Consider the following 72,089-nt stretch of genomic DNA (forward strand, 5'->3'; position numbering starts at 1 on the left):
CGAGGAACAACCCTTCGCACTCCTGTGGAGTGCGTGGAGTGGGCTCGTCACGCAGCTCCCAGTGGTGCGTTGGGGGAAGCAATGGCTAGCTACCAGGAGGGTAGGCTAACCAACGAGCTTCGGATTCTCCTGGCCCGGATGCAGCCGCGCGTCGAGCTGCTCTGTCGTGAAAACGACAAGTTAAAAGCAGCTCGTATTCAAGAAGTAGCTCTGGCGCGGGCTGTCCGGGAGGAGAACAAGAGGCTTGCCGCATGTAACACCCCGACCAAAGGCGGATTATACATCGGGGCGCCACATATTGTTTCATTACTCGTGACACTATTTGGGTGTCAATATTTAATAAATATATTCATTCGCGCACGCGCAAAGTAAACACAAGATAACATAAAGCAACATAATTCAATATATTATAAGGCAAAATATTCGAACAACAATAACTTGTCTTGATACATTTTAATCTAGGTCCAAAAGTAAAAACGTCCTACGTGTCCACAAGCTCCAAATGTAGCTACAGCAAACCTGAACATGTGTTAAAATAAACGTCAAACACTTGCGTGTTGGTGAGAAATCAAGTTTAATACAATACATAGATAACAATAAATCTGCGCGCAACATGTGTATGTCTGGTTTTCAACAAGGGAAACGGGTACCTGGGTCGGGTCGGATCGGGGCAGATGTCACAGTCTCCCCTACTTTAAGAAATTTCGTCCCGAAATTTATCTCGAAGTAGGTTGCGCAGAGAACAGGTGCAGGTACTTGATCTTCATTTGATCTTCCCTTTCCCATGTAAACTCGGCTCCGCGCTTGGACTCCCAGCGAATTTTAACAATAGGGATACGACTGCGCTTGGTTTGCTTAACCTCGCGATCCATAATCTCAATAGGCTTCTCAACGAAATGCATAGATTCATCAACTTGAACTTCATCAAGTGGAATGTGAAGGTTCTCGTCAGCTAAACACTTCTTGAGATTGGATACATGGAACGTTGGATGCACATTACTGAGCGCGGGCGGCAGGTCTAGTCTGTAGGCAACTTTTCCTACACGCGCGAAAATCTTAAATGGTCCAACATATCGAGGAGCAAGCTTACCTTTCTTCCCAAATCGGACAACACCCTTCCAGGGCGACACTTTGAGGAGAACAAGATCACCAACTTGAAATTCGAGAGGCTTTCGCCTGCGATCTGCGTAACTCTTCTGTCGGCTTCTGGCAGTCAGCAGATGATCACGGATCTTGGCGATTTTATCGGTTGTCTCTTGAATAAGTTCGGGTCCTGTGATTTGAGCTTCTCCCACTTCGCTCCAACAAATCGGGGAGCGGCACTTACGACCGTAAAGTGCTTCAAATGGGGCCATACCGATACTGGAATGATAGCTGTTATTATAAGAGAACTCGATCAAAGGCAGGTGCGAATCCCAATTACCTCCAAAATCAAGAACACAAGATCGGAGCATATCCTCAAGAGTTTGAATAGTTCGCTCAGACTGTCCGTCAGTCTGAGGATGATATGCAGTACTCATGTCCAAGCGAGTTCCTAGCACAGATTGAAGAGATTTCCAAAAGCGAGATATAAAACGGCCATCGCGATCGGATATGATGCTCAAAGGAGTACCATGACGGCAGACAATTTCCTTGACATAAAGCTGCGCGAGTTGCTCAACACGGTAGTTTTCACGAATGGGCAGAAAGTGAGCAGACTTAGTCAAACGATCCACTATTACCCAAATGCTATCATGTTTGCTTGTTGTCAAAGGTAACTTGGTAATAAAGTCCATCGCTACACTTTCCCATTTCCACGTAGGAATTTCTGGTTGTTCGAGCAAACCAGATGGGCGTTGGTGTTCAGCTTTTACCTTAGAGCAAGTCAGGCATCTAGCTACGAACACAGCAATATCCTTTTTCATACCGGGCCACCAATAAGTAATGCGCAAATCCTTGTACATCTTATCAGCGCCGGGATGAATAGAATACCGAGATTTATGCGCTTCACTCAGGATATCAGCGCGAAGATTCTCATCAAAGGGAATCCAGATGCGATTGAGATAACAGAGAATTCCACTCAGATTAGGGACAAAATGCGCTTCCGCGCCACACGCTAACTCGGCGCGAAGGTTACCATTACTGATGGATGCGCGCTGCGCGTCACGAATGCGCGATTCAAGGTTGCTTTGGATCGGCGCGAAGTGAAGCTGCGTGCGCGGCAAGATACAGTTAAGCTGGCAGGGTTTTCGGCTGAGGGCATCGGCTACCACATTAGCCTTACCAGGATGATACCGGATCTCACAATCGTAATCGCTGATGAGTTCGTTCCATCGGCGTTGCCTCATGTTGAGTTCCTTTTGATCAAAGATATGCTGAAGGCTTTTATGGTCAGTGTAAAGGATACACTTAGTACCATAAAGGTAGTGTCTCCAGATCTTCAAGGCAAAAACAACTGCACCAAGTTCGAGGTCGTGAGTTGTATAATTCTTTTCATGAACCTTAAGTTGCCTTGATGCGTAAGCGATAACCTTGCCTCGTTGAATAAGAACACAACCGAGACCTTGGTTGGATGCATCGCAATACACGACAAAATCTTCATTACCCTCAGGTAGCGCAAGAACAGGAGCTTCACACAACAAACGCTTGAGCGTTAGAAAGGCTTCTTCTTGCTTCGAGCCCCAAATATACGGTTTACCTTTGTGCGTTAGAGCTGTTAAAGGCAAAGCGATCTTCGAGAAGTTCGAAATAAATCGCCGGTAATAACCAGCTAAGCCCAGAAAGGAACGGATCTCAGAAGGAGTGGTCGGCGTAATCCAGTTCTTGATTGCTTCAATCTTGGATGGGTCGACATGAATACCCATCTTGTTTACAACATGACCAAGAAACTGTACTTCATCAGACCAGAATTCACACTTGGAAAGCTTAGCAAAGAGCTGCTCGGCTCTAAGCTGTTACAATACCAATCGGAGATGTTGCTCATGCTCGGCCTTGGACTTAGAATAAATCAGAACGTCATCGATAAACACAATCACGAATTTATCCAAGAAAGGCCTACACACCCGATTCATTAGATCCATGAAAACGGCGGGTGCGTTGGTTAAACCGAAGGACATGACCAAGAATTCAAAATGGCCATAACGAGTTCGAAAAGCAGTCTTGGGAACATCTTCATCGCGGATGCGCAACTGGTGATAGCCAGAGCGGAGATCAATCTTGGAAAAACAAGAGGCACCTTGGAGTTGATCAAAGAGGTCGTCAATACGCGGTAAGGGATACCGGTTTTTAATGGTGAGTTTGTTCAACTCGTGGTAATCAATACACATGCGAAACGATCCATCTTTCTTTTTAACGAACAACACCGGAGCACCCCAGGGCGAAGAGCTAGGGCGAATGAATCCTTTAGCGGTCAACTCTTGAAGTTGGCTTGCCAATTCTTGCATCTCAGCGGGCGCAAGACGGTAAGGAGATTTGGCTACGGGGGAAGCACCAGGGACAAGATCAATACGGAACTCGACTTCACGAGCGGGAGGGATACCAGGAAGATCATCAGGAAAAACTTCAGGGAAATCGCGCACAACAGGGATATCGCGAAGCTTCTTCTTTCCTTCAGCAGGTTTGACCACATGGGCTAAAAATGCAATACACCTTTTCCGCATGAGCCTTCGGGCTTCGGCGCAAGACATAAGTTTAAGACCGCGGGAGGGTTTCTCGCCGTAGATATGAAGATCACCATTTTTTCGAGGGATGCGAATCATCTTCTTGGCGCAAATAACTTCGGCGCGATTATGCGTAAGCCAGTCCATACCAATGATAACATCAAAGCTTCCAAGAGGCATGGGGATGAGGTCGATCAGAAAATCGTTTTCGTTAAGGTTAAGCGTGCAATCTTTAATCACTGAGTTAATTAAAACAGTTTCGCCATTAGCCAATTCAACTGAAAAATTTTCTTTTAAATCGTTGCGCGGTCGCGCAAGCTTCTGCTCAAACGCGCGAGGAATAAAACTTCGATCGGCGCCAGTATCAAAAAGTACAGAAGCATAAAATCCGTTAAGCAAAAATGTACCATTAACTACGTCATTATTCGCTTGCGCTTGGTGCGCGGTTATGTTAAAAGCTCGTCCGCGCGTCACTTGGTTCGAAATCTGGTTCACCGGATTCGCTTGCGTAATCTGAACTTGTAGCCTCGGGCATGCGTTCCGGAAGTGACTGGGATCACCGCAGTTAAAGCACGACCTGGGTCGTGGGTTTTGGTAGGTTGGTTGTGGGTTCTGCGGGTAGACTGGTGGTGTTGGCGCAATTGGGTTGGCGGGAAGGACTCTACAGTTTTCTGCAAGGTGACCAACGCGGCCACATCGGTTACAAAGTCGACATGGGACTTGAGGTGGGTGGTGGAGTCTACAGGTTGGGCAAAAGGGGTGGTTTCCTGTGTAAGGTTTCTTAGTTGGCGGGGCAGGGAGTGTGGGATTGGTTAGGGCATGGTTGTGGACTATAGGGGGAGTTGGGTAGGTTGACAGTGGGTTAGGAGCGTATACTGGAGGTTGGTAGATGGGTTGCTGGACAATGGGCGGGTTGGTAAGCGCATAGGCTTTGCGCCTGCGCTTGAGGTTGTTACGGTTTGAGGGTTCTGGTTTGGTTTCTGCGAGTTCAGGGACAGTTTTGGTGGGTTTGGTCTTCTCAGTTCCCCGCAGGAACAGGGTTCCTGCTCTGACATGGTTGTCGCTGAGCACAGCGGCCAACTCGATGGCGTCAGAGAGGGTTAGTGGGTTCCTGGCCCATACAGAATCTTGAATTTCCATGGGGAGACCCCCAAGGAATTTCTCTATGGCTCGGCGGGAAGGGGTAACAAGGTGAGGGACAAGCAGGCTTAGTTCATGGAAGCGCGTCGCGTACTCGCGTGCTTCACCGCTGTATTGCTTAAGATTCCAAAATTCCTCCTCCAGGCGCTTAACTTCGTTGGGAGGGCAGAATTCTCGCGTCAGAATTTCCTTGAATTCCTCCCATGTCATGCTAGAAGCAGTTTCTGCGCCACGCGCATGAGCTACTCCATTCCACCATGTAAGCGCTCTAGATTCCAGGACACTGGAAGCATATAGGGTTCGTCTGTCAGGAGGGCATTGGGTATGGAGGAAAGTGTTTTCTATTTTCTCAAGCCACTGGAGCATCACGGTGGCTCCTTCAAGACCTGTGAACTTTGGAGGGTTACCCGCGTTAAAGGACTTAATGTTGTAACCAGAGGTGTTGGTATTGTTTTGGCTCAAAGCTTGTGCTATTGCGGTGGCCATTTCCTGGGAACGTTGCAGCGAACGTCTGCGCGCGGCTTCTTTCTTCTTGAGATGGCGAGCTGATAGCGGAGGCATTCTATAAAAGTTTTAATTTTAGTTAATATCTTGGTTTTAGCGCAAAGTATAACCTCGAAAAGCTTGGTTTCACGGAGTCAGTTACTGTCAAAAGTTAAAGTAAAATAAATGACCCTAAATGCAGACTTAATAAAGGTAACAAATTCGAATCAGAAATCGACAATTCATGTATCACCATGACTTTCCGAATTCCCAATTTAAAATATAGGAGCAAACGAGTATTGGAGATTGACGATTCATGTATCACCATGACTTTTCAATCTTCAATATAAAATGTACAAGAAAATGGGTATTGGAGGTTGACAATTCATGTATCACCATGACTTTTCAAGTCTCCAACCTCAGAACATAATCGTAAATGGAAATTGAAAATCAACTATTCATGTATCACCATGACTTTTCGGATTTTCAAATCCAACAAACGATTATGTAAGTAAAATCAATAAAAATCGAAATTCAACAAAAATCGAAATATCGCGGAATAAAACAAAATCATATACTGCGCAGGCGCGAGCATATTCATAAATAACGAGTAATTAACAATAAGCGCGCAAACATGAGATTTCTCTCATGCGCGAGAGGGGACTCTTAGGTATTCTAGGCCGTTACGTCTAACCACCTATCCTAAAGTCAACGAGCTCTGATACCAATCTGTAACACCCCGACCAAAGGCGGATTATACATCGGGGCGCCACATATTGTTTCATTACTCGTGACACTATTTGGGTGTCAATATTTAATAAATATATTCATTCGCGCACGCGCAAAGTAAACACAAGATAACATAAAGCAACATAATTCAATATATTATAAGGCAAAATATTCGAACAACAATAACTTGTCTTGATACATTTTAATCTAGGTCCAAAAGTAAAAACGTCCTACGTGTCCACAAGCTCCAAATGTAGCTACAGCAAACCTGAACATGTGTTAAAATAAACGTCAAACACTTGCGTGTTGGTGAGAAATCAAGTTTAATACAATACATAGATAACAATAAATCTGCGCGCAACATGTGTATGTCTGGTTTTCAACAAGGGTGTAATCCGATCGGGACCAACTCTAAGATTCATAGACTGCCAGTGCTCACAATTGAGCTCACAAACAAGAAAGACTGTGCAAGTGTAAACAAAAGAGAAAATCATAAACGATAGTTCTCCCGTGTTCATCTAATGGTACCATGAGAACTGCGGAATAGACCGACAAGACGGTTAATGATCCACACATACAAATAAACAGCCAAGTCTACGTCCTCAACACATGGGATACTGCGCGACTAAAGTTCATAAACAGTTTAAGACTCTAAGTTTGTATGAACACATGAACATCCCAAAACATTAAAAGCAAAAAGGGATTAGGTACGAGATTACTCAATTGATAAACGATGCGGTGTAAGATAAAGCAAGAACCAACTTTAAACAAGCACAAGTTAACCTAAAAATAAGATTATTGTTTTAATGATCTGTTTTAAGTCTTGATTATAAGTTAGCATAATTAATAAGTAAATTATTATATATAATATATTACCGGAAAAGCAGGGCAGAACAGGGAGGAAGACCAGGGCAGAGAGGAAGACGGCAGAGAGAGCAAGGAGGAAGTTAAATTAAGTGTTTGTGTGTGATGTGTTAGGAAAAATAAGATTATTGTTATTTATAGGGAAACCCTAGGGAACACAATCCCTAGAAAAGGGGAAAAGATCTCAAAAAGCAAAAGATTCCAAAAGCAAAAGATATCAAAAGATATGGCAGCTGCAGGGGACAAAGGAAAAGCTGACAGGTAACAGTAAACAGGCATGGGCGGGTCAGATAAAGGTACTGTTCAAGCATGGAAAAGCAGATCTCAAAAGATAATGTCAGTCACTTTTTCTGTCAACCAATGGGGTTGGTGCGCATGCTGCGCCAAAAGTGGCTTTTCAGACATAAAATAGGTCAGGTCAACAGCACAGAGGATAAGACAACACAAAAGCAAACAGGCTGGATAAAACAGAAGAAAAGATAAGTCTTAGCGCGAGAAAGCTGCGCGCGAGAAGGCTAAGGCGCGCCGCGGGAAGAATCACATTTCTTAGCGCGCCGCGGGAGGAACTACAATTCCTAGCGCGCCGCGGGAAGAACTATAATTCTTCGCGCGTCGTGGGATGAACTACGATTCTTAGCGCGCTGCGAGAAGAACTACAAATCCTTAGCGCGTCGCGGGAAGAACTACCATTCTTAGCACGCTGCGAGAAGAATTACAATTCTTAGCGCGCTGCGAGAAGAGTTCGTCTCGCGTATCGCTGGAACAGCTGGTCATCACGCAGGCTTCCTTGTAAGGAGTCTGGCGCGTGGAGCTGCGCAGACAACCTTAGGCGGGAAGAAACAAAGGACAAGGAGAGTTAGGAGAAAAAGAGGGAAACAAGGCAGAGGGGTTAAACAGGAGGGCGGGACGGCGACAAGAGAAGAGGAAGGCTGAAAGAAAGAGAGAGAAAGAGGCGGGAAGGAAAATATATTATTATTATTAAAAGTAAAATATAAGTATAAATAAATATTAAATCATAAAAGAAAGAGATCGGATAAGGGAAACGGGTACCTGGGTCGGGTCGGATCGGGGCAGATGTCACACCGCAGTGGCTGCGGAAAAGAAGATTGCCTTCAAGGCCCTTGAGGTTGAAGTTCAGGCCCGGCTCGAGGCCCGTTCCAAGGCTGCCCAAGCTGTTAACGAACAGCTTCGGCTGGCTAAGGAAACTGCACGGAACGCAACCGAGAGGGCCACCAAGGCTGAAGCTGTTGCTGAGCCTCTACGCCTCGAGAATGAGGAACTTAAAGCCAAACTAGAGGCGCTCCAACAGGCTCATGATGCCTTGGCGATGGAAGACGCCAAGAAGCTCCAAGAGATCTTGGACCAGAGGGGGGTGCTTGACCACACTGAGCATAAGCTAAAGGGCGTCGAAGAGGCTGCAGCCAAAGATGTGTTGCTTGCCAACCTTACAAAGAACGGAGTTTAAATTGGATGACTTGCTTTATAAACGTTATATGACTTGCTCATGCATACTTTAGTTTAAATTAGCAATTTTCCAAGTGTTTAGAATAAGTTAACCTTTGAACGTGGTAGATAATAGGTTGAAGTTTTGCTTCCTCCTTCGTGATTGTGCGGGTAGGACCGTCACTTACACTTAGTAGGATGGCTAAACTTTACCTATATCTGACCTGCGTGGAGGTTTTCCTCATCTTTTTGTTATAAATTTTCTAAGTGTTTAGAATAAGTTAACCTTTGAACGTGGTAGATAATAGGTTGAAGTTTTGCTTCCCCCTTCGTGATTGTGCGGGTGAAACCGTCACTTGCACTTGGTAGGATGGCTAAACTTCACCTACATCTGACCTGCGTGGAGGTTTTCCTCATCCTTCTGTTAGAAATTTTCTAAGTATTTTGAATAAGTTAACTGTTCGACGCGCGGTTGTCAATAGGTTAGTTCGGTTTCCTCTCATGATTTGTGCGGTTAGGACCGGCACTTTCATTTAGTGGGATGACCAAAGTTTACCTATGACTGACCTGCGTGAAGGTTTGCCGTTTTTTGGGTTTATGCGGGTTTTGCCGCCTTCCCCACGCAACGACTTTCCACGTAATTATGCGGTGAGTACCGGCATCAGTGTTGAATAAATTAACCGTTCGACGCACGGTTGTTAATAGGTTAGTGTTCAGTTTCCTCTATCATGATTCGTGCGGATAGACCGGCACTTTCATTTAGTGGGATGACTGAACTTTACCTTTAACTGACCTGCGTGAAGGTTTGCCGTTTTTTGGGTTTATGCGGGTTTTGCCGCCTTCCCCACGCAACGACTTTCTTTCACACTTATGTATGCGATGAAGACCGGCATTGTGACATCTGCCCCGATCCGACCCGACCCAGGTACCCGTTTCTCTGACCCGATCTCTTTCTTTTATGATTTAATATTTATTTATTTATACTTATACTTTATTTTTAATAATAATAATATATTTTCCTTCCCGCCCCTTTCTCTCTCTTTTTCTTTCCGCCGTCCCGTCCCTCTCCTTCTCTCTTTCCGCCTTGTTTCCCTCTTTTTCTTCTAACTCTTTGCTTGTCCTTTGTTCCTTCGCGCCTAAGGTTGTCTGCGCAGCTCCACGCGCCAGACCCCTTACAAGGAATCCTGCGTGAAGACCATCTGTTCCAGCGATACGCGAGACGAACTCTTCTCGCAGCGCGCTAAGAATTGTAATTCTTCTCGCAGCGCGCTAAGAACGGTAGTTCTTCCCGCGACGCGCTAAGGATTTGTAGTTCTTCTCGCAGCGCGCTAAGAATCGTAGTTCATCCCTCGACGCGCGAAGAATTATAGTTCTTCCCGCGGCGCGCTAGGAATTTTAGTTCCTCCCGCGGCGCGCTAAGAAGTGTGATTCTTCCCGCGACGCGCTTAGAAATGTAGTTCTTTCCGCGACGCGTTAAGGTTGGTTCTGTCTGCCTTCGCGCTCGCGCTCTCTTGACCTTCTGTGTCTGCCTTCGCGCCTTAGCCTTCTCGCGCTGAACCCTTTGAGTTTTCTTCTGTTTAATCTAGCCGTTTGCTTTTGTGTTGTCTTATCTTTTGTGCTGTTGACCTAATCTGCTTTATGTCTGAAAAGTTACTTTCGGCGCAGCATGCGCACCAACCCCATTGGTTGACAGATAAAGTGACTGACATAATCTTTTGAGAATCTGCTTTTTCCATGCTTGACCAGTACCTTTTTTCTGATTCGCCCATGCTTTTTACTGTTCCCTGTCAGCCTTTTTTCTCTTTTTCCCTGCTGCCATATCTTTTGATATCTTTTGCTTTTGGAATCTTTTACTTTTTGAGATCTTTTCCCCTTTTTCTAGGGATTGTGTTCCCTAGGGTTTCTCTATAAATAATAGTATTATTTTTCCTAACACTACACACACAAACACTTAATCTCTCCTGTTCTCCTTGCTCTCTCTGCCGCCTCCCTCTCTGCCTCCGTCTTCCTCCCTGTTCTGTCCTGCTCTTCCGGTAATATATATATATTATATATAATAATTTACTTATTAATTATGCTAACTTATAATCAAGACTTAAAACAGATCGTTAAAACAATAATCTTTAATTATAGGTTAACTTGTGCTTGTTTAAAGTTGGTTCTTGCTTTATCTTACACCGCATCGTTTATCAAGTGAGTAATCTCGTACCTAATCCCTTTTTGCTTTTAATGTTTTGGGATGTTCATGTGTTCATACAAACTTAGAGTCTTAAACTTGTTTATGAGCTTTAGTCGCGCAGTATCCCATGTGTTGAGGACGTTTACTTGGCTGTTTATTTGTATGTGTGTATCATTAACCGCTTTGTTCGGCCTATTCCGCAGTTTTCATGGATCCATTAGATGAACACGGGAGACCTATCGTTTACGGTTTTCTTTGTTTACACTTGCACAGATGTTTTCTCGTTTTTGTGCTCAATTGGGAGCACGGATTGAACTATGAACTATGAGCTATGATCTATCTAGGCTTGATCACAATCTGATTGCACCCTTGTTAAACACCAGACATACACGTGTTGCGCGCAGATTTATTGTTATCTATGTATTGTATTAAACTTGATTTCTCACCAACACGCAAGTGTTTGACGTTTTATTTTAACACATGTTCAGGTTTGCTGTAGCTACATTTGGAGCTTGTGGACACGTAGGACGTTTTTACTTTTGGACCTAGATTAAAATGTATCAAGACAAGTTATTGTTGTTCGAATATTCTGCCTTATAATATATTGATTTATGTTGATTTATGTTATCTTATGTCTACTTTGCGCGTGCGCGAATGAATGTATTTATTAAATATTGACACCCAATAGTGTCACGAGTAATGAAACAATATGTGGCGCCCCGATGTATAATCCGCCTTTGGTCGGGGTGTTACAGATTGGTATCAGAGCTCGTTGACTTTAGGATAGGTGGTTAGACGTAACGGCCTAGAATACCTAAGAGTCCCTTCTCGCGCATGAGAGAAATCTCATGTTCGCGCGCTTATTGTTAATTACTCGTTATTTATGAATATGCTCGCGCTTGCGCAGTATATGATTTTATGTTTTATTTCGCGATATTTCGATTTTTGTCGAATTTCGATTTTATTGATTTTTTTTTTACATATTCGTTTGTTGGGATTTGAAAATCCGAAAAGTCATGGTGATACATGAATAGTTGATTTTTAATTCCCATTTACGATTATGTTCTGAGGTTGGAGACTTGAAAAGTCATGGTGATACATGAATTGTCAACTTCCAATACTCATTTTCTTGTGTATTTTATATTGAAGATTGAAAAGTCATGGTGATACATGAATCGTCAATCTCCAATACTCGTTTGCTCGTATATTTTAAATTGGGAATTCGGAAAGTCATGGTGATACATGAATTGTCGATTCTTGATTCGAATTTGTTACCTTTATTAAGTCTGCATTTAGGGTCATTTATTTTACTTTAACTTTTGACAGTAACTGACACCGCGAAACCAAGCTTTATAAGATTAAAACTTTGCGCTAAAATCAAGATATTAACTAAAATTAAAACTTTTATAGAATGCCTCCGCTATCTCGCCGATTTCAGAGAAGAGAAGCCTCGCGCATGCGTAGACAGCAACGTTCCCAGGAAATGGCCGCCGCGATAGCCCAAGCCTTGAGCCAAAATAATACCTCCAGTTATAACATTAAGTCCTTCAACGCGGGTAACCCTCCAAAGTTCACAGGACTTGAAGGAGCCACCGTGATGCTCCAGTGGCTTGAGAAAATAGAAAACACTTTCCTCCACACCCAATGCCCCTCAGACAGACGAACCCTGTATGCTTCCAGTGTCCTGGAATCTAGAGCGCTTACATGGTGGAATGGAGTAGCTCATGCGCGTGGCGCAGAAGCTGCTTCCAGCATGCTCTGGGAGGAATTTAAGGAAATTCTGACGCGAGAATTCTGCCCTCCCAACGAAGTTAAGCGCCTGGAGGAAGAATTCTGGAACTTGAAGCAATACAGCGGTGAAGCGCGCGAGTACGCGACGCGCTTCCATGAACTAAGTTTGCTTGTCCCTCACCTTGTTACCCCTTCCCGCCGAGCCATAGAGAAATTCCTTGGGGGTCTCCCCATGGAAATTCAAGATTCTGTATGGGCCAGAAACCCAGTAACCCTCTCTGACGCCATCGAGTTGGCCGCTGTGCTCAGCGACAACCATGTCAGAGCAGGAACCCTGTTCCTGCGGGGAACAGAAAAGACCAAACTCACCAAGACTGTTCCTGAACCAACAGAAACCAAACCAGAACCCTCAAACCTTAACAACCTCAAGCGCAGGCGCAAGGCCTATGCGCTTACCAACCCGCCCATTGTCCAGCAACCCACCTACCTACCGCCAGTTTACACGCCTAACCCACTGTCAACCTACCCAACACCTCCTGTAGTCCATAACTATGCCCTAACCAATCCCGCACTCCCTGCCCCGCCACCTAAGAAACCTTACACAGGAAATCAACCCTTTTGCCCAACCTGTAGACTTCACCACCCAACCCAAACCCCGTGTCGACAATGTAACCGATGTGGCCGCGTTGGTCACTCTGCCGAATACTGTAGAGTCCCTCTCGCCAACCCAATTGCGCCAACACCACCAGTCTACCCGCAGAATCCACAACCAACCTACCAAAACCCACGACCCAGAACGTGCTTTAACTGCGGCGATCCCAGTCATTTCCGGAACGCGTGCCCAAGGCTACAAGTTCAGATTACGCAAGCGAATCCGGTGAACCAGATTTCAAACCAAGTGACGCGTGGACGAGCTTTTAACATAACCGCGCACCAAGCGCAAGCGAATAATGACGTGGTTAATGGTACATTTTTGCTTAACGGATTTTATGCTTCTGTACTTTTTGATACTGGCGCCGATCGAAGTTTTATCTCTCGCGCCTTCGAGCAGAAGCTTGCGCGACCGCGCGATAACTTAAAAGAAGATTTTTCAGTTGAATTGGCTAACGGTGAAACTGTTTTAATTAACTCTGTGATTAAAGATTGCACGCTTAACCTTAACGAAAACGATTTTCTGATCGACCTCATCCCCCTGCCTCTTGGAAGCTTTGATGTTATTATTGGTATGGACTGGCTGTCGAAGAATCGCGCCGAAGTTATTTGCGCCAAGAAGTTGATTCGCATTCCTCGAGAAAATGGTGATCTTCATATTTACGGCGAAAAACCCTCCAGTGGTCTTAAACTTATGTCTTGCGCCGAAGCCCAAAGACTCATGCGGAAGAAGTGTATTGCATTCCTAGCCCATGTGGTTAAACCTGCTGAAGAAAAGAAGCTTCGCGATATCCCTGTTGTGCGTGATTTCCCTGAATTTTTTCCTGATGATCTTCCTGGTATCCCTCCCGCTCGTGAAGTCGAGTTTCGTATTGATCTTGTCCCTGGTGCTTCCCCCGTAGCTAAATCTCCTTACCGTCTTGCGCCCGCTGAGATGCAAGAATTGGCAAGCCAACTTCAAGAGTTGACTGCTAAAGGATTCATTCGCCCTAGCTCTTCGCCCTGGGGTGCTCCGGTGTTGTTCGTTAAAAAGAAAGATGGATCGTTTCGCATGTGTATTGATTACCGCGAGTTGAACAAACTCACCATTAAGAACCGGTATCCCTTACCGCGTATTGACGACCTCTTTGATCAACTCCAAGGTGCCTCTTGTTTCTCGAAGATTGATCTCCGCTCTGGTTATCACCAGTTGCGCATCCGCGATGAAGATGTTCCGAAGACAGCTTTTCGAACTCGTTATGGCCATTTTGAATTCTTGGTCATGTCCTTCGGTTTAACCAACGCACCCGCCGTTTTCATGGACCTAATGAATCGGGTGTGTAGGCCTTTCTTGGATAAATTCGTGATTGTGTTTATCGATGATGTTCTGGTGTATTCTAAGACCAAGGCCGAGCACGAGCAACATCTTCGGTTGGTGTTGCAAAAGCTTAGAGCCGAGCAACTCTATGCTAAGCTTTCCAAGTGTGAATTCTGGTCTGATGAAGTACAGTTTCTTGGCCATGTTGTGAACAAGATGGGTATTCATGTCGACCCATCCAAAATTGAAGCAATCAAGAACTGGATTACGCCATCCACTCCTTCCGAGATCCGTTCCTTTCTGGGCTTAGCTGGTTATTACCGGCGCTTCATTTCGAACTTCTCGAAGATCGCTTTGCCTTTAACAGCTCTAACACACAAAGGTAAACCGTATATTTGGGGCTCGAAGCAAGAAGAAGGCTTTCTGACGCTCAAGCGATTGTTGTGTGAAGCTCCTGTCCTTGCGCTACCTGAGGGTAATGATGATTTTGTCGTGTACTGCGATGCCTCTAACCAAGGTCTCGGTTGTGTTCTTATGCAACGAGGCAAGGTTATCGCTTACGCATCAAGGCAACTCAAGGTTCATGAAAAGAATTATACAACTCACGACCTCGAACTTGGTGCAGTTGTTTTTGCCTTGAAGATCTGGAGACACTACCTTTATGGTACTAAGTGCATCCTCTACACTGACCATAAAAGCCTTCAGCATATCTTTGATCAAAAGGAACTCAACATGAGGCAACGCCGATGGAACGAACTCATCAGCGATTACGATTGTGAGATCCGGTATCATCCTGGTAAGGCTAATGTGGTAGCCGACGCGCTCAGCCGAAAACCCTGCCAGCTTAACTGTATCTTGCCGCGCACCCAGCTTCACTTCGCGCCGATTCAAAGCAACCTTGAATCGCGTATTCGTGACGCGCAGCGCGCATCCATCAGTAATGGTAACCTTCGCGCCGAGTTAGCGTGTGGCGCGGAAGCGCACTTTGTCCCTAATCTGAGTGGAATTCTCTGCTATCTCAATCGCATTTGGATTCCCTTTGATGAGAATCTTCGCGCTGATATCCTGTGTGAAGCGCACAAATCTCGGTATTCTATTCATCCTGGCGCTGATAAGATGTACAAGGATTTGCGCATTACTTATTGGTGGCCCAGTATGAAGAAGGATATTGCTGTGTTCGTAGCTAGATGCCTGACTTGTTCTAAAGTAAAAGCTGAACACCAACGCCCCTCTGGTTTGCTCGAACAACCAGAAATTCCTACGTGGAAATGGGAATGTGTAGCGATGGACTTTATTACCAAGTTACCTTTGACAGCAAGCAAACATGATAGCATTTGGGTAATAGTGGATCGTTTGACTAAGTCTGCTCACTTTCTGCCCATTCGTGAAAACTACCGTGTTGAGCAACTCGCGCAGCTTTATGTCAAGGAAATTGTCTGCCGCCATGGTACTCCTTTGAGCATCATATCCGATCGCGATGGCCGTTTTATATCTCGCTTTTGGAAATCTCTCCAATCTGCGCTAGGAACTCGCTTGGACATGAGTACGGCATATCATCCCCAGACTGACGGTCAGTCTGAGCGAACTATTCAGACTCTTGAGGATATGCTCCGATCTTGTGTTCTTGATTTTGGAGGTAATTGGGATTCACACCTGCCTTTGATTGAGTTCTCTTATAATAACAGCTATCATTCCAGTATCGGTATGGCCCCATTTGAAGCACTTTACGGTCGTAAGTGCCGCTCCCCGATTTGTTGGAGCGAAGTGGGAGAAGCTCAAATCACAGGACCCGAACTTGTTCAAGAGACAACCGATAAAATCGCCAAGATCCGTGATCATCTGCTGACTGCCAGAAGCCGACAGAAGAGTTACGCAGATCGTAGGCGAAAGCCTCTCGAATTTCAAGTTGGTGATCTTGTTCTCCTCAAAGTGTCGCCTTGGAAAGGTGTTGTCCGCTTTGGGAAGAAGGGTAAGCTTGCTCCTCGTTATGTTGGTCCATTCAAGATTCTCGCGCGTGTGGGAAAAGTTGCCTACAGACTTGACCTGCCGCCCGCGCTCAGTAATGTGCATCCAACGTTCCATGTATCCAATCTCAAGAAGTGTTTAGCCGACGAGAACCTTCACATACCACTTGATGAAGTTCAAGTTGATGAAACTATGCATTTCGTGGAGAAGCCTGTTGAGATTATGGATCGCGAGGTAAAGCAAACCAAGCGCAGTCGTATCCCTATCGTGAAAGTTCGCTGGGAGTCCAAGCGCGGAGCCGAGTTTACATGGGAAAGGGAAGATCAAATGAAGATAAAGTACCCGCACCTGTTCTCTGCGCAACCTACTTCGAGATAAATTTCGGGACGAAATTTCTTAAAGTAGGGGAGACTGTGACATCTGCCCCGATCCGACCCGACCCAGGTACCCGTTTCTCTGACCCGATCTCTTTCTTTTATGATTTAATATTTATTTATTTATACTTATACTTTATTTTTAATAATAATAATATATTTTCCTTCCCGCCCCTTTCTCTCTCTTTTTCTTTCCGCCGTCCCGTCCCTCTCCTTCTCTCTTTCCGCCTTGTTTCCCTCTTTTTCTTCTAACTCTTTGCTTGTCCTTTGTTCCTTCCTGCCTAAGGTTGTCTGCGCAGCTCCACGCGCCAGACCCCTTACAAGGAATCCTGCGTGAAGACCATCTGTTCCAGCGATACGCGAGACGAACTCTTCTCGCAGCGCGCTAAGAATTGTAATTCTTCTCGCAGCGCGCTAAGAACGGTAGTTCTTCCCGCGACGCGCTAAGGATTTGTAGTTCTTCTCGCAGCGCGCTAAGAATCGTAGTTCATCCCTCGACGCGCGAAGAATTATAGTTCTTCCCGCGGCGCGCTAGGAATTTTAGTTCCTCCCGCGGCGCGCTAAGAAGTGTGATTCTTCCCGCGACGCGCTTAGAAATGTAGTTCTTTCCGCGACGCGTTAAGGTTGGTTCTGTCTGCCTTCGCGCTCGCGCTCTCTTGACCTTCTGTGTCTGCCTTCGCGCCTTAGCCTTCTCGCGCTGAACCCTTTGAGTTTTCTTCTGTTTAATCTAGCCGTTTGCTTTTGTGTTGTCTTATCTTTTGTGCTGTTGACCTAATCTGCTTTATGTCTGAAAAGTTACTTTCGGCGCAGCATGCGCACCAACCCCATTGGTTGACAGATAAAGTGACTGACATAATCTTTTGAGAATCTGCTTTTTCCATGCTTGACCAGTACCTTTTTTCTGATTCGCCCATGCTTTTTACTGTTCCCTGTCAGCATTTTTTCTCTTTTTCCCTGCTGCCATATCTTTTGATATCTTTTGCTTTTGGAATCTTTTACTTTTTGAGATCTTTTCCCCTTTTTCTAGGGATTGTGTTCCCTAGGGTTTCTCTATAAATAATAGTATTATTTTTCCTAACACTACACACACAAACACTTAATCTCTCCTGTTCTCCTTGCTCTCTCTGCCGCCTCCCTCTCTGCCTCCGTCTTCCTCCCTGTTCTGTCCTGCTCTTCCGGTAATATATATATATTATATATAATAATTTACTTATTAATTATGCTAACTTATAATCAAGACTTAAAACAGATCGTTAAAACAATAATCTTTAATTATAGGTTAACTTGTGCTTGTTTAAAGTTGGTTCTTGCTTTATCTTACACCGCATCGTTTATCAAGTGAGTAATCTCGTACCTAATCCCTTTTTGCTTTTAATGTTTTGGGATGTTCATGTGTTCATACAAACTTAGAGTCTTAAACTTGTTTATGAGCTTTAGTCGCGCAGTATCCCATGTGTTGAGGACGTTTACTTGGCTGTTTATTTGTATGTGTGTATCATTAACCGCTTTGTTCGGCCTATTCCGCAGTTTTCATGGATCCATTAGATGAACACGGGAGACCTATCGTTTACGGTTTTCTTTGTTTACACTTGCACAGATGTTTTCTCGTTTTTGTGCTCAATTGGGAGCACGGATTGAACTATGAACTATGAGCTATGATCTATCTAGGCTTGATCACAATCTGATTGCACCCTTGTTAAACACCAGACATACACGTGTTGCGCGCAGATTTATTGTTATCTATGTATTGTATTAAACTTGATTTCTCACCAACACGCAAGTGTTTGACGTTTTATTTTAACACATGTTCAGGTTTGCTGTAGCTACATTTGGAGCTTGTGGACACGTAGGACGTTTTTACTTTTGGACCTAGATTAAAATGTATCAAGACAAGTTATTGTTGTTCGAATATTCTGCCTTATAATATATTGATTTATGTTGATTTATGTTATCTTATGTCTACTTTGCGCGTGCGCGAATGAATGTATTTATTAAATATTGACACCCAATAGTGTCACGAGTAATGAAACAATATGTGGCGCCCCGATGTATAATCCGCCTTTGGTCGGGGTGTTACAGGCATATCCGTGTGGAAAGTTCATAAGTATAAATGTAAAATCATTAGCGTCGATGTTCTAAGGAGAATCATTTCCATTAGAAGTGGCTCTGGGCCTTTTCTTTACAAATTTGGAATTGATCTACATGCAAACTGTGTAATTGAGCTCCCTTCCATGTTGTTGGGATGGGAGTGCCATCGAGCCGATATGCACCTGGTTCGGGATCTCGTTGTTTACGCAGTATGTAGTCTCCAACACTGAAGCTGCAATCTTATTCGTGTTTTCCCCAACTGGGGTTCTACACGCGTCAGCCTGCTCAGCGTTCGTTACGCCACGAGGTGCGCGAGCGTCCCATCTCTGACAAATTCTTCGACGATGTCCTTTACGTCTGTGCATTCTTCAGTGTTGTGGCCTTTTGTCCTGTGAAAGTCACAGTATTTGCTCCGATCAGCATTGTGATGATGTCGGATTATTGGAGCCTTTGGCCATGGGAGCTCATCAGTGGCGAATATCTCGGTGACGCTTTTGGTGAGTGGCGTCCATCTGGAGTTCTGGTTCGACTGTACGTTATCCCTTCCGCCTAACCAATGTTGCAAGCCGGATGAGGTGTCAAAGTTTACTCTTGACTGCCAAATGCCTAGCTTCCGCTTTTTGTTTAGTCGGGCGGTAAGGATGTTGTCTTCTCTTGTTTTCTGGGTGTAGAGGTTTGTGCTCTGGGGGAGATCTCTACCCAGTTGCTTCTCCGTTTCCGCAAAGCGTTTAGCTGCTGTCATGATGGCATCCCTTGTGGATGGCATGCCATCTCTACCCGTTAAGGTGCGGATGAGCTCTGGGTCATTCGCGCCCTGGATGAAAGCAGCGCGAACAAGATCTTCGCTAATATTACCCAGACTTAGCTTCCTTAAGTTGAAGCGAGTGATGAAGTCTGGCAAAGATTCATCTTCCTCTCGAATGCAATTGAGGATTGTCCATTGCTCCTCGGTATACTTTCTTTGTTGGCTGAAGTGTTGGCTAAACTTCTGCTGGAAGTCTTCCCAATCGTAGATGTGGTGGACCGGTAGACGATCGAACCACGCTCTAGCTGCCCCAACAAGCGTCATTTGGAACATGTAACACCACGTAGGTTCCGTCCAACTACTGACGGTTGCCCCCGCTATGAACCTGTTCAAATGATCGTCTGGATCAGATATACCATCGTAAGTGCCGATGTTGGACATCTGTTTGGCACTTTTCGGGACGATTGCTTCCGCAATGTCCCTTGCAAATTTGGACGTTCCCGCCTTTGCAGCAGTTGGTGTAAATGTTTTGGAGAAGTCACGTGGGTTTCCACCCGCGTTTTTTGGTTTGAAGGTTTCTCCAAAACGCCTTCTCGGTTGGGGGTCCGTTTCCTTACGCTTCCCTTTCGCCCTATGACGAGGGTTTGCGTCACTATCGGATTCCTCCGAATCATCGTCCAAGTACTCTCCGAATTCCTCAGGCTGTTGGAGTGAACGTAAGCGTTCATCCAACTCAGCTTGGAATTCTTTTTGACGTGCTTCCGCCCACGCTTTAACTTCATCGAGTGTTTGGCGGGGGAGCCTCGTTCGTTGTCTCTCTAACTGGGTATCGGTGAATCCCAGTGGGCGATTATTTACTGCATTTGCCCCAGCTTGGGTAACTGGGGTAGTGTTCGTAAAATTCACTGCACTTGCCCCGGCTTGGGTAACCGGGGTAGTGTTCGTAAAAACTGTGTAGTCGCCGGTATTCCCCCCAGTAGCTGGGGTTGTGGTTACCGGAGTTTCTTTAACCATCTTTCCAGAAGTTTGAAAAAACTGAAAAGAAATGAAGTTCTAGCTTTTATGCACGGATGGCGCCAATGAAGAAACACTAATGGACCCCGGGCAAATTACGGATAATCTGGGGGTTAAATAGATGTTTCCCACGAGGGGTTAGATCCGGCAAAGATGGATCTTCTGATAACCTGCAAAACAGACACCGTGAGCTCGTCACTGAGAAGGGGGGGTACCTCCTTGTGACCACCCTCCGGCGTGAGAATCAGACTAGATTGCTCTTGAATATAAGTGTATATTAAGAGATTGCTAGAGCAGATATCAGGTATAATATGTAAGATACAAGATAAGATGAGATGATCATACCATTTGGGGGATTTATAGCCGAAGGTAGGTTTCCAAGAGGGTATAGCCGGCTGAATAGTATTCCTGTTCTACCAACTGTGGCCTACGCACGTGCCATGCTGGTAGTTGGTGGGTAGGCAGCGGCTGACAGTGACCAGGCCTGCTGTGTACTATTCCTTTTCCACCAACTGCAGGCTATGCACGTGGTATGACAGGAGTTGGTGAGTATGCAGCGGCTAATAGTGACATACAGTACAAGAGCATGCTGCTCGCCATACTGTTGTCAATGAGCTGTCGTATCTCTGGTCAGATCTTTTGCCCATACCTCGTCAGGTACAGTACAAAAGATCCTCCAGTATCGTACGGACTGGCTCATTTGGGCGGGAGTATTCCCCCTCCCGCCTTTGTGCGGGATTGTTCCCGGCTTTGCTCGTTCCTTCAGGTGACTACTGAATTATTTTGAGAGCTAAGTGCCTTGTGCGTGTAGCCTTGCTGCGTGGGTGGCCTTCCCTGATGGCTTGTATCCGCAGCTGCGGGAACAGGCGGAGTACTTCGCCATTGGGAGGCATTTCCTGCGGGAACAGCTTGCGTACTGCGCGTAAGGAAGTCACGTCTCTGAGCATGGTGGATCCTGCGGATCCAGTTAGTTTCTGCGCAGACGTCTCTCTTCAAGGTGAGTCATGCGGGTCCAACTGGGCTCTGCTGGGACCTACCTCTTCATGTTTGGTGCGCTTGGATGCGGTGTTTAATGAGTCACGATCCATGTAGTTTTTTAGTTAGGTGGCTCCTACTACTTCTATATATTATTATTATTTATTATTTACTTATTTTACAATTTAATGAGTGACTTTATTGTAATATAAACTGTTATTATATAACTTATAATACTCATTTTACGTTTTTTTTAGCTTACAAAGTTTGACAAAAATAAGTTTAAGAATGCTTACAATAGCGCAACTCAACACTTAGTGATTTTGATTAGGAACGTGTAAAAAGTCTCATGCGTTAGAAAACCAAAAGTATTAAATGTGAATGACTGAATGATACAAACTTGGTATTATTTTTTTATTTTGTTAGATAATTCAAACTAGTAGGCTAAACTGCATCGGTTTCCCTTATTGGTAGATGAAGTTTAAAACTGTCTTAAGTCATGATATATAAATTGGTTAAACGAGTCGTGTTCATGTTTGACTCTTGGGTCAAGCGTGTCGTTTCTAACTTGTTATGCATGTTAAGACACGAATTGTTAGCCCAAGGTATAAACATGTGTTAGTTATCAAAACACACCTTTCTTGTTATGTTACTTTACATACAACAGCTTGTAAGGTTTGTATCTATAAAACTTAAACGATCTCCAATGAGCCATCAGGAGATAAATCCTTAGATGCCCTTAGTATTAGACTAAGCGTACTGGTGCAATGAAATGGGGTAACGGGGGCGACTTTTTTTAGGAACACGTACCGCCCCTCCCAGCGTAATAGGGGCGGGGGGGGGATGAATATTTTTCACCGAATATCTCTTTGAAGCATATTATTATTATGTTGTGTTGTGTATGGTATACATATACATGCATATATATATATATATACATGTGTGTGTGTGTGTATTGTGCTACAACACCACTCTTTGCTGGCTGGCGTTGCATGACACAAAACGCCCATTTTATAGCTCATCCACCACACATAGCCTTAGAGGCGTTGCCCTTTGATGAATTGTCCTTACACAAGTACCTTTTCATAAAGGCAAGTGTAATGGGGCGGCAAATTGAACGACAAAAGATTCTCCATTTGCTAACTGTGCGTAACATGACACTTATCCCTCTTAATTTGTAACACCCAACCCCCTCCCCCCACCACACACACAGCTTAAAGGCACATGCCCTTGTGTAAAGGCGCTTATTCTAAAGACAATATCCTCCTGTATTAAAAGCATGCAAGGACCTCGAATTATTTATCTTCTAAATGCCCATTAAAGATAGTACTATTAGTTGTTTGTAACAACAATTTGACAACAAAAAGTTCGTATCACGTTTAAAAGTACATGTATAACGTATTTATTTAAAGAATATTATGAAAAACAGAAACAAGCCAATAAGAACATGACAGCTATTTAATGGGTCCCACTTGATGTCACTTTTGTAGTAAGTGGTAATATTTAACCCACGATGCACATTTCACCATCAACTACCAAAACAAAACACTTCTGGTCTCTCACGCGCGCGCGTGAGACTTATTTGCTTGTATCAAGAGCCATGACTTACATTGAAGAAGAATGCATTTAATGATGTGTAATATAATTTTTATGATAAAATATAATATTAAGGTTATGTGTTAAATTAAAAAAGGACGTTAAACGTCATGTAATCTGTGCTAAGGATGTCTTCGTGACTTTGTGAAAGCGTTAGTGGGCGTGAGAGAGGAGCGCACATAGATTGTTTAGCCAAATGTTTAAAGTATCGTTTTTATAAACGGTGTCCTTGTCCATATGAAGTAGTTGCCGCATACCCAATGTTCTATAGAGAAAGGTATCACATCACATACATCATTTAGTTGTAGATGCATACATAAATTTTATAAGATATGGCATTTTGTATTACTAGTATTGGTTGTTTTGTTCGCTAAGAGTTTACCTATTTGTTTCAAGTTAAGTTTTGCATCAGCTGACTCGTATATTTCTTCTGATCAAAAGCTCTAAAACATCGGTTTGAAGTTCGAAAATATTTTATTAACGGAGTTCCATTGAGAGAAACTAATCGAAATGTTAGACTATTGACATATATTTTTAAAGATGAAATTATTATCGGCCAATACACAAAATGTGAGATTATTTATTTTTAATTTGCCCGTAATTATATTACACTTAGAAACCCAATTATATCCCAATAACACAACTTAATATGGCAAAACAAAATAATAATAAAAATATAAAGTTCGACGACCTAACCTGATATATATTTCCTGTTGATAGCTATAAAAACAAAATGTTACATGTTAAAAAAGAAAATTCTGAATGTACCATTACAAGACATACATGTTACTTGTTTATTGCCATGTTTTATAAATATATCTATGCACATGTGATATTAGTCATATTTATTTTATGCATATTACTCAACACATATGTTTTAATGTTTAATACACGTTGGGCCGCTCACCGCCAGTACCCGCCTAACATCTAACCACACATCAATAATTGATCACAAAACGTCGGTACCTGCCTAACCACCGTTCATCTGTGGCGGTGTTACTGTATGAACCACCCAACCACAACTCTCTATCCTCTGCAAACACACCTACCCTCTCTCTCTTAGGTAACAGGTAGCTGATATATTTAATATATAGGTGGCAATAGTGTACCCGCTAGGCAAACTCAACCCTGAAGGGAGTTGCCAAAGATTATTTACCAACAAATACTTTTTTTAAGAGTTAAATGTCATTTTAGTATATATGATTTGGTCAACTACGCAACTTTAGTATCTATTTTTTATTTTGTGCAAATAACTACCTCAGTTTCAAAAGGCTTGCAATTCTAGTATTTTTTTCTAACTCCGTCTATTTTTTCCATTAAGTCAGGGATAATTTAGTAACTTCGTTGTTTTCTTTGTTTTTTTTCTTTTCTTTTAAACGCTCATAACATCAAAATCTAAATCCAAATCCAAAAGATAAAAAAAACAAAGAAAATAACGAAGTTACCAAATTATCTCCGACTTAACGGAAAAAATAGACGGTATTATAAAAAAGTACTAAAAATGCAAGTTTTTTGAAACTGAGGTAGCCATTTGCACAAAATAAAAAACATATACTAAAGTTACGTAGTTGACCAAACCACAGGTACTAAAATGTCACATAACTCTTTTTTTAATTAGTAAGTTGTCGTTCGAAAAAAAAAAACCTTAAATCAAAATTTCTTTTTTTTTTGGTATGCATGTGCGAGAAATAACTTTTTTCTCATTTACTACTTTTTATCAAAAATATTATTTTATTACAATACATATCCTAAATCCAAAATAACGTGTGAGAGAATCTGAAATTAGACATTGATAGAATAATCACAAAAGCAAAGGTGACCTAATTCCAAGCCATCTCAATTTCTCTTACACGATATATCCTTAAATTACCATATCGTACATATCTTTTCTCGTCGTATAAGCTCGAAAACCAATAAATGGTGGCAGTTTCGTAATAAAAGCCAACTCTCAGTCCTTTTGCACGTCTCACATTTTCATGACACCTTGTCAAAACAAAAAAATAAATAATAATAAAAGATAAAAAGGGGTTTTATCCAGTGCATGTGCATCTGACCTACATGCTTTGTTAAACTTTTAAATCTCAGCTGTCCATCTTTTCAACGGATGGAGTGGTTTTAATTTAAAAAAAAGGAAAATATTGAAGTGTCGGATTTAACACCGGTCATTATCTATAAAATGTTCATTTCATTAACCGATTCTTATAATGTCGACTTAAAAAACTCATTGAATTGATTACCTTTTAATTATTACTCAATGAGATTTTTTGACCAAAGTCGCTTGTTTAAAAAATATTGTCAAAAGCTAAAATAAATCTTGCCGGAAGCCAAAAAAATCTTGTCGGAACTTGGAAGCCGGGATAAATCATGTTGGAAGCCAAAATAATCCAGACTGACGCCTAAATTTCGTTGGCTACGACATTTTTTTAGAAATAGACAAGTGACACGATAGTTTTTTATGACACGTGACAAAATATGATCATAATGTCGATAAAATGTCCATTTGATCAATCAATTCAAATATCTCCCACCATAAAACTAATTGACCTGATAACTTTTAATTATTACTCAACAAGATTTTAAGCTAACCAACATTTACCATAAATCGCACGATTGTTTTATGACACGTCATAATATGATCATAATGTCGACAAAATGTCTATTGACCAACCATTTCAAATATTTCCCACCATAACACTAGCTAACCCGGTCACTTTTTAATTATTACTCCACGAGATTTTTAGCTAACCAACATCTGCCACTTGTCCAGAAAATCTCACCGAAAGCCAAAACAATATCTCATGGAAACCAAAGAATCTCGTCAGAAGCCAATCCTATCAACTTCATGATTTTAATAAAACATCAAGCAAACCGACGGTTCTTTGACATATGGCATAATCTAACCGATTAAACCTTCCATAAAAAATAATTAAAAAATGATCGAGTCAACAAGTCTCAATATCAACATTTTGGTCTTAAAATAACCTAAAACAAATAAAAAAGGATAAGACTTTTTGTAATACCATAGGCTGCAAAGCACTCAATCTTTCCTGTTGATCAAAGCCAAGCTGAAGTACAGCTGCCAGCTTGTTAATCCAAGCCGGCTCAGTGGGGCCCACATCTAAATTAACTTATCACATATCCACTCACTCCTTATAATAAACACTCTCACTTATCAAATGATAAGCACACTTACTTATCAAACTTCATCTATAAAACCAACCCTTCTGCAAACACTATCAATGGTTTTATTTTCTCCACACACACACCTACTCACATATTTTATATATAGATACAAACTTATATGTATCTATAGAGAGAGAAAGTTGTGTTATTTTTTTTTCTTTGGTTTCTTCATCAGTTGATCTTCTTGCTAAGGTGGGTTTTTAAGATTTTTCTGGGTTTTTAATATTATTTTTTTAATGTTGATTATTGTGTTTCTTGGCTTGGTTTAAAGGTGGGTTTTTTTAAAGATTTTTATGGGTTATTAATTTTATTATTTTATTATTTATTTATTTTATATATTTTTAATGTTGATTATTGTGTTTCTTGACTTGGTTTAAAGGTGAGTGCTTTTCTATGATCCACCATAGAAATCTGGAATTTTTTTTACTAAAATTAAAAAAATAATGTTTTTAATTAAAAATTACATCTTTTGATGAATTTAATAATAATAAGTTTTTTTTAAGCTTAAATTCATGGGAATCTAGTTTCTGGGTCTGGGTTTTTATTTTAATTTTTATAAATTTTATTTTACATTTTTTTAAAAATTATTTAATTTTTTTTACTGTTTAGAAGCTTAATATTATTATCTTTTGTATATGGGTTTTACAGATCTGATATCTTTAGCGACGGTGGAGGCATAATGTCGTCGCTAAGTAGAGAGCTTGTGTTCTTAATCTTGCAGTTTCTTGATGAAGAAAAATTTAAAGAAACAGTTCACAAGTAAGTTAATTTTTATTCTATTTTATTTATTTAAATTTATTTATCTTTGGGGTTTGTTAAAGTTGAAAACTTTTAAGTAGAATTGTGAGAGTTTGATGTTTATATTAATATTTTATTAGTTTTTTTTAGTTAATTAGTTGAATTTGAAGTAAAAATGTGTGATTTTGATGTTTATTTTAATATTTCATTAGGATTTTATTTATTTATTATTATTTTTTTGTTAAAGTTGAAAGCTTTAAGTAGAATTGTGAGGTTTTGATGTTTATTTGAATATTTTATTAGGTTTCTTTAGATAATTAGTTGAATTTGAAGTAAAAATGTGTGATTTTGATGTTTATTTTAATATATTTTAATATTTTATTAGGTTTTTATTTATTTATTTTTGTTAAAGTTGAAAACTTTAATAAGTAGAAATGTGAGATTTTGATATTTATTTGAATATTTTTATTAGGTTTTTTTAGTTAGTTTGTTGAATTTAAAGTAAAAAATGTGTGAATTTGATGTTTATTTTTATATATGTTTTATGTTAGGCTTGAACAAGAATCAGGGTTTTTGTTTAATATGAAGTATTTTGAAGATGAGGTTCACAATGGGAACTGGGATGAAGTTGAGAAGTACCTTTCGGGGTTCACGAAAGTGGACGATAATCGGTATTCGATGAAGATATTTTTCGAAATAAGAAAACAAAAGTATCTTGAAGCATTGGATAAGTAAGTAGTTAGTTACATTCATTAACCTTAATGTTGAGTAAATTAAGGTTCTTGATTACTAAAGTGTACTTGAATTCGTTTGGTAGACATGACCGATCGAAAGCCGTTGAGATTCTCGTGAAAGATCTTAAAGTGTTTGCGTCGTTTAACGAAGAGCTTTTTAAGGAGATTACTCAGTTGTTGACTTTGGAGAATTTTAGGTATCGTAAACATTAAACGTTAAACAAGAATGTTAATCTTTTAGGCATTGGTTTTTGATTGATAGTTTGGATTGTATTATAGGGAGAATGAGCAACTTTCTAAATACGGAGATACTAAATCGGCTCGAGCTATAATGTTGGTTGAGCTCAAGAAGCTTATCGAAGCAAATCCCTTGTTTCGTGACAAGTTGCAATTTCCTAATCTCAAGAACTCGAGGCTTCGGACTCTTATAAACCAAAGGTTAGAGTTTTACCACATTTGCATAGTGTTTGGATGTGCAAGTATGATTATCTCGATGATCGGCTTTTAGTGTTTTGAGTAAATTATCGCGTGATTGTTTAGTGGTCAAATAAACACTTTAGTTTGTTGGGAATTACCGAGTCGACTTATGGCTATGCGTGGAGCGACTTGGGATACAAGAAACCGGTTAACTTGGCGTTCAAGTAATCGGGTTATTTATGGATGATTATTTTATGGAAAATCTATTTTAGGTTTAGATGGAGATAATTATCGTGTTGATTTTATTATGTCCTAAATATATTCTAACGTGTTTAGGTTAGTCTATATATACCGTGTTTAGGGTATGGGATATTGTATCAAGTTTTTGAGTAAGATTTCTTGATCATTAATAATATTGGGTGTTAGCCATATTGTTTGTTTCTTCGTTCTTGTTCATAACACACCTCTGATTACCATAATTGGTATCAGAGCGGTTAAGCTCTTTTCGTTCTGAAGCGTGTTAGATCAAAGTTGTGATCGGCACGGAGTATTTGAAGACCGGAGATCGAGTTCGTGTGTTGAATCATAATTATTTTGCACAAAAAAAAGGGGGAGTTGTGAAATAATTCGTAGGTCTTTTGCAAAATCAGATGAGCTGGTAGTTGGTAGCCCACCTCCACGTCAAATTTAAGAAGCCAGAAGTCACGAAGAAAAATAAAATAATATTAGCAAGGTAACTATGGGCGATCAACAGGCAAAAGAAACGAACTCGAACCCGAACTCGTTTCAATGTCCGAAACTATCAACAACGAATTACACGGTTTGGGCTATGCATATGCGCGTGCTGATGAATGTGCATGGCGTGTGGGACATGATCGATCCGGGTAATGGCGATGCAAAACTAAACAATATTGCAATTGCCTTGATTTTTCAGTCGATCCCTGAAGCACAGAGTTTACAAGTGGGTAATCTGCGCACGACGAAAGAGATGTGGGAAGCGTTAAAGACCCGACATCTAGGTGAAGGAGGCGAAGCTCCAAACCCTAACGTCAAAGTTCGACGGGTTGAAGATGAATGAAACAGGGACGATTGATGAGTATGAAGCCACGTTATCGAGTTACTCGTCAAAAGCCGCCACGCTCGGAGAGAGATTCTCGGAAGAAAAAATGGTAAAAAAGTTTCTTACGAGTATTTCAAGACGTTATATTCATATTGTGGCATCACTTGAGCAAGTTTTAGATTTAAAGACGGTTGGGTTCGATGATGTGGTGGGTCGATTAAAAGCCTATGAAGAGAGGATAAAGGAAGAAAATCTTCAAACCGAGAGCAGTCAAAGTCGGTTAATGTTCACCAAATCTGAACCAGTTAGAAGGGGTCGAGGTCGAGGATCCTATGCTTCAAGAGGACGGGGATGCGGTCGAGATGATAAGAAAGGAAAAGGTATGGAACGAGATTTGTCACATATTAAATGCTACAGGTGCGATGAATTTGGGCACTTTGTTTCGAGGTGCCCCGAACGATTTCGGAAAGATGAAGTAAATCTAAACCGAACAGAAGAAAATGAAACAAATGGTTTAGATGCTTCGTTTTTCATGATGGAAGGTGTTCGGGAAACCGTATACCTTAACGAAGATAAAGTAATTCCGACGAAGTACGATACTGATTCGGGCGAGACCGACATGTGGCACTTAGATAATGGTGCAAGTAACCATATGACGGGAAACCGGGAATATTTTGCGGAATTAAACGAACAAATAGTCGGACGAGTAAGGTTCGGAGATGGTTCGTGTGTGCCGATCAAAGGGAAGGGTTCGATTGTTTTTAAAGGTAAAAGTGGAGAACATAAATTGATGACCGGTATTTATTATATTCCGGGTTTGCAATGTAATGTGATTAGTTTGGGTCAAGCAACCGAGTCGGGTTGTGATATTCGGATGACGAGTAACTACTTAACGATGCACGATAGTAGTGGGAGGTTATTAATGAAGGTCACGAGGAATGCCAAGATGCTTTATAAAATCCGACTAAATATTGGGAACCCAAATTGTTTACAAGCAAAAGTACCAGGTATGTTCTCCGGTGTTTGCGGGCCAATAGATTCCGGGTCTGGACTAGTGAAACCGAACCCAACCCAAACTAACAGCAGCAATAGCGACGGATTAAGTACTACTTGCAGCATCAGCGATGACGAAACTGTCGCTAACAGCATCAACAGCGACAGCCACGTTACAAGCAGCAGCAACGTTGTCGTAAACAGTAGCAACAGCGACAAAACTGCCGCTAACTGCAGCAGTGAAAGTGTCGCTAGCAGCAGAATTCCCGTCGCAAACTGCAGTAAGGTAAATTCCGATGAAGAGCTCGGAGAACTACTAGTGTTATTGAATAATGAATTGAGTAGTTTTGGTGAAGCGAAATCGAAACCCGAGTGTATGAAAGCGATGCGGGCCGATATCAATTCAATCAAGAAAAAGAAAACGCGGAGTTTAACGAGGTTACCAAAAGAAGTTAAACCAATCGGTAAACGGGTATTCAAGGTAAAACGGAATCCCGGCGAGTCAATAAACAAACACAAGGCGATGCTTGTGGTGAAAGGATGCGTGCAACAACCCGGGATTGATTATGACAAAGTGTTCGCCCCGGAAGCACGAATCGAGAAGATACGGTTTTTGGTTGGTCTCGCGCGGATTAAATTCAAGGAGATGCAAGCCTTGTTAAAGTTGGAAGATCTCCCTTGTACGAATCAGAAATTCAGGGGGTGATTGTTGGGAATTACCGAGTCGACTTATGGCTATGCGTGGAGCGACTTGGGATACAAGAAACCGGTTAACTTGGCGTGCAAGTAATCGGGTTATTTATGGATGATTATTTTATGGAAAATCTATTTTAGGTTTAGATGGAGATAATTATCGTGTTGTTTTTATTCTGTCCTAAATATATTCTAACGTGTTTAGGTTAGTCTATATATACCGTGTTTAGGGTATGGGATATTGTATCAAGTTTTTGAGTAAGATTTCTTGATCATTAATAATATTGGTTGTTAGCCATATTGTTTGTTTCTTCGTTCTTGTTCATTACACACCTCTGATTACCATATAGTTGTACTGCTATGAGTGAGGTTATACCGGGTACGTTTGCTTGTTTGTTATGGCTAGTATTTGTGACATTTTGTTTAATGTTATTGTGTATTGTAGCTTGAATTGGCAACACCAACTTTGTAAAACACCTAGGCCAAATCCGGATATCAAAACTTTGTTTGTAGACCATTCATGTGGACAACCAAACGGTGCACGCGCTCCATCGCCTGCAAATAATCCACTTCTTGGATCTTTACCAAAAGCCGGAGGCTTTCCTCCTTTAGGGGCACACGGGGTTTGTTTTTAACACCACTTTTCATTGTAACTTCTCGGTTTCTTGACTTTCTTTGACTAATTGATATCTTATTTTTTTCTTTTTTTTAAAGCCATTTCAACCGACGCAAGCTCAAGTTCCAACCCCCCTCGCGGGTTGGATGTCTAATCCACCCGCAGTATCTCACCCTGCGGTTTCCGGTAGTGCCATTGGGCTTGGTGGGCCCTCTATTCCCGCTGCGTTAAAGCATCCACGGACCCCACCAACGAACCCGTCTTTGGATTTCCCGTCTGCGGAATCTGATCATGTGAGCAAGAGAACAAGGCCCATGGGCTTAACCGATGAGGTGATTTGGTTTTTATTATTCCAAATAATATCTAACTTACTATATATTAGAATGCACTTATTAAACAACTTCTTACATAGGTCAACCTTCCGGTCAACGTCTTGCCGGTGTCGTTTCCAGGCCATAGTGGTCATAGTCAAGCTTTTAACCCGTCCGATGACTTGCCCAAAACGGTTGCGCGTACATTGAACCAGGGTTCATCACCTATGAGCATGGATTTTCATCCTATACAACAAACATTGCTCTTAGGTAAGTTAGCTTAATTTTTTTTTTTAAATAAAGACTGAATTGTGGTTCGACAAATTGGATGCGTTAGTTGGAACGAATGTGGGTGACATTGGATTGTGGGAAGTTGGTTCAAGAGATAAATTGCTTTCGAAAAACTTCAAAGTTTGGGATCTTAGTGCATGCTCAATGTCTTTGCAGGTATGTTTAGGCTTAATTATTCATTTATTATTATTTCTTTAAAGTATCATAAATCTTATTGTTTTCATATTTTTAGGCTGCTCTTGTTAAGGATCCCGGGGTGTCTGTAAATCGTGTAATTTGGAGTCCGGATGGTTCGTTGTTTGGTAAGTCTTGGAAAATATATGTAGCATAATATGTGAGCTTGATTGTCACCTCAACTTAGATAATAATAATAATAATCTTGAATAAAAAAGACAGATTTTAAATGATTTTTAACCTCTTTGACCTCCTTTTTAGCTAGTTTTTTTAATTGACTCATTTGAGATAAAAAGTCAACGCAAGTCAACGAATTCAGAACTAAACGGATCGAAAATGACACATTGAATAATTTCATGCACACAGGAGTTGTTTATTCCAGGCACATTGTTCAAATATATTCGTATCACGGAAGTGATGATGTGAGACAACATCTAGAGGTATGTGTACTTTCGTTCTGTTAACTTTGACAGTTTGACTTCTCTCGTAAATGATAAATATTAAATAACATTGGCTTATTTTAGATTGATGCTCATGTCGGTGGAGTTAACGATCTTGCATTCTCTAGTCCGAATAAGCAGCTTTGTGTGATAACCTGTGGAGATGATAAGACCATCAAGGTTTGGGATGCAGCAACGGGTGCAAAACAATACACTTTTGAAGGTCATGATGCTCCCGTGTATTCCGTATGCCCTCACTACAAAGAAAATATTCAGGTAAGAATAAAAAATTTTGAAAAAAGAAGAAAATTTGTTAATGTTTTATAGTGTAAACGAAAGTATAAAAATTTTTGTAATTTTTTTGGTCTCAGTTCATATTTTCAACGGCTCTTGATGGGAAAATAAAAGCATGGTTATATGATAACATGGGTTCACGGGTGGATTATGAGGCTCCGGGTCGTTGGTGCACGACAATGGCATATAGTGCTGATGGAACAAGGTTAGTTGCAACTTAAGATTGATGCATTGACTCTTATTATTAATGGTGGAAAACAAGTGGGCCGGGCAAGTTGGGTAACGGGTTAAAACGATTAATTTTTTATATGGGTCGGGTTTGGGTTGACTGGAAACCCTATTTTTGTCCAAAGTTTCTAAATTCTTTACAAATATTTAAATATCAAATGTGATTCCAAACATCATTTCGGTGGGTTAAAACTTTCAAAGTTTGTAATTTTGTCGATCTTTTGGTGATAATATTATTTACTCGTTTAACCCACGGATGAAATCTGATGCGCACAAGTAAATGGGCCGATTAATATGTTCAAAGTTTGTAACTTTCTTGATCCTTTGGTAATTATATTATTTACCTGTTTGACCCGGTACTGATGACATACAACCCAAATTGATGTACATAAATATGTTTAAATTTAGTGACTTTTTTGCTCTTTTGGTGATTATGTTATTTATCCGTTTGACCCGTTACACATGAAATACAACCCTGATGTATATAAGTAAATGGGTCGATTAAATGTTTAAAGTTTGTAACTTTCTTGATCTTTTGGTGATTATTTTAGGCTATTTTCATGTGGGACCAGCAAAGAAGGCGAGTCACACATAGTAGAATGGAATGAAAGTGAAGGAGCTGTAAAAAGAACATATCTTGGATTCCGTAAACGTTCTTTAGGCGTTGTGCAATTCGATACAACTAAAAACCGCTTTTTGGCAGCCGGTGATGATTTCTCTATTAAATACTGGGATATGGATAATGTTCAACTTTTAACAAGTGTTGAGGCTGACGGAGGTCTTCCGGTAAATAATATTCATTTCATTTAAAAATATAATTTTGATATTTATTTAATCTAATTTGTCATTTAATAAAAAATGAAGGCAAGCCCACGTATCCGGTTTAATAAAGATGGTACTTTATTAGCTGTTTCTGCTAATGAAAACGGAATCAAAATATTAGCTAATACGGATGGTCTTCGGTTACTTAGAACTTTTGAGAATCTTTCTTATGACACTGCTTCAAGAGCTTCTGAACCGCCAAAGGTAACCGAAAGTTTGAAAATACAGTTACATTTATTTTGAACATAATACATTATTTTATAATAATTTTATTATAATTTATAATACTCAGCCTGCCTTAAACACAATAACGGCTGCGGTTGCCGTTAGCGGGGCTGCAATGGCGGAGAGGGTGGTCTCGGGAATGGTGAGTTTGGAAGAGAAGTTATCGGTTTTGGATTTATTAAATGGTCTTTTTATTTTTTTTAAATATAATGAAATATAATATTATTGTTATGGTAGAATGGAGATAATAGAAGTATGGTGGATGTGAAACCGAGAATCACCGAAGAAACGAATGACAAATCAAAGATATGGAAGTTGACTGAAATAAGTGAAGCTTCTCAGTGTCGGTCACTGAAGCTTCCGGAAAATATGCGAGTTACAAAGGTATGCCGTCTTTTTATAAAATGGTTATATTGTTAAATGTTAAATAAATATTTAATTATTATTTGTTGTTGATTATGCAGATATCAAGATTAATATATACAAATTCAGGAAATGCTATTTTGGCATTAGCATCAAATGCTATACATCTGTTATGGAAATGGCAACGTAGTGAGCGCAATTCAAGTGGCAAGGTAAGTTTGACTTTGGTCAAAGATTGATAGTCATGGTCAAGGTTTGACTTTTGAGGTCAAACTTGTTTTTGCAGGCGACAGCCAGTGTTTCCCCTCAACTATGGCAACCTTCAAGCGGGATTTTGATGACAAACGATGTTGCGGAAACCAACCCTGAAGAATCGGTTTCCTGCTTTGCATTGTCCAAAAATGATTCGTATGTGATGTCTGCGTCAGGAGGAAAGATTTCTTTATTCAACATGATGACATTTAAGGTAAAGTTGACCAACATTTTGGCATCAAATTTGATGTTGGCAATGAATTTGAAACAAAATCTGCTTTGATTTGATGTTTATATAGAACAATGTTTTGACATTAAAAGTCAACTTTGATGCAGACAATGACAACGTTTATGCCTCCACCACCAGCAGCTACTTTTCTTGCTTTCCATCCACAAGACAACAATATTATTGCTATTGGTATGGATGACTCGACCATCCAGATATATAACGTTCGTGTTGACGAGGTAAATCAATGTTTGACATAAAAAGTCAACTATCACATTGTTTGGAGTTGGGTACCGGGCCACATTTTCTCCAAAAGTTTACTTTTTTGTAATAAATAAGTGTGTCAAATATTAGTACAAAATTTATATTATTTTCGGGCCCGTTTTATTTTAAGCTAATCTTCGTGTTGATGCAATAAGAAAAAGAAACTACCACATTATTTGGAGTTGGCAAAATAGGCGGATAGAGCGAGTTGAAAACGGGCCAAACTGTATGGTTCAAAACGTGCCGAGTTTAGTTGCTCAATAAACACTTTTTTGTTCACTTTTTGTTAAAAACTTTTTTAAACTTTTCGTAAACAATTAGCGCGTCAAACACTTTTTAAGTCTTCCTTTTAACTTTTTATTAACACCCAACTTTTTTAGCTAACAATTTTAGCGCTTTTGTGTGTGTGTGTGTGTGTGTTTTAAGGTCAAGAGCAAACTTAAAGGGCATTCCAAAAGAATCACGGGTCTTGCGTTTTCTCACGTGCTCAACGTTTTAGTCTCATCAGGGGCCGATGCTCAGGTTAGTATGTTCATTAAACACCACACACAAGATTCTTAGTTATAGTTTTTCTTATTTGTGTTTGTACTTAATTTTGTAAATTTTGTAGATTTGTGTATGGAGTTCTGATGGATGGGAGAAACAAAAAGCAAGATACTTGCAACTTCCACCGGGAAGATCACCAACCGCACAGTCGGACACCCGTGTGCAGTTTCATCATGATCAAATCCATTTTCTTGTTGTGCATGATACACAACTAGCTATTTATGAAACAACAAAGCTTGAATGTGTAAAGCAGGTAAGTAAAAATAACTGTTCTTCTTTTGATATTTTCTAGAGGTGCAAAATAGGTCGCTTGGGTAATGGGTCGGGTCTATTTTCTGAGTATTTTTTTTATAAAAGATTAGTGTGTTAAATATGATGCTACACGTTTTATTAGTCAACGATATTTGGTTTGACTTCTTTTCTTGTTATAACCAATTTAATTTAAATGATGAAAATCATCAAAATTTCTTGAAATTTGGTTTAAGTGGAAACGACACCGACAAATCATATGCCACATCATCAGTTTGAATCATTTTAACCAAAGTTGGTTACTTTATTATTTGGCAGTTAGTCCTTAAAAATACAATTTGACCGACTTTCGACCTTTTTACCCGTAGAGAAAGAAAATACTCAAAACTGACTCGTTCATAAGCGGGTCGAAATTATCACTTTTTAAATGTTTCTGAATCTTGGTTTTTTCAGTGGCTGGCACGTGAATCTTCTGCCCCGATATCACATGCGGTGTTTTCATGTGATAGTCAGCTAGTGTATGCAAGTTTCTTGGATGCAACTGTCTGCGTGTTTACAGCTTCTAATCTTCGTTTACGCTGTCGAATCAACCCTTCTACATATCTTTCTCCCAGTGTCCCAAGGTAAAAAGATTCATCAAAATGGTTTCTTTATATGCAAGCTTCAAACTTTTTGTTCAAAATGCTTATTTTTTGGGCAAAGTTTCAAACTTTTTGGTAAAAAATGCTTTATTTTTGTACAAGTTTCAAAATTTTTGATCAAAATGCTTTCTTTTTGTACAAGTTTCAAATTTATTGGTAAAAAATGCTTTCTTTTTTTACAAGTTTTAAACTTTTTGATCAAAATGCTTTCTTTTTGTACAAGTTTCAAACTTATTGGTAAAAAATGCTTCCTTTTTGTACAATTTTCAAACTTTTAGTCAATTTATTATTATTATTATTATTTTCTTTAATCCAAATAACATTTTCAATTTTTCTAAATGAGACAATGTACTATTTTTCTCCGACCGAGTCATTAAATATTGTTTATTCCATTTTTTTTACAAGTTTTAAACTTCTTTTTTTTATCAAAATGTTTTCTTTTTGTACGAGTTTCAAACTTTTAGTCAAAATGTTTTTTTAATCCAAATAAGATTTACTTTCAATTTTTCTAAATGAGACAAACTATTATTTTTCTCCGATCGAGTCACTAAATGTTTTTTTAGCAGCCCGAGCGTGCATCCGTTGGTAATTGCTGCACATCCACAAGAACCGAATCAATTCGCATTGGGGTTGTCAGACGGGATGGTGCATGTTTTCGAGCCACTTGAATCTGAAGGCAAATGGGGGGTCCCACAACCGGCTGACAATGGTTCAACAAGTAATGCAACGGCTGCATCAGTTGGTGTCCCGGGTGCAGAACAAGCCCAGAGATAACCGAGTTGTTTTCGTGGTAATAATTTTTGGTGGTGCATGAAAAAGAAAAAAGTTGTAATTTAGTTGGTGACATGTAGATCTAACTGGTTCTGTTTCTGTAAAGTTGTGCTAGGGTTGATGGTTTTTTTCAAGATTCTCCAAGTGCAAGAATGTAGTAAAACATGTGGCAAATACACCATCCAATGTTAAATCAAAAGTTGTGAAAACTTGTCAAAAATGGAGGTTGAATCTTGATTTCATGTTTGTCTTGAAATTCATTTTCATCGTTATGCTATAAATAATATACGCGAAAAAAAACAAACATTACAAACCGAATTGATTTTGAATGAACAAGATCATTACTGATATCAAAACCGGTGTCGGTTTTTGTTTTTATGATTTTTGTTATTGTGTTAAACTTTTTCCAACATTTGGTACAACTGATTTAAGCAAAGTTTTATTCAAAAAAATATATAGATATCGTAAGCTTTGTGACTGCAAGTACTTACGGCAAACCGAACCGATTCCAACTAAACCACATAGTTACTAATTTCAATATTAAAAAGGGATTACTCTATAGAATAGTAACCAAACTTTGAAAGTTGTTCCAATCAGGTCACTGATAAAAACTTTTGTTCCAATCAGGTCACTGAACTTTCATTTTTGTTCAAATCATAGATATTTTACCTGGATAGCAGGAAATCTAGGTTTTTTTTTTAATTTTTCAATGTTTTTACTTTGCATAATAACTTTTAAAGGTTGCGAAAATTGGTAAAAATACAAAATATAATTTTAAATTTCTGAAAATTTGAAAAAAAAGTTCGGAAAATTGAGGTTCGGGTTAAGACGGGTTAAGGTCGGAACAGGTCAAAACGGGTTTCGGGTCAGTTTTTTTTTTTGAACCAACAAATCAGCGCGTTTTCAACACGTTACAGCTCGTTTAAGCGATTTTTTCAGTTCGTTTCAGCACCTAACAGCTCGTTTATGCGTTTTTTCAGTTCGTTTCAGCATCTAACAGCTCGTTTAAGCGACTTTTTAGTTCGTTTCAGCATGTAACAGCTCGTTTAAGCGATTTCTCAGGTCGTTTCAGCACTTAAAAACTCGTTTAAGAGGTTTTTCAGGTCGTTTCAGCACCTAACAACTCGTTTAAGCGGTTTTTCAGGTCGTTTCAGCACCTAACAGCTCGTTTAAGCGGTTTTTTAGTTCGTTTCAACACCTAACAACTCGTTTAAGCGATTTTTCAGTTCGTTTCAGCATCTAACAACTCATTTAAGCGGGTTTTCAGTTCGTTTCAGCACTTAACAGTTCGTTTAAGCGATTTTTCAGCTCGTTTAAGCGATTTTTCAGTTCGTTTCAACACTTAACAGCTCCTTTAAGCGATTTTTCAGTTCGTTTCAACACCTAACAGCTTGTTTCAGCACCTAATCGCTTAAACGAGCTGTTACGTGCTGAAACGAACTGAAAAACCGCTTAAACGAGCTGTTAGGTGCTGAAACTAACTGAAAAACCGCTTAAACGAGCTGTTAAGTGCTGAAACGAACTAAAAAGTCGCTTAAACGAGCTGTTAGGTGTTGAGACGAACTGAAAAATCGCTTAAACGAGCTGTTAGGTGCTGAAACGAACTGAAAAATCGCTTAAACGAGCTGTTAGGTGCTGAAACGAACTAAAAAGTCGCTTAAACGAGCTGTTAGGTGCTGAAACTAACTGAAAAATCGCTTAAACGAGCTGTAACGTGTTGAAAACGTGCTGATTCGTTGGTTCAAAAAAAAACTGACCCGAAACCCGTTTTGACCCGTTCCGACCTTGACCCGTTCTAACCCGAACCTCAATTTTCCAAACTTTTTTTTGCAAATTTTCGGAATTTGAAAATTATATTAAAAAAAGCCTAGATTACCTGCTATACAGGTAAAATATCTAGGATTGGAAAAAAAATGAAAGTTCAGTGACATGATTGGAACAAAAGTTTTTATCAGTGACCTGATTGGAACAACTTTCAAAGTTGGTTACTTTTTGTTTTAAATCGGTAGTTTTGATAAAAACAATTAAATAATATGAATATAAAAACAATTTTTAAAATACCATTTTTGAATGATTTTGATTTAAAGCAGATGGACAAAAAAAGGCTTTATTAATATTAGTTCATTTTTTATCAATCTTTGTTTGTTAAAATATAAACTTTATATAGAAATTATTTTGATGAAAAGCATTAGGAGTAAGAAAAGATAGTTTATTAAAAAAAACATTTTAGTAATATTTTCTAAATCATTCATTTTGGTAAAAACTATATACTCCTTCCACCTTTGGTAAAATATAAAAAAAAAAGTTTGAACAAATTAAATTATAGTGTTTGAAACTACAACTATTTAATGTACCTAAACACCTCAAAGAAGATACATAAATAGAGACGAAATAGAAGAAATGGTTGCTTTCAACTTTAATATGGTTGGTTTTACGATCCTACTTTCAATCATGGCAATCTGCTACTCGGCCACGGCGGTGCAACATATAGTGGGTGACACCTATGGCTGGGTTATTCCCATGAACCGTAGTCTCTACACCGACTGGGCATCTACGAATATCTTTACCGTTGGTGACTCTTTGGTCTTTGACTTTCCCACGGGATCACATGATGTCACTGAAGTGTCTAAAGATGACTACGATCATTGTCACGTTAGTGACCCTGGGTCCACCATAAAAACTGCCCCAGTTACCATCAGCTTGAACTTCGCCGGAGACCATTATTACATTTGTTCGCTAGAGGGGCATTGCCTGTTTGGACAAAGTTTAGCTATTAATGTTGGTAATGCATACATTTGAATGCGATTATTTTTAATTTTGTCATAATGATGTGATATTTAAGTAATTCAACTATTCTATTAACCGTTGATAAATGATAAGCAGATGATTAAATCGATGCTTCTTAACTAGTTAATCGCCAGTCAAAACTAGTTATTGATGTGTGTGTATGGCTCAATTTTAATGGTGTATCTAAATTATCAATAGTGTTGTGAAACAATGACCTATTAATATTATTGGAAATGCATATAATCATAGAAAAGAGAGAAAATGAGAAGTAGAAAAAGAGATGGTTCTTATTCATTGAGATGTGTGTCTAATACAATAACAAGAGCCACTATATATAGGGCTATAGCATTATTACAAACATAATGATAAGTAGAGGTTATGAATGTGAAGAGTCACTACTTATGGTGTATTCATAACACTCCCCCTTGACTATTCACATAATGAAATACGTTGAGTGATGTTGCCTCATTAAAAACCTTGCTTGAAAAACCCAGTGGGATAAAACCATAGCTAAGGGAAAAAGAGTGCAACGCGTATAATACTCCCCCTTATTTATACATCCTTTAAGTGACGGGTTTTGATCTTCTTCGAAAGTTTATCTAACCCTTTGGAGTTGATAATTCATCACTTGATCTTGTAGTGTACACTTCCTTATTTGGTGGAATGATGTACTATCTTCATGTAAGACTTTCTCATCTTGTAAATAAGTGACTTGTAATGCGTCTTCTTGTAAATAAGTACCCCAACATCCATAACTTTGTTATATTACATTCCCCGCATTAATACGACTAACAAAACCCTTTTTTTACGGGTTAGCAAAATATAAATTCATATACTACATACCTTGTATGTGTCATAATTTTTTTATCGATCATTTCAGTGTCTATTCACTTGAAACAATACTATCTTATAAATAAATAAATAATATATATAGTTATGTATAGCTAGCAAAAAATATTGCATGAATTGTAATAATACCAAGAATTTCTATTTAAAATAAGAGAAATTTGTTCTATATGAGATGAATTTCATCCGTATTAAATGTTCCAACATCTTCTATTTGAAGTTTAATTGGTATAAAAATATCAATATACAAATGCTCTACCTGCATATCATCTCTTTATGGGATTCAATGTAATCATCAACATGATTTTAAAATGTTCAAAAGTGGATCAAATATATCATATCCGTACCTCTTTTCCCCGAGATAATCACCGAGTTGATTATAACATGTCTGACTCGGCTGTATTAGTTCACATTAGAACATGTGTTAACTTCATATAGCAAATTTCTTGAGCTTTAGTTTAAATGTTTCATGCGTGTATAATCTTTCATGGACTTCCTTCCATGTTAACCAATCATGTATAAAATCTTACTCTTCAAGAGTTTTGCACATAAACTTCATTTTTTTACCACATCATTTTCTATATCATATTCAAAGATGCCATCAACAATTATCTTATTTTCATTTCATATTGCACAATTCGTATACATAGTTTATTGAATATCACCATATGCTTAGTGATGCATAGGATTTACATCATTAAAATGTTTACTTTTAAGCAATGAATTATTTTAGGAAATTCGCAAGGATTTCCATATGTATTTCATTCATCACCGTATACAAGAATAATAATGTGCTCGGATTCGAATATATATATATATATATATAAATATATTGCAGTCATATCGTTCTCGAGAACTTTATATGATTTTAGCAACTTAAATCCTGGAGATTTCATATAAATTTCATTTTAAATATATATTAGGCGCATATCAAATATCCCTTGTATCACTATATTAAACTTATTGCATCCACCATTGAAGAATAAGTCTCCTCATATTTTTATGAGTTTTTTAAAAATACTTATTGCCACCATGTGTGCCGTATATTTTATAATCTCACATTTCTCATCATACTTCTGCATAAAGGCTCATTTGCATCTAATGTATTTGACAACCGTTAGTTAATGGGGGCCAATTGCCCAAAACTTCTAGATTCGTGAGAGATTTCATTTCTGTCTCACTTGTGTCTTTTTCTTTTTATTCATTTCAAATTTCATTTATCAACAAAACCTTGATCCTCATCTTTTTCATTATTTCAAGCGCTATACAAAATTATCAACGACGTCGATTTTCTGTCGGTTCCACGTATTTTCAGACATGATATATCTATTGAGATCTCTTTATTCAGGTACCTTAGGTTCTTCTGGAACCATCATGTCTAATGTCTTTCGGGAGACCCTTTTATTGTACCTCGAATTGACCATTTTCGTTACCTGCTCTATTTTCGAGGATTTTTATTATGGGAACAGAATCGTCTACCATGCTTTAGGCATGCCATAGACTTATCACCAATATATTGTTGTCCTTTAGGGACACTAATATTAATCGGAGCACTAGCAGTTGGTATATGCGACTTGGCTAGTCACTTTGTGTAGGTCAGTAAATGCGTCTAGTAATTAATTCGCATATTCTTGTAAATGAATTATCTTTTGAACTTCTGGTTCACAAATTTTATTTTATTTTTTAGCTTGAGGATCAGTATGACATAATGATAATCATTGCAACTTTTTCTTTATTTTTCAACTGCTTCTTATCTCCCCCCTCATGTTGGAAATATTATTTTGTTGAAGTAGAAATTAATAAATTGAGTCGTAAACGAATACCACGTTAATGACTCTAAATGCATAGTTATCAATACTTTTCTGCATCCAACATATATTCTCAACTTTCCTTGAGGTCTCATCTTTGTGTGTATGATGGATCAATTTTAATACATACTGGACACCAAAATCACATATGGAAAATCTTTGGTTTCTGACCTAAAGCCAGTTGTAACGGGGAGGAAGTATTATAATTTATTGGTATGATGTGAATTAATATCAAAATGTAAAAAAATATGTTCCAATGTACACATATGCAATTTTGCTCTCATGATTATTGGATTTGCAATCAATCGGAGACGTATGTTCATTGTCTTCGCTAAAAGCAATTTTTGCAACAATATTCAGCACATGTGGTTTAACACTTTTTCCAATAATCATTGGTGATATGGGAATTAAGATCACCGCATTTATCAAAAATAGTCTATAATAATATGCTTGCTATCAGCCAAGTCACAAGTCACGCAAACTTCAGGTTGCGAATTTGATAACCATTTAGACGATGCATCGATTTAAAAATACTAAATGGTATCATGTCGGGATATGCATATCCTTTTTTTCATTTTCATAGTGTATTAGATATTACACCCAACTTAGTTGATTAATAATTAACTTCCCCTTGAGAGCAAACATCGTATGTTTAATTACCATGAAGAACGTTCTGGTTCTTCAATTTTCACATCATCAATGACTCGGAATGGTCTTACCGGTCAAACCAACATATTAAACAGTCATGATTCATAAATTTCCTGCTTATGATCATAGATGCTTTAGTTCACTCGTGTTTGTTTGATACACGACAGGCCAATACGAGATAATAATGTATATCGTTTCAAACATTCATGTTATAACACATTTCCTGTAATTTATTCTCGTATAATCACTTCCTTGGTGCGCCACTTCTTGTGGTAAATTTTAATATTAACATGGTTGATCTCATTATTAACGCAAGGGTCACTACAATTTCCTTATTTACCATGATCATGATCTTTATAATGATCATTGTATAAACATCACATTATTATCATGAGTGTCATAAAAATTTCACAAACTTCACACTAATCATTGTATCATGACATTCACTTCAAGGAATGGATTATTGACCGAACGACTTTCATGGTGACATCGTTACAATTTCCTTACTCATATACATGATCACAACCTTTATAATGATCAAAGTTGTGATTAGTTACCACTCTTATGAATGACTGATTATGTATATGTTTTGCTTATAATAAAGGATCCACAAAGTTATTAGAATAACTTAATGTAATGAAATGACAACTCATGTGTCATACTCTCTAAAGCTCATTATAAAATCAAGAAAGGTTTTAAGAATTTGAAAAGATAATGAGCATTACTCTCATAAATAGTTCTCAATTTATATCATGTGATGAGAAGATTAAGGTTGGATAAAATAGTTTCCATCTCAAATATGTTCTTAAGTAACAATATTTTAGTAAATATATAAGGTTTAAAACGACCACCATAAAAAGCCCACTATAAATGTTAACATATTCAATAAGAAAATATCGCATAAAATACAATTATGCAATACAACTGGTTATAATAAGTCATCGTATTACAATGTAAAGAAAACATAAACAACCAAGTATGACAAGTTTGGATTAAAATCAAAGTTTAGAAGAGATAAATACGAACTAGCCATCAGTTTATGACACGATGAAGCACATCAAAATTCATTTCCATAATTATGTGCATGCTTTACCAAACATGAGATTGTCTAAATTGAAGTTAATAAATAAATTCATGGAATTATAAAACATATAATAGAACTTTTATAAAATTGATAAGATGCATTTTCATCAAATACAAACAAGTATATATAATGAATTGCCGTGCTAGCTTGGTTTAGTGGTAAATGGGTGTGACTTTCAACCAAGCAAGGTTTAACATAATACATACATAATAAAGAAAAATCATATTTATCATTAATAAGAGCATATGAATATGAATTTTAGTCCTATGCAGAAATTCAAATTTGGTGTCAACAAAGTAAAAAGCATGCTATTTTTTTATTGAAACGAAATAAGTGATAAGCATTAGCAAACATAAGAATCAAAGTATATTTAAAGTTTAGCATAACTATGATTGTAATATAAACCACCATTTAATGTTGAGGAAGTCTATGAGTTTATATATAAAGTAAATAATATAATCATCAATAAGGTATATTAGAAGTACTAATTTAATTTAATTCATTTCGTGTATAAATACACATATGAAAACCGCATGTCTTGTAAATGCATAGTTTAATTATCTTTAATGGGTGTATGATATATAATTTATGACAATGATTACCATTTAATCCATTTATATAAATATAACAATATGGGTAGTTAATAATGATAAATGTATAATTATTCATTCACCCAATTCACCAGTGTGTTAAAATAAAGAAAATTGATTATCATGCAAAATGATTTTTAAGTAAGATGCAAACAGATTTAAAAATTACAATTTAATCATGATGCTACAAGAAATTAATTAGACCATCTATAACTTAAACTTATTGTTTAACAATAGTTAATTAATCTATAAAGTATATTAGAGAATGACCAGTAGAGAATGGCTACAAAATGTTCCAGTAACTCTAGTAGGAGTTTGTTCTTTATTATAAGCATTATGAACACAAAATGACAAAATACAATAATCCAAAAAAATAATGTGTTCTTAAATAATCATAATTATTCGAGAGAGTATATTAGTAATTAACTTGGAAAAATCTGATGTGTGATATGGAAATCGGCTAAAAACATATAAACTAGTATACATATTAATTCTTCAAATGTGTTGTGGGATAGAACTGTGCACATTAATTATTTGGAAAACGTATTCCAAAGAAAAATCACTCAAGGTGCATAAAAAATATGTATTTATCAAAGATCAAATAATAGGTCAGTCTTGGTACGTGCCTTAGTCACAAGACTGTATTGCGGCTATCGATGTGGAGAGGAAAGAAAGGACGATAGCCAACAGTGGCGATATAGTTGTTGGTAACGACTTTGTTGGTTAGTTAAGGGAAGCCAACTGATAACGGATTCAAGATAAAATATAGAGACTCGTGCAGATAACATGTTGTGAAACAACGACCTATTAACATTATTGGAAATGCATATAATCATAGAATTGAGAGAAAATGAGAAGTAGAAAAAGTGATTGTTCTTATTCATTGAGAGGTGTGTCTAATACAATAACAAGAGCCACTATATAAAGGGCTATAGCATTATTACAAACATAATGATAAGTAGATGTTATGAATGTGAAGAGTCACTACTTATGGTGTATTCATAACAAATAGTTGATTGTTTTATTTTTTATTTTTTATGTTTTTATCTATTTATCTCGTTTTAGCTTTAGTTCGTAAAACATAAGTTTGCCTTTTTAGATCAAAACGTTATCAGATGTAATAAAGCTTATTTGGTATATATATGTGAATCTTTATTACCTTTATAAAATACGCTATTTGATTTTGTGTCTTTAATGCACCTTCAATTGTCTATTGAGTGGACATGACTTTTTATGTAAGTCTTGATTAAACATCAAAATACTTAAAAATACAAACACTATTATAAACCTATTAGCAATATAGTGAAGATTGGAGAATGAGTTCTTATTGATATCTTAATATGGAGTATGAGCTCTCTATTTATAGGCTCATTACATTGATTACGCAATAAACACATAAATAAGTTAAGTACATGGAGAGTCACAATATAATGGTGGAGAGTCACCATAAATACATAATTCATAATACTCCCCCTTGACTATCCACATGCTGAAATACGCTTGTTTATGTTGTCTCGTTAAAAACCTTGCTAGGAAAACCCAGTGGGATAAAACCATAGCTAAGGGAAAAAGAGTGCAACGCGTATTATTCTCCCCCTGATGATTTTAGCTCCTTGAGTCGACGCATCCCGATCCCGTGAACTAGTTTTTTGAATGTTGAGGTCGGAAGTGATTTAGTAAACAAGTTTGCCAAATTCTCGCTAGAACGAATTTGTTGAACGATAATATCCCCATTCTTTTGTAGGTCATGTGTAAAAAAGAACTTTGGCGAGATATGTTTGGTTCTGTCTTCTTTGATGTATCCTTCCTTGAGTTGTGCAATGCATGCTGCGTTGTCTTCATATAAAACTGTTGGTCCCTCATCTGCAGAAGAAATACCACAAGATCCACGAATGTGTTGTATTATAGTTTTCAACCAAACACATTCTCGACTAGCTTCATGGATTGCTAATAATTCTGCATGGTTAGATGAAGTGGCTGTGATTGTTTGCTTCACGGAACACCATGAAATTGCAGTGCCTGCGTGTGTGAATAAATATCCTGTTTGGGATCGGCCAGTATGAGGATCAGACAAATACCCTGCATCTACAAAACCAACCAAGCTTGTTTTCGATCGGTTAGTAAAATACAATCCCATATCTTTAGTTTCTTGGAGATATCGAAATATTTGTTTTACCCCATTCCAATGTCTCCTTGTTGGGCATGAACTATACCTTGCCAACAAATTTAATGAAAATGATATATCTGGTCGTGTATGGCTCGCAAGGAACATTAATGTACCAATTGCACTCAGATACGATACTTCTGGACCAAGAATTTCTTCTTCGTCTCCTGGTGGTCGGAATGGGTCCTTTTCTACATCAAGCGACCTTACAACCCATTGGAGTGCTCAGTGGATGTGATTTGTCCATGTAAAACTTTTTGAGTAATTTTTCTATGTAAGTTTCTTGATGCATAAGTATCCCACCTTTAAGATGTTCTATTTGTAACCCAAGACAAAACTTTGTCTTTCCAAGGTCTTTCATTTCAAACTCTTTTTTCAAATACTCGATTGCCTTTTGGAGCTCCCTAGGAGTCCAATTATATTCAAATCATCAACATATCCGGCAATTATAACAAATTCAGATTCTGATCTTTTTGTAAAAATGCATGGACAAATAGAATCATTTTTGTAACCTTCTTTCAACAAATACTCACTAAGGCGATTATACCACATACGCCCAGATTGTTTTAGCCCGTATAATGATTTGTTTAGTTTAATTGAAAGATGTTCTCGAGAACTTGATTTACATGATTCTGGTAGTTTGAATCCTGCATGTAGTTTCATGTAAATTTCTGTATCAAGTGAGCCATAAAGGTATGCTGTCACAACATTCATTAGACGCATATCAATCCCTTGTTGTATTACCAGACAAACAAGATAACGAAAAGTCGTTGCATCTATCACAGGAGAATACGTCTCCTCATAATCAATTCCAGGTCTTTGCGAAAACCCTTGTGCTACCAATCGTGCCTTGTAGCGTGTAATCTCATTCTTTTCATTATGTTTTCGCACAAAGACCCATTTATAACCAACAACATTTACACCTTCAGGTGTTTGAACTACGGGACCAAAGACTTCCCGTTTCGTGAGGGAATTTAATTCTGCTTCAATTGCGTCTTTCCATTTAGGCCAATCATGTCTCTGTTTACATTCATCAACAGATATTGGTTCATGATCCTCATTGTTTTCCATTATTTATAGCGCTACATTATATGAAAAGGTGTCATCGACGTCGACTTGGTTTCGGTTCCATACTTTCCTAGGCATGATATAGTTTATTGAGATCTCTTCATTTTCAGGTACCTTATGTTCGTCTTGAACCATCATGTCTAGTGTCTCTTTAGGAGACTCTTTTTCTGGCATTACTGCTATCTCGATTTGACTACGATCATTATTTGCTCCTTTTTTCTTTCGAGGATTTTTGTCTTTGGAACCAATTGGTCTGCCACGTTTTAGGCGTGCATTAGATTCATTACCAATATGTGGTGGTCCTTATGGGACATTGATTTTAATCGGAGCATTAATAGCTGGTATATGTGACTTAGTCACTCTCTTTGGGTCAGTAAATGTATCTGGTAATTGATTTGCTAATCTTTGTAAATGAGTTATTCTTTGAACTTCATGTTCACACTGTTTAGTTAGAGGATCCAAATGAGATAATGATAATTCATTCCAACATATATCTCCTTTTAGCTACTTTTCATCTCCCCCCAATTTTGGGAATGCTGATTCAACAAAATGACAATCAGCAAAATGAGCCGTAAACAAATCTCCTGTTGTTGGCTCTAAATACTTAATAATAGATGATGACTCATACCCGACATATATTCCTAACCTCCTTTGAGGTCCCATCTTTGTACGTTGTTGTGGAGCTATTGGAACATATATAACACAACCAAAAATCCTTAAATGGGAGATATTTGGTTCCTGACCAAAAACCATCTTTAATGGGGAGGAAGTATGGTAACTTGTTGGTCTGATGCGAATTAGTGTTGCTGCATGTAAAATTGCATGCCCCCAAGCAGTAACTGGTAATTTTGATTTCATAATCATTGGTCTTGCAATCATTTGAAGTCGCTTAATAAGCGACTCAGCAAGCCCATTTTGTGTGTGGACATGAGGTACAGGATGCTCCACACTTATCCCAATAGACATGCAATAATCATTAAATGTTTGGGATGTAAATTCACCAGCATTGTCTAACCGAATTTTCTTAATGGGGTAATCGGGGAAATGTGCTCTTAACCTTATTAATTGAGCAAGTAGTCATGCAAATGCCATATTACGACTTGATAATAAGCACACATGAGACCATCTAGTTGATGTATCAATTAGGACCATAAAGTATCTAAATGGTCCACTAGGGGGATTTATAGGCCCGCATATATCACCATGTATTCTTTCTAAAAAACTAAGAGATTCGGTCCCCACCTTAGCCGGTGATGGACGAGTAATTAATTTTCCTTGCGAGCATGCAGCACATGTAATGTCCTTAGGCTGAAGAACCTTTTGTGTTTTCAAAGGATGCCCGCATGTATTTTCAATAATGTTTCGCATCATAATTGATCCGGGATGGCCTAACCGATCATGCCAAATAATAAAATTTTCCCGGTCCATAAACTTCTGGTTTATGACCATATTTGATTCAATTATATTAATTTTAGTATAGTACAAACCGGAGGAAAGTGCGGGTAACTTTTCCAATACATGTTTCTCACCCGAAATCGTACTTGTGATTTGAAGATACTCATCATGTTCCTCACATGTTGTCTCAAGATGATATCCATTTAAATGAATATCTTTAAAACTTATTAAATTTCTTTGAGACAATGGGGCAAACAATGCATTATTAAATTTGAAACGTGTTTCACCCGGAAATACAACATTTGCTTCTCCAAAGCCTTCAATTAATTTTGAACTACCCGATATAGTACCAACGTTTGCCTCTTTTATAATTAAATTGGAGAAAAAATGTCTTTTCTTGAAAATTGTATGCGTGGTTGCACTATCGATTAGACATATGTCTTCATCATTAATAGGACGTTTTAAATGCTCCATACACTTCAAAACAATAACAAAAAAAATCACATAAATAAAATGGTTTACGCATTTCAAACACAACAAGTCCAAAATATCCCATATGCTTAAAATGAAAATATTATTTAAAAATAAATGTCCAGACATAACATAAAGAAAACCAAAACATCCAGACATAACATAAAGAAAAACATTTATTAAAGTCCAATCATTCATATGTAATGGAAATTGGAAGCATCAAAATTGGGTGTATCATCCATGATATCACCGGAATTCATATCGATTGGATCAATAATGAAATCATCCACATCAAGAGCAGTTGTATTAGTATGCTCATTGTGACCATTGGGGATATCAATGTTGCCATATGCAAAGTTTGTTTCCATTCCTTTTCCTTTATTTTTGACTGATTGTTGGTAGAGTGTCACAAAGTGTTTTGGTGTACAACAAGTACGTGCCCAATGGTTATTACTTCCACATCGGTGACATGCATTTGATGTGGTTACGTTTGTCTTTTTATCACTTTCATACTTGGGCTTCTTTCCATGTTCTTGCCCTTTATGATGGGATCTTGTGTTCTTAAATTGAACACCATGATAACTTCCCCGGTTATATCCATGTCCACGACCACGACCACGACCACGACCGCGATGGTAACCACGACCACGACTTCCATTTTTATCGTTATATGCTGCCACATTCGCTTCAGGGAATGGGGCGGTGCCAACCGGTCGGGTCTCATGATTTTTCATCAAGAGTTCGTTGTTTTGTTCGGCCACAAGTAAATATGAAATAAGGTCACAATATTTTGTAAAACCTCTTTCACGATATTGCTGCTGCAATATCACATTCGATGCGTGAAACGTGGCGAATGTTTTTTCCATCATATCCTCATCAGTAATATTTTGCCCACATAAAATCAATTGTGAGGTTATTCTAAACATAGCCGAGTTATACTCGCTTATTGATTGAAAGTCTTGAAACCTTAAGTTGACCCAATCATAACGAGCTCTTGGTAATATTACTGTTTTTTGGTGGTCATATATTTCTGTTAATTTGGTCCACAAGTCAAGTGGATCCTTAACCGTTAAGTACTCGGTTTTTAAGTCGGCGTGGATATGATGGCGAAGAAAAATCATCACCTTTACCTTATCTTGGGTGGATGTTGTATTACCTTCTTTAATTGTGTCACCAAGATTGTTGGCATTTAAATGTATTTTCGCATCCAACACCCATGACAAATAATTATTTCCGGTAATGTCCAAAGCTAAAAATTCAAGCTTTGCTAGGTTTGACATGTTGAACTATTATATCAAAACACATGAATTAATATATGTCACTCAAGTTATATTCACGTCAATGTCGGAACACCATTGGTTACAATTTTGATTATTATGAAAGAGAAACATAGCAATATGATGACAATATATACCATCGGTTTTGTGTAAAAAAAACACAAATGGGTCACGTAAAAATAATAATAATGCATCATTCTAACAAAATTATTCTGGCATGTATGATGACAATGAGATTTTATCAAAAAAAATTGACATAGATCAAATTCAAACATGTACGTAAAATTCGAAATCAAATAAGTGAATGCGAATTATTTAAGAAAGAATTGAAAAAAAAAACATTCAAAAATCTATTAAGCTAATTAACGAATGGATATAATGCTATTTAAATCATCCATAAAAAATATTCAAAAGTATCTTTCGTTAGACTTTTCATGAGGTTTATAAACAATGATCATTAACTACGATTTAATTAATTAATATAAAAGATGTTATGAAATTATGTATTTGATCAATTGAATCTAGATAAATATTGAAACAGTTTATAGTGGTTTCACCAATTATCATTCACCAAACTAAAATTATTATCACACACATCAAAATCATTTAGTTAAATTGTTAACTTATCTAAATAATATCATTATATAACATATTATATGGAAACAATAAAATCTCTAACACATCTCAAGATATGCATACTCACCGTATGATAATGTGGATTAAACTTTCAAGAGTCGTGCTGATAACGTATTATAAACCTATTAGCAATATACAGAAGATTGGAGAATGAGTTCTTATTGATATCTTAATATGGAGTATGAGCTCTCTATTTATAGGTTCATTACATTGATTACACAATAAACACATTGATAAGTTAAGTACATGGAGAGTCACAATATAATGGTGGCATTTTTTTAGAAAATTTTAAGGTAAATATTTTTTCTTCTTATATATTTATAAAAGGAATGCCTTTGTTAAAATTTAATAAAAATATAACTATTTATAGAATGGTTTAAAAGTTGATTCGATTTATAGTTAAACTAGTTTGAGGCTTGTGTACTACACGAATAATTCTTGAAAATACAATATTTGATAAATAATCAGTATACAAGAAACAATAAGTCCGTTAAACACTATTAATATAGTCGTTGTGCAATATGTCACACCCCAATCTACGGTGGAAATGCCGGGGCGAACTGATTGCTCACAGCTTTTCAAAGGTACTATCATGCAATATTTAAATGACAATATTGTAACATCCCGAAATTTCCAAGAATAATATTTAATGTATTATTCGTTAACGATAGAAAAGTTTACTAAAATTGGTAGAGAATTGATGACGTAATAATAAGATGGTTCAAGTAGGCTAAGTAGATGGAATTAATTATGGACCAAAAAGGAAAGATGGGCCTTAGGCCCATGGGCATAAGGGAGTATAAATACCCCTTAGACCCTAATCCTTTCCATTATTATCTATCACTACACCATAGCCTACACCTTGAGAAACACACACACCATCCTTTAACCCGAGCCTAGATTCAAAGTTGAAAACCCGAGCTTGTTGGTGCTAGATCATCGTGTCAAACCTAAACAACATCAAGACCAGCTCGTGTTCGTAGAACGACTCGTTTAAGGTACGTTTATATTTAGAAATCGTTCATATAGGTTCGGTTTGGTTTGGGAAATCATAGATCTGTGTTAGTATGGTAAAAACGAATCCAACAAAGCCAAACTTACTAAAATTGATTAACGTTTGATAGGTTAATTGTTAACCTAAATAACCCGTATTATAGATGCTTAAATCGCACCCTACAAACACAAATATCTGGATGATTGGACCCTTGGGGTTTGGGGCGCTGCATAGGCGATTCCAACGGTACCTAAATCATGTTATTTCGTTAAGAAACGAAGATTTAATTGCAGATCTGAGATAGGTTGACTGTTTACGTTCTTGGTGATTTTGACTTTGACCCTGTAGTCAAATTATGGGTAAGAACAGAGGTGATTCGTTATGATTGACTAATTCGTTACGCGTTCATAACGAATGGGACCCAATTCGTGAGACTTGACAATGAATGAGCTCTTAGTTCGTTATCTATCCATTCGTTAGATAAGATAACGAATCTGGTAATTCGATTATGCTCAATCGCTATGCTAAGGTAACGAATAAGATGATGTTCAGATAACGAATTAGCATAACGAATCAAGTAACGAATCAGGTGATTCGTTACTTGCCAACTCGTTATGTGAGGATAATGAACCGGACCGCGAATCAAGTTATGATGAGATAACGAATCAGAATAGCGAATTAGACCACGAATCAGGCTTAATTCGTTATAGAGATTTAGTTAGCAAATTAAATAATAATTTAATTTTCTAATGGAAAATGTGTTAAGACAGCACGACCCAGCCAGGGGCTCTGCCCCTTGGACCCTGCTAGGGGCTGCCGCCCCTAGAACCCCGTTGTCAGGGGCGCTGCCCTCGAACCCTCGTTCGTTGAGGGTTATAATTAGACCAGGAGCGCGTTATGGGTAGTGATAGTTAATTGATACGCATAATTATTATACAGCTAGCTGTGCACAGCCAAAAAAAGGAGTAACCATTAACGGAAGAAGTAACCGAGTTCAGGTGAGTTTCTAGCCCCACTTCCTTGTTATGTTTTCGAGGTTGTGTGCATACTCGATGTGACAGTTAATACACTTAACTTAAATGGTAAGTGTATGCCATGTATGATATATGTGTTAGATATGATTGATTGCCTGTCGGTACGTGAATGATCTTCGGATATTGCATGTACCTTTAGGTTATAAATAAAGATATGGATATTGTATGTAATGCAGGGATGATTACTTGTCGGTACGTGAACGATCTTTGGATATTACATGTATTGCCAAGAATTGCAATGATTGTCTCCTTATATGGATATTAAATGATAGCTTATATATAGAGTTCCCTCTACGGATAATATATAGAGTGTTCCTTAAATGGAAAGTATAGTGTTCCTTTAATGGAAAGCACAGTGTTCCTTTAATGGAAAGCATAGTGTTCCTTTAATGGAAAGCCTAGTGTTCCTTGGATGGAAAGCCTAGTGTTCCTCAAATGGAAAGCATAGTGTTCCTTCTATGGAAGTATATAAGATGTTCCTTCTATGGAAAATATATATATATAGAGTGTCCTTCTATGGAGAATATAGACAGTAGGATAATAGTAATAGTTCTTTTAATAGATATTATGTGACGTCCTCTTATGGATATTTATACAAGGTTAAGATATGTATGTATGTATGTAAGATATGTGTATGTATTGTCTGTCGCCTGATTAACTAGAACTCACTCAGCGTAGCTGACTTTTAGTATGCACGCAGGTATATATGTTTATCGAGAAGGAATGAGGATGACACACGGCATGGATTGAACGGATGGCATATGAAGATAGAAGAAACGATGTTTTAACTACGATGTATTATGTTATGGTTTTAAAGAAAAGATTAAATGCTTTGTAACGAATGATTAATATTTTATATTCCGCGAAAGTTTTAATTAACTCTGATTTATAAGAAATGTGTTTATGAGTAAATCCAACACCAAAGTAGGGCTACCAGTAACGGGGCCTTACAAATATCTATTAATCAAATTCAATTATCAAATAAATTAAATACAAACAAGTACATAATTCATACAACAATACAAATTTTATATTTCTTGATTAAAATATTCTTCTAGCTAAATTCTTCACTAAGTCTTCACCAACCTGCATATGCGTATAAAATAAAGTTTTGTCAACAACACATGTTGAGTGAGCAACACACCAGTTTAGTTGTACATATAGTATATATAACAAAATACGTAGCTGCAACAAGTCATATGAGAATAACAAATTAACCAATAAGCAAGTATAACTGAGATTTCGAGAAGCACAAAGGCTAACGACTGGCATATGATCATACTAGACTGAGATTATGTTGGACCTCTCCGAATGCGGAGCATACAAAGAAAGTAAGCATATAACAAGTAAGGTATAAGTTGTTAACACATAAGACAATAGTTGCAGTTTTGAGTATAAGTATAAATGAGAAATATATTTACGCATATGTCCCCAAAACGTGGAAAACAGGTAAAATAAGGGAATGTGGTACTCACCTTAGCACATGAGCGAACGGGAAAAACGATATGATAAAAATGTGGATGATGGATCAAGCCATTCGAGAAAATACCGACAAGATGTCCTTAACGATGCTTATAATCTGGTGAACCAGGAACGGCTACTAACGGTACCAAAACGAACTGACATGATCGTTAAAGAAAGATATAATACGATTAGCGTTAGGGCTATGGTTGTCGCTGGAATAAAGATTGTGAATGTAGGTTTAATTGTAATATAATGTTCGTTATGATTTATTTTGATGTCAGCCATAATAATTTAAGCAATACAGATCACTGATTGATTGATTAACAAATTAACGAGTGTCGGCAATGTCATGTTAGAATGTATAACAATAAGTGTCACACCCCCATCTAGGGCCTAGGAGTGTGATCAATAGTTGGTACCACATTTGTAAATAAATCAGAGTAGCGGGTTAATGCGGAAGTCTTACAAAAACATGTGGATTATAGTTATAAATATTTATAATACAAAAGTCGAGAGAAAAGTCTCGTTTACATTTACTTGTTTATAAGTTTTACAAAAACATCATATTTTAATATTTACACAAAATTATCCGAGCCATCAGATTCTTGAGCTCGTCGTCTTTTAAGCTCTAACATCGGTTACCTGCAAAATGTTAGAAAATACGTCAGCAACGAATGCTGGTGAATATGCTGACGCTAAAAATATTTTCCTTACTTAATCACCCCTCGAAACCACGTAAGTCTCGGCCCATCTTGGCTTAGGAATAATCAAGTTAAAACAATATCATTATAAACTCGAGTCTCTACACTAGGTCACCTCAGCAAAACACCGCAGCATTTCGACATAACTTAGGTACCATAAATATACACATTGTTAGTCTCACTCGGACATAACTTAGGTCCGGCCCATCGTGGCTGGAGGTCGTGACCAAGCATGGTGCGATGTGCCCACCGCATTCCACATATGTAAGGATCCAGACAAACGTATACCTCAGCCTGAGGGCTAGGCTTATACTCTTATTTACAATGTTTTTAGAGACACTTAGTCTCATGTAAAGTTTTACACATAACATTTTGATTTGTTTTGAAAACAAGTTTGTAAAAGTTGGGCATATTCACCTTTTCAATGGGATCGGCTTCCAACACCGTCCGTGAGTCTTTCACTTGCTATCTCGCACCAATAGTACGAGTATAACTTTTGTTAGTCGGATACACGATCCGGCTTAAGACCTTTAGTCTTATTTATCTCGATGAACCTTTAGTTCAATACTCTTTTACTTTAAAACCTTTAGTTGAAAAGTAATATTTATAAACCTTTAGTTTATTTATAAAAACCCTACGTTTCTTCTTCATTAAGAAACGTATTCTTTTTTTTATTATTAAAGTATACTCATTATACTTAAATAATATATTTTATAACAAAGATTTATTATATACACATATATATACTCAAATATATGTATACTTTTCTTTTTCTTTATTTTCTTTGTTATATATTTCTTTTGAGACATCGAGTATAATTTCGACTTTAGGGTTAAGCCTTTATAATATTTTATTAATATTTTATTCGGGCATCATGACTACCTTGGTTGGCTTATAGAACCCTATTTACTCGAGCAGCACTTCGTCGCCACTTGATTACTCACTCTTTCCACACTTGGCACGTTTCTCGAGACACCAACACTTCTCGGCACGCACTTCGAGATTATTGTCGGGACGTCGGAATGGTATCACCTTCTTGAAGTACACGTCGTCGGGGAATGGCACGAGTATCGAGGTACAGTCACGGAAAAATGAGGAATCGGGCACGGTTATCGAGGTGGATCGAAGGCACGTATATCGAGGTATAGCGAGATGTTTAGAGAGAGAGAGTAATGTGTGTGATTTGAGGTGTGAGTGAATCAAACCCGTGGCCCTCTATTTATAGGCTGAAATTGAAACCCGTCGCGGTACGCGACGGCCTACTGGGAACCCGTCGCGTATCGCGACGTAGCATGGACGAGTCACCCAGTAGGCCTGCCACATGGCGACACGTGGCAGGCGTTGCGCCACGTGGCGGACGTGTTGCCACGTGGCAGCAAACGGTGCCACCGTGTGCCACGTGGCACACGTGTCAGACAACCCATCACGGTACGCGATGGGTCTTTCTTCTGATCCATCACGTAGCGCGATGGGTCAGGAAAACAGAAATTATATTTTCAACCCAGCAGCTTGGAAGTTGACAGATTTGATCCCTTGACTTTGGTTTTTGGCATTTTTGGCTCGATATTTTCCGTGATGTTACATCCTTCCCACCTTGAAATAAATCTCGTCCTCGAGATTCCTTATGAGAATAAGTGGGGGTATTTCTTTCTCATTTCGGACTCGAGTTCCCATGTGTACTCAGGTCCTCTTCGGGAATCCCATTTTACTTTCACGATTTTCAGTGTTCGTCTTTTTAATTTCTTAGTTTTCGAATCTTCAATTTGAATAGGTCTTTCAATGAATATTAAGTTTTCGTTAATTTCTACATCTTTTAATGGCATCGAAAGAGATTCATCGGCTAGACACTTGCGCAGATTCGAAACATGGAATACATCGTGTATCCCTTGAATTTCCTCTGGCAGTCGCAAATGATATGCAACAGTGCCAATTCGTTCAAGTACCTCGAAGGGTCCAACGAATCAAGGACTTAGCTTTCCTTTCTTGCCGAAGCGAACTACGCCTTTCCATGGCGAGACTTTCAAAAGAACTTTGTCACCAAAACCAAATTCCAACGACTTACGGCGGATATCGGCGTAACTCTTTTGGCGATCACATGCCGTCTTAAGTCGTTCTCGAATTTGAAGAATTTTGTCGGTGGTTTCTTGGACTATTTCGGGTCCAGACAATTGATTGTCTCCGGTTTCAGACCAGCACACAGGCGTCCTACATTTTCATCCATATAACGCCTCAAATGGTGCGGCTTGAATGCTCGTGTGATAACTTTTATTGTATGAGAATTCCATTAGGGGTAAGTGGTCATCCCAACTTCCTCCTAAGTCAATCACACAAGCTCGGAGCATGTCTTCCAACGTTTGAATCGTCCTTTCGCTTTGCCCATCAGTTTGTGGATGATAGGCGGTGCTAAGGTTTAACTTGGTGCTGAATGCTTGTTGGAAGCTTTTCCAAAAGTGAGACATAAAACGACTGTCTCGATCAAAGACTATAGATAGCGGTACTCCATGTATGGCAACAACGTTGTTTACATAGATACGTGCTAATCTATCCATTGAGTGTGATTCGTTGATCGGAATAAAGTGAGCAGATTTGGTTAATCTATCGACGATCACCCAAATAGCATTATGTTGTTGAGTCGTCTTTGGGATTTTGGTTATGAAATCCATGGTTATTAAATCCCACTTCTATACGGGAAGTTCGGGTTGTTGAAGCAGTCCCGAAGGCTTTTGGTGTTCAGCCTTGACTTTCAAACAAGTTAGACATTTCACCACATGCGAAGCGATGTCCTTTTTCATCCCATTCCACCAGTAGTTTGTCTTGAGATTTTGATACATTTTGTCACTACCGGGGTGTATCATGTATTTGGACTTATAGGCTTCGTTAATAATCTTTTCACCAAATTCCAACGGCTTATGACGAATATCAGCGTAACTCTTTTGGCGATCACATGCCGTCTTAATTCGTTCTCGAATTTGAAGAATTTTGTAGTGGTTTCTTGGACTATTTCGGGTCCAGACAATTGATTGTCTCCGGTTTCAGACCAGCACACAGGCGTCCTACATTTTCGTCCATATAACGCCTCAAATGGTGCGGCTTGAATGCTCGTGTGATAACTATTATTGTATGAGAATTCCATTAGGGGTAAGTGGTCATCCCAACTTAAGAATGGCCCTATACTCGACAGCAGACATGCTTTGGCCCAAGCCATCAATTGGGATAACGGTCAGAAAATCTTGGGCATAAGGACCTTGTAAGCATTCAATAACCGCCTTCTGTCGGGGGGACAATCCAAAAACTTCTCCCAGGCTCTGAGCGATTTTGCCAAAAAAGGCATTCGCCAAAGTTTTTTGAGGCTTTGGTGGGGCGGTGTCCTTATTAGAGAAACCGCCAATGTCAAAGTCTGGGAGAGTGCCATTTAGGCGTTCCAGGGCCTGCACGTAGTCTGAGTCCAGGTCGACAACTCTGCTATTCCTTAAGATGTGATTCTGCAGCTTCCAAGACTGAGCCCTCGACGCTACAAAAGCGTAAACCCCAACATCATGAGCCGAAAGAAGGCCTAAACCCCCCAAGCGCATCGGTAAAGATGCAAGTCGCCACTGAAGATCACCAAAGAACGGGCCTCCACATACAACTATGTCTTCGATGGCTTCTCGAAGCCCCTTATCAAAACAGGATACCGCATCATCCATCATATGGGGGTGGCATGTTCGTAACCAAAAAAGCAACTTAGCAACCCCCATGCAAGACCTAAGCAGGAGGAGTTCGATTTGGGGATGCCTAAGGCAAGGTAAGAGTTTCATAAGATCAACCGCACGAGCTTCTCTCCGCCTCGCCAACTCCTTAATAAAGTAGGGATCTCGACTAACAGCCACTCCAAGGAGCTTTACCCCTCTCTCTGGTCTACCAATCCCACTAGGGAAAAACCCATCTTTAACTTTCACTCCATTACACGTTGGCCAAAAAACCTCGGTTTTCTTAATATTAAGTTGAAGCCCAATGATGGCCCTTCCGAGCTGATAATGTCTAGGGCTTTAGCGACTTCGTTGGCACCACCAATAATAGTTCCATCATCCAAGTACCAAGCATGAAATGGGAGGTTACAGTCATTTTGTACCCGGAGAACAAAAGGGTGTAATGCTAAGGCAAAGAGGAGGGGCCCAAGGGGGTCTCCTTGCTGAACCCCAGTAGTAACCCCTATACAGTCATCACCAATGTACAACCTAGCCGGCTGGGCATAAAGGAACTGGACCCATAGATAGATAGACGGGCAATGATGATGAACCTCCCGGAGAAGGGCTGTGCGGTCGACCATATTGAAGGCGTTGGAGAAGTCCACGGTAAGCATAGCTAAAGAACCGTCCGCATGAAAGGAGTTAAGAAACCGGTTCGCGCTGTGAAGCACCGCCTCTGCCCCATTAGGGGTCCCTAACCCAAATTGAAAGTCCCCTAAATACTGAGTCATTTCCTTCCCAACCATCTTCATAGCCACTTTAGAAACCAACCTACGCCAGATAGTCCCCACAGCAATGGGCCGAATTCCATTATCCGGCTTTAATAAAGGGGTAAGGGGGGCCGAAGCAATAAACTCAGCGAGCACCTTGGGGCACAGATCCCCTAGCCATAAGTTGACGACTTCAGTGATGACTGAGAGCAGACCCATGGAAGTCACTGATCCCTCACCACTAAGAGCGTCCAACAAGTGTTGCGCCCGCATCCCGTCTCTCCCGCATGAGGTCCCTTTAGGAAATGATCGGATACATCTAAGCACACAGTACCCATCCACAGAGAGAGTAGGCAGGGCGACAGAGCTAGAAGGCTCAAATGAACAAAAAATTCTGGCTGAGATAGTATAGTAAGATAAAATTCTGGTTGAGATAAATAAATGATTTTTTTAATAATAATAATGAACAAAAAATGTAATTTAAATTGTACTATTAAATATGTTCGGACTTGAAACGGATTAATTTGAACAAGAAATTAAGATAAACACACTAAAATCAATGGAAACCTAAAATTTGAGCCCCCCCCCCTCCCCCCACCCAATGTTACAAATATGTGTTTTTTTTCTTTTTAAAACCTAACTTTCATGTCTACTTGAATTCATTTGTTTTTCGTTACGTTTGTTACAGTTTCGAAACTAAAAAAAACACTGGCATTCGAACGGTTTATGTGATGTTCGTTACGGTGCTTGAACTAAAAAAAATATCACGGGCCACTAAGGTGCTGCCAAATGGCTCAATAGGGTAATTGCTACACCAAAGTTGTTAAATGTATATAACTAATTTTTGTACCCGGCGCGTTGCGTCAGGCCATGTCGGACCTGTTTATGTACCAGTTGTGTTACGATAGTGAGTCGACACAAATTCGGCCAATACAAATTACGTTCGTAGTGGCATAAAAAACGTTGGTAAAAACCAAAAGTTAAAATTTAAGAAATAAGTTCTTCAAATTAACTTATAAACAAATAAAATATATAAAACGACGTTTATTCGGTCGGTAAAACCCAAACGTTGGTAAACCCGAGCGTTGTAGGTCTTGGGACGGTGAATCGGTAAAACCCAGGCGTTGCCCTTTAATATTTAATAGAGATATCAAATGTCATTAAAAATTAATATATATGAAGGAAAGAGAATGAAAGATAAATTATATAAATGGTTATACACAATCTATACATAATATTAAAGCAAGGGGCAATTTCCATATGTCACCATTTTAGGGTGTCCACATAGGATGCCACCTCATTGCCATGTCACCAATTACCTTTCTTAAGCATGCCAACTCATCAACTAACCTATATTTAAACCATAACATTTCTTAATTTTTTACCCCATACAACTTTTTCTCTCTTTCACCTATTAATATATTCCGGCGAATATCATTCAAGATTTGTATCAATTTTCCGGTAAGTTTGTATTTTATAATAAACTTCTGATTGTTTATCTATTTATTTCCGGCAACCTTATTATTTTTTCCGGTTATTGTTTCTTCTAACCTTTTTATGTTTATTCTCATTGTTAACTGATTTTATTAAAATCAGTTTAGGTTGTAAATCATAAACGGGCATGAAGGTCATATGTGGACGTTTTAAGTTTTTCCGGTAAGTATTTTCGGTAAGATTTTCCCTTAAGTTTTTTCCGGCTATGTTTTATACCTATAACAATTATTGCTTTACATTGTTTCAGGTTATTTACCCGTTTAATATTCTGAAGATTTCATTTTAGTTTGTTAATCAAAATCTTATATTCCATTGTTACAAATTTCCGGTAAGTTTTTCCGGTAAGATTTTCCATTAAATTTTTTCCGGCTATGTTTTATACCTATAACAATTGTTGCTTTACATTATTTCAGGTTATTTACCAGTTTAATTTGCTGAAGATTTCATTTTAGTTTGTTAATCAAATTCTTTTCATTATTACGTTTTTCCGGTAAGAATTTCCTGTAAGTTTTTTCTGTAACATTTTTCGTATATCAATATTAATATTCTTTTTATTATTTCAGGTAACATTTTTTGGTAACATTTTCCGGTAACATTTTCCTGTGAGTGTCACGACTTATACAATCTTTTTTCCGGTAACATCTTTAAATTTCGTTTTTTCGTTAACAGCTTTAAAATTTTCCGGTTATTAGTTATAATTAAAATAATCTATAATATCAATATTAATATTCTTTTTTATTATTTCAGGTATTTGCCGAGTCATATAATTTAATTTAACGGAATGATTATCAATTTATAGTATGTATATATTTTAATTTTAATCTTCATGTATATTTTATTTTGTTAATTGTTAATTGTTAATATTCATGTATATTCTTCTTCATGTGTTTATAAAAAATAAAATACGATTGTATATCGGAGATACGAGATAAGTTTGATGTATATTTTTTTCCGACGTTGGGATATTCTATTTGATATGAATTATCTCATTAATACCATTTATTTTGTTTGACTTTCCTTATTGTTTTAAATAACTTCATTAATATAAATATCGTAATTAAATTATCCCATTAAAACATTTTATATTCTTTTACTTTCCTTAATTTATAACGAAACCGATTTAATTTGAATTATTTGAAATTAAATATTTTATAGTGATTTTATAGTCAACGTTAATATTAAAGTAATAAGTAAATTTTGAATATGTAAATCATTAGACGATTTTAGGTAATTCGTTTGAATATTAAAGTTAATTACAAAAATAAGTATCCATTTTATTTCTACACTTTCATAATTTATAAATAGGTAATAATTATAAATTTACATCTTCATTCATTTTTCATATTATAATTTATATTAATTTCAAATCATTTATATTTATATTATCATTACATAAATATGTAAATAATTAGACGAAATAAGGTAAGTCGTTTTAAAATATTAAATTTAATTGGAAAAATAAGTATCCATATATAAGTATTCATATATTTTTGGTATATGTTGACTAAAATAATTTAAAAAAAATTATTCTTATATTTATTTTTGGTATAAGTTAATTTATAAATTTTTATCATAAATTTAGATAGTAATAATATATCAAAAATTACTTAAAATCTTATACCCGATTAATTTGCTTAAGATTTCATTTTAGTTTGTTAATCAAAATCTTATATTCCGACTCATATAATTTAATTTAATTTCACGGTAATTGCCGACTCATATATTTCATTTTATATTATTTCAGGTAATTGCCGACTCATATAATTTAATTTCACGGAATGATTATGAGTTTATAATATGCATTTATTTTAATTTTAATGTTGATGTATATTTTATTTTGTTAATATTCATGTATATTCATCTTCTTGTGTTTATGAAAAATAAAATATGATTGTATATCGGAGATCCGAGATAAGTTTGATCTATATTTTTTTCCGGCGTGTTTTAATCTATTCGATGTGAATTATCCCATTGATACCATTTATTTAGTTTGACTTTCCTGTAACATCCCAATTTTTCGTTCGGTTAATAATAATAATAAAATACGATAGGATAAGTAGGCTTTTAAATGGAATTAATTATGGACCAAAAGGGGAAGATGGGCATTAGGTCCATGGGCTTAAGGGAGTATAAATACCCCTTAAACCCTAATCTTTTCCATTTTTATCCAAATCTACACCATAGCCTACACCTTGATAAACACACACAAACACCATCCTATAACCCGAGCCAAGTTTCGAAGGTGGAAACCCGAACCCGTTGGTGCTAGATCGTCGTGAAGAACCAAAACAAGTCAAGGCTTAACCGTGTTCGTAAACCCACTCGTTTAAGATAGCCGTGCACAGCCAAAGAAAGGAGTAACCATTAACTGAAGAAGTAACCGAGTTCAGGTGAGTTTCTAGCCCCACTTCCTTGTTATGTTTTCGGGGCTGTGTGCATACTCGATGTGACAGTTAATACACTTAACTTAAATGGTAAGTGTATGCCATGTATGATATATGTGTTAGATACGATTGATTGCTTGTCGGTACGTGAATGATCTTCGGATATTGCATGTACCGTTAGGTTATAAATAAATATATGGATAATGTATGAAATGCAGGGATGATTACTTGTCGATACGTGAACGATCTTCGGATATTGCATGTATTGCCAAGAATAGTGATGATTGTCTCCTTATATGTATATTAGATGATAACTTATATATAGAGTTCCCTCTACGGATAATATATAGAGTGTTCCTTAAATGGAAAGCATAGTGTTCCTTTAATGGAGAGCATAGTGTTCCTTTAATGGAAAGCCCAGTGTTCCTTTGATGGAAAGCATAGTGTTCCTTTAATGGAAAGCCCAGTGTTCCTTTGATGGAAAGCATAGTGTTCCTTTAATGGAAAGCATAGTGTTCCTTCTATGGAAGTATATAGGATGATCCTTCCATGGAGAATATATATATATATAGAGAGAGAGAGAGAGAGAGTGTGTGTGTGTCCTTCTATGGAGAATATAAATAGCAGCGTAATAGTAATAGTTCTTTTAATAGATATTATGTGACGTCCTCTTATGGATATTTATACAAGGATAAGATATGTATGTATGCATGTAAGATATGTGTATGTATTGTATGTCGCCTGATTAACTAGAACTCACTCAGCGTAGCTGACTTTTAGTATGTACGCAGGTGAATATGTTAAAGAGCTAGCATGAGGTTGGCACATGGCATGGATCGAACGGCTGGCATTTGAAGATGAATGAAATGATGTTTTAATATGATGATTTATGTTATGGTTTTAAAGGAAAGATTAAATGTTTTGTAATAAATGGTTAAAGTTTTATATTCCGCAAAAGTTTTAATAAACTCTTATTTGTAGAACTTAATTAACATGAATATTGTAATTTAATTATCTCATTAACACATTTTATATACTTTGACTTTCCTTAATTTATAAACAAACCGATTTTAAAGTTATTTTGAATTATTTGAAATTAATTACTTTATAGTCAACGTGAATATCTTAATTTGGTATTCGAAAATTTAAAATTAAACGAGATTGAAGAGTGTTAATTTGGTATTTGAAAATTTTCCTATTTTCAGATTAAACTTAATTTGAATGTTTTTTGACCGTCAATTAAATAAGTTAATTTTGTATATTTTTTGTACAAGTTAATTTGAAAATACTCGGTCTGATAAAACCCTTGTCGAGGAGAAACACTCGGTCTGATAAAACCCTTGTCGAGGAGTTCTTGCAGTTAGGACATCAATTCTTTCATCTCGGACGCTTTCGCGACAGGTTGGGCTCCTGGTACTAAATCTATCTGGAATTCTATCTCCCGCTCCGGTGGCAACCCCGAAAGATCCTCAGGGAATACTTCTGGGTAGTCGCACACAATAGGAACATCTTTCATTTCTTTCGTCTCGGCAGTAGCGTTGACGACATACGCCAGGTAGGCACCGCACCCTCGCCTTAACAAACCCTCGGCTTTTATCATCGAAATGACATTAAGCCCATAACTTTCCTTATCACCATAAACCATCACCGCACTACCATCCAAGGACTTTAACCTTATTATCCTACTCTTACATACTACCTGAGCCTCAAACTCAGACAACCAATCCATACCCAAAACCACATCGAACCCTCCCAAGGTCATAACGTACAAGGTAACAGGGAACTCATGTCCCTCTAGTTCTATCTTAGCGTTCTTAACCATTTTTATTATTTCAACCGAAGTGTCGCTAGCGGTTTCTACTATAAGAGTTTCAGACACTCGGCAACATTTCATTTTAGCTAGTTTACTAAATGGTGTGGCTACAAAACTTTTGTTTGTGCCCGAATCAAATAATACAGAAGCGGAAACACCGTTCACTAGAAACGTACCTGTGACGACATCCGGAATCTGCTTGGCTTGTTCTTTGGTCAGCATGTAGGCTCTAGTTCTTGGCCTAGCTTGCTCAGTATCCTTCTTCCCACTCCCTCCAGCTTCACCCTCGGTACACTCCCTAGCAAAGTGACCTGTCTTACCACCCTTGTAGCATGCAGGCTTAGAACTGCACTCATGAGCATAATGACCTGCCTTCCCACACTTGTAGCAAACATTCGACCCAACTCTACACTCTCCAGCATGCATCTTTCCACACTTATGACATGTATCCGAACCCTTTCTCCACCTACACTCACCACTGTGTGCCTTGCCACAAGTCTTGCACGACCTGTTCTCCCCAACTCTCGGCTGCTTGTTCTTAGGGTTCCACATCTGGGTACCGGGTCGTTTAGCAGGAGCGACCCATTTCTTCTCTTTCTTCTCGTCTCCCGCCACCACATCATCCGCAGCCAAGTCTGCATAGACCATCTCTGCGAGTTCGACAGCAGAATCGAAAGTAGCAGGTTTACTTGTCCTGACTAACATGCGGACTCTCTGTGGTAATCCCCTCACATAACACTTGATTCTCTTAGCCTCAGTGTTGACCATATCAGGTACCAACCTAGACATTCAATTGAACTCGGTAGTGTACTCACGATGTGTCATTGTCCCAGCTTTCAAGTTCATGAACTTCATCTCCGCCCTCTTAACCTCAGCGTCAGCACAGAACTTCTTCATCACTAATTCCTTCAGATCCTCCCACTTCATTGCTTTGATCTCTTCACGGGTCTTCCTCTGCTCCACACTCTCCCACCAATACATAGCCTCATCTTCAAATGATTGGGTGGCATAACCGACGGCTTGGTCAGGACGACACTCGTTGATTCGGATAATTTTATCCATGGCGGTTATCCACTGAAGAGTAGCGATTGCGTCTCCTAAACCAGTCAGCTTAGGCGGGTCACAAACTTTGAAGGACTTATAGTTGCAACCGCCTCGGCCCTTCTTCCTATCATCAACTTTAACATACCTTACCTCACTTGAATCACCCTTTTCCCTCTCATCATCTTTCCTACCATCACCACCTGCCCCTTCAGCAATTCTTTCACGGATTCCAGCAGACCCTCCAGGAGTTACATTCTTCACAGCAGTGGCTACAGCTTGAACAATAGCTACTTGAATTGCGGGATCCAGTTGAACCCCTTCGTTGTTGACCGGACCTCTTCCAGCTGCACTCCCCTCATCCCCGGTGTTGGAAGCTGTCTCAACCGAAGGTTGCTGGACACGACGAGGCATGCCGCGTCGTCCAGTGCGACCTCCAGCTCCAGCAATGTCTCCAGCTCCAGCCATCATATTCTAAAAGGGAAAACACAAACATCATCACTCAAGGAACTATTTAGTACAAGGATAGTAAGGCTAACAGGTAATAACAATGGCCAGCTGTGATTAGCTGATCACGTTACTTTCCGTGTCCTATACACTTCCCTTTATGAGTCTATTGGTGCTGGTTCTACTTAAACAATTAGTCAATCAAAATGATCAAGTAATCCTATCCCTATCATTTACATATTCTTTCTTTATCATTTAACATACATCATTAATCGTTCATCTTACCTTTACTGAGCTTGCTTGAGCGACACATGGCATTCTTGAACTGGCATCTTCTTTCTTTTCTTTACTTAAATCTCATTCTCTGTTCAAGTCTAAGCATGTAGGATGCTTAAATCTCTCCAACTTTGCTCTGATACCAACTTGTAAGGCCCCGTTACCGGTAGCCCTACTTTCGTGTTGGATTTACTCATAAACGCAGTTCTAATATCATAGTTAATTAAAACATTCGCGGAATATAAAAGCTTTCATAAAACATTTCATAACAAAACACATCTTGTCTTAAAACAACATCGTGTCTTTCAAAATAAACAAAACGTTAAACTTAAACGTCTTGAGTCTTCCGATGCCAGCCTCTTATTCAGTGCCACGTGTCTCCACAAGCGAGCTGGCTCATCCTACTCACCTGCGTGCATACTAAAAGTCAGCTACGCTGAGTGAGTTCTAGTTAATCATACATTCTACAATACACACAAACTTATATTCTTTCATTCATACTTTCATACTTTCTTTTGTATTAACTTGATTTCATATCTTACGTTATAAAGAGCATTACGCCCTACATTCCTCGAGTATTATTAGGGCTCGGTACCCTCCTTCCTCGAGTATTATTAGGGCTCGATACCCTCTTTCCTCTAGTATTATTAGGGCTCGGTACCCTCTTTCATCGAGTATTATTAGGGCTCGGTACCCTCTTTCCTCGAATATTAGTAGGGTTCAGTTCCCTAGTTCTCGAATATTAGTAGGGTTCGATTCCCTCTTCGTTACCATACAACCATACATCATACCTCGAGTATTATTAGGGCCTGGTAACCTCTTCGTAACCATAAAACCTTACAACCATCCTTTCCTTATTTTATTAACTTTATCACATTCATACACATAAGCATACATATCATACTTACCTTATACATAGGGTTACAACCTGACAGTACGTGCAATATCCGAAGATCGTTCACGTACCATCAGGCAATCATTCATACATTTCACATTATTCACATAAGGCATACACTTATCTCTTAGGATAAGCGTATTAACAAACATATTGAGTATGCACACAGCCCCGAAAACATAACACATAAATGGGGCTAGAAACTCACCTGAATCCTGTTACGCTCTCCGTTAATCGTTATTCCCTTCTTGAGCTGTGCACGGCTAACTGTATAATATTTACACGTATCAATTAATTACTGCTACTCACATTGTATTTCTATCTTTATATAACCCACAACGAACGGGGGTCCGGGGGCAGCGCCCCTGGCAGCGGGGTCTAGGGGCGGCAGCCCCTAGCAGGGTCCAAGGGGCAGAGCCCCTGGCTGGGGTCGAGCTGGACTAACAAAGTTCGTTGCTAACTCCAACGAACTTATCATTAAGCGAACTTAACAATGAGCGAACTTAACATTAAGCGAACTTACTGTAAGTGAACTTAGTGTTAAGCGAACTTAACATTAAGCGAACTTAACATCAAGCGAAGTTAGGTTTGGCGAAGTTAACCTTAAGCGAACATATGCCAGGCGAAGTTGAGCATTAGCGAACTTAGCCTTGGGCGAAGTTATCATGGGCGAACTTGTCACCAGGCGAAGTTACAGTTTGGCGAACTTGGCCTTAGGCGAAGTTAACCTTGCAGGCGAAGTTAAGCTTGCAGGCGAAGTTGCCCAGCTGCCGTTTCTGTTCAATCTTAATCCCCCACAATCATATCTGTTTTAACGTGAAACTCTTGGATACGATATTTAACCAACTCGCGATCAATCCTATGGTCGTTTTTGGATATGGTTTGACCCGAAAACACGTAAAGTTTGGACCTTTAAGCTCGAAACGTTCAATACTAGTCTAAGGGTTCATTTAATCGAGCCGTTTCCATTTCCGGGTTCATTACACTCATATTTACTATCAAGTTTACAACTTTATCTTTCGTTTATTCTTGATCTATTCTAGGTTCAAGTTTCAAGATTAAACGTGTATAAAAATGTAACTTTAAAGGGTCAAGAACATACCTTTAGTGCTCGTTTGGATCTCATTTAACTTGTTTATGCATTCTATATCTCGTGAAATAAAGATCTAATACCAACTAACGTTTAATCTCTCTCGGATCTTGCTCGTTTCTCTCTCTCGGCCGCCGGCCGTATATGGCGGTGTGTGGTGTGTGTGTGTTTTGAATGTATAGAGAATAAGATGGAAATGAATGATGGTTTAGGGTTTAAGGGTGTTTTAAGGAGGTATTTATACTCCTCAAGGCCCATGGACCTAAGGCCCATTACCCCTAATCCATCTTAATTAAATTCAAGTCCATGATCATTTCTTGCTTAAACGCTCAATCATTTAACGAAGTCTTTCTTTATTCAATATTATAAAATTTAGGATGTTACACATTCTAGAATTGTTTTATTGATTTGGAGACTAATTTTCTTTGTTTGCTTATTATTGTACTAATGATATAAGTTATAAAATATTTTAACTTTTCATTTTTTTTGTTAGTCTTTGAATGTTTTTGTATTTGATTCAAATAAGTTATGATGTCTTGTAATTCATGTAAAAGTATCATTTATTTATAAATACAACATTTGCATTTCATTAAATTTATATGATGTTACATATATATTATGTTTTTAAATATGTTCCACCGTGTAATATCTTAAATCAATATTGGAATCCAAAGATCTGTTTCATTTAAGAGATTTGGATCACTTGAAGCTTGCTAATGTTATAAAATAAAGGGCACATTTGGATTTGGAAAATGAAGTTAGTTATAAATGTTTTTCAAAATGGTAATATTTAATTCAAACATGGTTTGTAATAGATGTTTTAAATTGATGTGCAAATAAACACGGGTACTATCTTAGAGTATTAAATATTACAGTATGTGTAATAGATGTCTTAGATAAAGTTCATCTTTTGAATCAATATTGAGATAAAAGTTCTGTTGAATCGACATTCTAGAATTGTTTTATTGATTTGGAGACTAATTTTCTTTGTTTGCTTATTATTGTACTAATGATATAAGTTATAAAATATTTTAACTTTTCATTTTTCTTTGTTAGTCTTTGAATGTTTTTGTATTTGATTCAAATAAGTTATGATGTCTTGTAATTCATGTAAAAGTGTCATTTATTTATAAATACAACATTTATATCATTAAATTTATATGATGTTACATATATATTATGTTTTTAAATATGTTACACCGTGTACTATCCTAAATCAATATTGGAGTCCAAAGATATGTTTCTTTTAAGAGATTTGGATCACTTGAAGCTTGCTAATGATATAAAAAAATGGCACATTTAGATTTGGAAAATTATGTTAGTGAGAAGGTAAAATGGTTGTTAGAGTGTGAGAACTATGAGTCAAATTTTGATGATCTTCCAAACTCTTTGGAATCTGAAGATAAAATTTAAGGTAACACCAATAACTTAGTTATGTAGTTGATTACTCTAAATTTTTTACTTTCATTGTTTACTTTGTTTTCTATTTAAGTTATTAGTTTAGTTCATAACTAAAAACTTCCAAAAACATACAATAAACTTCTATAATCATTTATTTTGTTTGTTAAGTTGTGAAGGTAATTTGCTTTTTTTTGATGAAATTTTGAAGAAGTTGATGGTTGGTAAATTTGTCTATATTGATTTTGTTATTTATATATTTTCAACACGTGTTCACATAAAGTCATTATGATATACGTTAACATTTTTGTTTAATTGTTAATTGAGTTCCATTGTTTGTTTGTTTTTTTCAGACCTTAAGGCCAGATGATTTTGTTTGAGGACGGGAATTTTGAAGATCATG

At 38.0% G+C, this 72,089-nt stretch overlaps 2 protein-coding genes across 3 annotated transcripts; one reads left to right on the plus strand and one right to left on the minus strand.

Annotated features, from left to right (window-relative positions):
• Positions 1-26,133: 26,133 nt before the first annotated feature.
• On the plus strand, positions 26,134-37,624 carry LOC143608541 (protein TOPLESS-like). Of its 2 annotated transcripts, none has more exons than XM_077083559.1 (24): positions 26,134-26,287; positions 26,744-26,854; positions 27,385-27,564; positions 27,651-27,764; positions 27,847-28,005; positions 31,176-31,353; positions 31,445-31,678; positions 31,759-31,927; positions 31,995-32,104; positions 32,181-32,250; positions 32,489-32,562; positions 32,647-32,838; positions 32,934-33,061; positions 33,636-33,870; positions 33,949-34,110; positions 34,199-34,273; positions 34,369-34,515; positions 34,596-34,706; positions 34,781-34,960; positions 35,083-35,211; positions 35,663-35,758; positions 35,847-36,035; positions 36,485-36,654; positions 37,239-37,624. In XM_077083559.1, exons 2-24 carry the CDS (start codon positions 26,775-26,777, stop codon positions 37,444-37,446), a joined length of 3,390 nt encoding a protein of 1,129 aa, XP_076939674.1. In that variant the 5' UTR covers positions 26,134-26,287; positions 26,744-26,774; the 3' UTR covers positions 37,447-37,624. The 2 variants fall into 2 exon arrangements, with proteins under 2 accessions (XP_076939674.1, XP_076939673.1); XM_077083558.1 differs by having other exon boundaries at positions 37,236-37,623.
• A 12,874-nt stretch (positions 37,625-50,498) lies between these two features.
• Positions 50,499-51,584, minus strand: LOC143608596 (uncharacterized). The gene has a single exon (XM_077083600.1). The coding sequence runs from the start codon at positions 51,582-51,584 to the stop codon at positions 50,499-50,501; it is 1,086 nt and encodes a 361-aa protein (XP_076939715.1).
• Positions 51,585-72,089: the final 20,505 nt, after the last annotated feature.

Source organism: Bidens hawaiensis, unplaced genomic scaffold (assembly GCF_021521415.1).
Source record: "Bidens hawaiensis isolate Kalapana, Puna unplaced genomic scaffold, B.hawaiensis_p1.1 tig00419396_1, whole genome shotgun sequence".
Taxonomy (NCBI): domain Eukaryota; kingdom Viridiplantae; phylum Streptophyta; class Magnoliopsida; order Asterales; family Asteraceae; genus Bidens; species Bidens hawaiensis.

Coding starts and splice junctions, on each gene's coding strand:
- LOC143608541 (XM_077083558.1), top strand. CDS start 26,775: ATGTCGTCGCTAAGTAGAGAGCTTGTGTTCTTAATCTTGCAGTTTCTT. Junction 31,354..31,444: donor CTCCTTTAGGGGCACACGGG/GTTTGTTTTTAA, acceptor TTTTTTTTAAAG/CCATTTCAACCGACGCAAGC. Junction 32,839..32,933: donor ACTACAAAGAAAATATTCAG/GTAAGAATAAAA, acceptor TTTTGGTCTCAG/TTCATATTTTCAACGGCTCT.
- LOC143608596 (XM_077083600.1), bottom strand. CDS start 51,584: ATGTCAAACCTAGCAAAGCTTGAATTTTTAGCTTTGGACATTACCGGA.